The 60948-nt window shown below is 35.4% G+C and overlaps 6 protein-coding genes across 11 annotated transcripts in view; 4 read left to right on the top strand and 2 right to left on the bottom strand.

Moving 5' to 3' along the window:
- Window positions 1–655: 655 nt before the first annotated feature.
- On the top strand, window positions 656–13272 carry LOC128031197 (apolipoprotein A-I-like). Of its 6 annotated transcripts, none has more exons than XM_052619463.1 (5): window positions 656–758; window positions 889–943; window positions 1154–1304; window positions 1390–1816; window positions 12970–13272. In XM_052619463.1, exons 2-5 carry the CDS (start codon window positions 904–906, stop codon window positions 13117–13119), a joined length of 768 nt encoding a protein of 255 aa, XP_052475423.1. In that variant the 5' UTR covers window positions 656–758; window positions 889–903; the 3' UTR covers window positions 13120–13272. The 6 variants fall into 6 exon arrangements, with proteins under 6 accessions (XP_052475423.1, XP_052475422.1, XP_052475421.1 ...); XM_052619462.1 differs by having other exon boundaries at window positions 1390–1932; window positions 13086–13272; XM_052619461.1 differs by lacking the exon at window positions 12970–13272 and adding an exon at window positions 5921–6373.
- Window positions 13273–19520: 6248 nt separating this feature from the next.
- On the top strand, window positions 19521–21750 carry LOC128031096 (apolipoprotein Eb). Its single transcript, XM_052619331.1, has 5 exons — window positions 19521–19591; window positions 19970–20034; window positions 20234–20387; window positions 20478–20765; window positions 20919–21750. Exons 2-5 carry the CDS (start codon window positions 19992–19994, stop codon window positions 21277–21279), a joined length of 846 nt encoding a protein of 281 aa, XP_052475291.1. The 5' UTR covers window positions 19521–19591; window positions 19970–19991; the 3' UTR covers window positions 21280–21750.
- Window positions 21751–29022: 7272 nt separating this feature from the next.
- Window positions 29023–30614, top strand: LOC128030035 (apolipoprotein C-I). Its single transcript, XM_052617503.1, has 4 exons — window positions 29023–29159; window positions 29770–29838; window positions 29968–30106; window positions 30293–30614. The coding sequence occupies exons 1-4, from the start codon at window positions 29066–29068 to the stop codon at window positions 30351–30353; spliced, it is 363 nt and encodes a 120-aa protein (XP_052473463.1). The 5' UTR covers window positions 29023–29065; the 3' UTR covers window positions 30354–30614.
- Window positions 30615–38829: 8215 nt separating this feature from the next.
- LOC128030107 (apolipoprotein C-II) lies at window positions 38830–41261 on the top strand. Its single transcript, XM_052617601.1, has 4 exons — window positions 38830–38922; window positions 39454–39516; window positions 39683–39839; window positions 40830–41261. Exons 2-4 carry the CDS (start codon window positions 39468–39470, stop codon window positions 40924–40926), a joined length of 303 nt encoding a protein of 100 aa, XP_052473561.1. The 5' UTR covers window positions 38830–38922; window positions 39454–39467; the 3' UTR covers window positions 40927–41261.
- Window positions 41262–51071: 9810 nt separating this feature from the next.
- LOC128030932 (cell surface glycoprotein MUC18) lies at window positions 51072–54770 on the bottom strand. Its single transcript, XM_052619027.1, has 4 exons — window positions 54547–54770; window positions 54056–54197; window positions 53878–53953; window positions 51072–53446 (listed from the first exon to the last, which is right to left on the bottom strand). The coding sequence occupies exons 1-4, from the start codon at window positions 54617–54619 to the stop codon at window positions 53441–53443; spliced, it is 297 nt and encodes a 98-aa protein (XP_052474987.1). The 5' UTR covers window positions 54620–54770; the 3' UTR covers window positions 51072–53440.
- A 25-nt stretch (window positions 54771–54795) lies between these two features.
- Window positions 54796–60948, bottom strand: part of LOC128030931 (basal cell adhesion molecule-like) — a 45446-nt gene continuing 39293 nt past the window's right edge. Inside the window, exons 9-13 of the mRNA XM_052619026.1 lie at window positions 58631–58746; window positions 57547–57688; window positions 55956–56080; window positions 55715–55856; window positions 54796–55078 (exon numbers count right to left, since the gene is read on the bottom strand). Coding sequence (XP_052474986.1) covers window positions 54969–55078; window positions 55715–55856; window positions 55956–56080; window positions 57547–57688; window positions 58631–58746 — 635 coding nt within the window. The 3' untranslated portion in view covers window positions 54796–54968. The remainder of the gene's footprint in view (window positions 55079–55714; window positions 55857–55955; window positions 56081–57546; window positions 57689–58630; window positions 58747–60948) is intronic.

Genomic DNA, 60948 nt, shown 5'->3' with positions numbered 1-60948 from the left:
AATTTAAATATATTATGTTTTACTATATATATATATATATATATATATATATATATATATATATATATATATATATATATATTACACACACACACACACTAAATCTAAAATCTGAATTAAATACTGTGATGGCACGAAATTCTAAACTTTATAGTGCTTAATAAGAAATATGAAATAAAAAACATATTAATAACACATCAAAAAAGAAAAACAAAGGAATTTAAAAAATAGATACTTTAGGACTATGATTAGAAAATGCATATTCATTTTCCACCCACTTTCTTAAAAAAGCCATTATTAAATTTTATTATAAATAAAATAAACTAAAGTTAAAGTAGCCATGACAAATGAACTAAATAAATAAAACAAAATCTGGTTAATTTCAGATATCTTATTATTCAAAGCTAACAACTGAGACTCAGCTAAATGCTAAATTATAAGGGCCATTGAATACACCATGACTCTGTGTCTAGAGAAAGGAAAAGAAAAATGATTTCTATGGTGATCTGTTTGTATGGAGACTTAGTTTCAGTAGGTTCAAAGCACAGCATCATGTGACAGGAGGCTGAAGTGACAGTGGGGGGAGCGGCACTGACAGCATGGCACTGGATGATGGACTTTGATTTTTTTTTCTTTGGATAATTCAACTGTGCGTGCACACACACACACACACACACACACACACACACACACACATATATAGCCAGACTGTCCTCACTAAAGCTTACTGGACCAAGCAAAAACTGTGGGATTGCAAGGTAATTTAAGATGGACAGACTATAATAAATTACTAAAATACCATATTTCTCAGTAAAAAGTATTGTCTAAATAAATATGCAATGCTTTAAGATATGTAAATATAAATAATATTTTTTCTCTCTTTTTTAGCAAACAACTGTGAACATGAAATTGTATCTGGTTCTTGCCTTTGTGGCATTCACAGGTAAATCAAATATGGCAAGAAGCTAAAAAAATTTTTTAGCAATTAAAATAATATTAGAGACATGCCAAGACTCTAAGACTCATTCTTAATTTCATGTTAAATATCCATAACAAAAGAGCAATGCAAATGAAATGATTTTGCTGTTTGCTGTTTGAGCAAATTTGGAAACTGACTGTCAGACTTAAACTTAATTATATGTATTTTTACTAGGTTGCCAAGCCAACCTGTTTTATGCTGATGAGCCTAAGCCACAGCTGGAGCAGCTGACCGATGCATTCTGGAGTTATGTTGCCCAGGCCACACGCACTGCAGAGGACACGCTGAAAATGATCAGAGAGTCTCAACTTGGTCAGGAAGTCAAGTAAGTAATGTTCAACAGTCACATTCTATGTTTGAAATATTAAATCTTTAATTGAATTAATGCAAAAACACTTTTCATATCACAGTGCCAGACTGACCCAGAGTGCTGATATGGCCAACGAATATGTCGTCACCCTCAAGAAACAGATGGATCCTCTGGCTGAAGAGCTGATGACCAAAATCAGCAAGGAGGCTGAAGTGTTGAGGGAACGTCTGGGACAGGACTTGATGAGCACAAGAGACAAACTGGAGCCCTATGCTGACAACCTCAAGAGCCAGATCCAGCAGAGAGTGGAGGAGCTCAGGACCGCCATGGCTCCATATGCTGACTCCCTGGATTCTGAGACCCTGAAGGCCACTCTGCTCCAGAAGAGTGAGGAGCTGAGAGGAAACCTGGAGCAGAGCGTGAAGGAGATGCAGGCTCAGATGGAGCCCTACACTGCTGAGATCAAGGAGAAAGTGGACCAGCATCTGCAGGAGTTTCAGAAGACCGTGACCCCCCTGACTGAGGACCTCCAGACCCAGATCAGAGAGAAAGCCCAGATGGTTCAGCAGAGTCTCACACCCTATACTGAAGACCTGAAGGAAAAGCTGGACCCCTACGCAGAAGACCTGAAGGCCCAGCTCACCTCCCTATACGAGTCCTTCATCAAGAGAAATTAGATGCTTCAAAGACTTCTTTTGTCACTATCAGAACTATAGAACTAACCATGAACTTCAAAGTTTGACACATCTGACCTGTTTTACTTATTTATTCATCCGACCATGTCCAAGATGCTTCAAAGACTTCTTTTGTCACAGAACTGTTTTTTCTTCCATTGTGACTCCAAAATCCAATGTCTCCAATAACCTTTACATAAATCTATCTTTTAGGCAACAGAAATATTTTTTGATCTTACATGTGGACCAAACACTAATATAGAGAAAAACAATTATTATGTTTTTCTGAAATACAGTTGTTTACACCTTAACCATTCATACAGATGCAGAAATGTTGCTCTTTTCTAACTGTTGTGTATTTATTTCAATTTAGCATGTTTGTATTATGTCTGGCAGAAAATGTTGTTTCTTGCAAATGCCAAGTGTCATTTGTCTTATTTGTGCACCAATAAAACATCGGCCATTTATTGACAGTTTCTAAATATTTTATGTGTCTAGTTCTGTCAATCAGCATAAATGAATTGTCATATATTACATTTAATAGCCCTGAAAATGCAAAACTCAAGACTACTTACTTTTTTTTTAAATCACCAGACAAAATAAGTATTTTTGAATTTCTGTAAAAATAGGCTCTATTTATATAATCAAGAGAACTGCTCCTAGAACATAATAATACAAAAGTGACTGGTTTAAATTGTTCAAATGTGGCATTTCTCACCATATCTAATACACAGACAGAAATAATATTTCTAAAAGTCTAAAAAAAAAAAAAAAAGTCTGAGAAATATGAAGAAATAATAAAGGTGACCTCAATGATTTCTTATAACTTACAATAAAGATTAGATAAGATTAAGCATTTTCAAAGGTACAGTCACTTCTGGTTGTACTAATAGTAGATCATTCATTAAAATACTTCATTATCAGTGCTGACACAGATGTATGCAGTAACTCATGGGCCTGGTGCTTTCAACTGATGTCCACACCTGCACATATTGAGACAAAAAGTCTGTAGACACAAATTAGCTAGATATAAACATCCACTTGAGATATTAAAATATATTCCCATTGCAATATAAATACAGCTATGAAACAGTCATCACCACACTTGCCCTTCACACCGGACTGGGTACATTAAATCATACATAAGAAAAGAAATTCACTGTTTATTAGTTCAAAATATGTTGTATGTAAAATATGATTAAAATTGTTTCAGTTAACCACATGTGTTGTTATTTTAAGCCAAAAAACCATGAAGGCTCTCATGGTTCTATCATTGGCTGTTTTTACAGGTCAGATATAACTGCTGAAATAACATACTTTTTAAAATATGATATAATATAATATAATAAAAAACAGGCTATTATAAACATCTAATTAACATTATAGCTCCTAAAGGTTTAAAATTAATACATCATGTTTAAGATGTGTTCAGAAAGTTTAGACAATAATTTGTTTCTTGTGATCTTCAAACGTGTAATTTGTGTGTAGATGCTTGAAAATAGATTTGAAGACAAATATGATACAAACATATTATGCCTTTGTATGAGTTCCTTGAAGGAAATATACAGGAACTCTTACTACATTCTACCAAAACACATGGTACACATTAAATATATGCTATTCCAAACTTGTATGACTTTCTCTCATCTAATAAAATGACTAAATAACTTTTGAATGATCCGATATGCTGTACTCCCAGAATGGCAAGTCAGTTTATCTAATGCAGAGAATTCCAATCCACATCTTGAATACTTAATAAATACATTCTGGAACTATATTGCCCAAGCAGCACATCCCATTGATGAAACATCCCATATGATAAGGACATCCGAGCTGGGACATAATGTCAAGTAAATACAATTACCACCATTATTATTCTTAGCTTAATTAGTAATATTTTTTGTTACCAGACAAAAACTACTTTTCCCCTCCACACTAGACTAAAACAGTCTCCTCATTCTGAAGATCAGGTGACCAAAACCACCAAGGGGGCTGAAGTGTTGGGAGAGCGTTTGGAAAAGGACCTGAACACAGTGAGACAAACTGGAGCCCTATGCTGACAGCAGAAGAGTGAGGAGCTGAGAGGAAACCTGGAGCAGAGCGTGAAGGAGATGCAGGCTCAGATGGAGCCCTACACTGCTGAACGTAAGCATAATGTGGACCAATATCTGCAGGAAATGCAAGTCTTTTGTTGCATCACCTGAAGATCTCCAGGCACATATTTAATCGGAGATACATTGGAGTTCTCTTTCATATTTCTACATTGCATTGTGATGTTTCTTGTTTGTTTTTTCTTGTTATTGAAACAATAAAACATCTGCAATCTATTAGAATTTTTCACTGATATGTAGACGACTGCTTATCGAATTTAGGGAAGAAAACAAATTGAGATTAATAACTCCTTGTACACATTGTTGATGATGCTATGCAATGAGGACCTTAGTGGTCATCTTGCATTTTATAAGTGTGCAGAAATATTACAGTAAAATACATATCTACATCTAAATTATGCACATTAATAAATATATGCCTAAAGCCAGCAGAAACCGAAACAAGGTTTTGAGTGATGTGTCAGATCTTATCAGGGCATGCAGATATTTTTTTTTTATCATTTGCTGTTATATTAGGTCAAATGTTCAAACATGGGACTCTGTCTGATTTAAGTCCCTAAGATTTTTTATTATTTTTTAATAGGTAGTTTCTAGAGTGTTTTTAGGCAGTGGGGAATTCTATTTTAAGTTATTATAAGTATTTTAATGACACACAAATATTCCATCAAGAAATGCATTACTGTTTTCATAGACAAAGTTCCACTCTTATCATTATCTGCACTGAACTTGATGGTTGAGTCTGTGACGGTTGAAGGTACAGTCAGGACATTATGATGTGGAGTAGTGACAGCAAGGCACGACCCACTGGACTTTGGGTTTCCACTACAGCAATCACCTCCCCACACTATATAAATACAGATGTGAAACAGCCACCTTCACACTTGTTCCTCAGACAGGACAGCATCAATTAAAACACACTGACACAGGTAAGAAGAGAGCCTTATTTTTTAGCCAGTTCAAACCTGGCACTTTTTAAATAATGAATTTATGTAAAAGAGACACTGATAAATGTGTCTTTTACTTACAGCTGAAACTGAACACCATGAAGGTTCTTGTGGTGCTTGCACTTGCTGTATTTACAGGTAAAAAAAAAAAAATAATAATTCTGGCCTGGTAAATTTTCATAGCGTACTGTAAACAGTACAATTTGATCATTGTGAAATGCTTGATCAACAGGTTGCCAGGCCAACCTTTTCTACGCTGATGAGCCCAAGCCACAGCTGAAGCAGCTGACAGATGCTTTCTGGAGCTATGTGGCTAAGGCAACACAAACCGCAGAGGAAACCGTCAAGATGATCAGGTCTTCTCAGCTGGGAGAGGAAGTCAAGTAAGTCAAGAACATTTACCTGCAGAACACAATTATTTATAATATTGATTTTGCCCTGAGATGAAACTCAAATGTTCTTCTTCATATCACAGTGCCAGACTGACCCAGAGTGCTGATATGGCCAGTGAATATGCCGTCACCCTCAAGAAACAGATGGATCCTCTGGCTGAAGAGCTGATGACCAAAATCACCAAGGAGGCTGAAGTGCTGAGGGAACGTCTGGGCCAGGACTTGATGAGCGCAAGAGACAAACTGGAGCCCTATGCTGACAACCTCAAGAGCCAGATCCAGCAGAGAGTGGAGGAGCTCAGGACCGCCATGGCTCCATATGCTGACTCCCTGGATTCTGAGACCCTGAAGGCCACTCTGCTCCAGAAGAGTGAAGAGCTGAGAGGAAACCTGGAGCAGAGCGTGAAGGAGATGCAGGCTCAGATGGAGCCCTACACTGCTGAGATCAAGGAGAAAGTGGACCAGCATCTGCAGGAGTTTCAGAAGACTGTGACCCCCCTGACTGAGGACCTCCAGACCCAGATCAGAGAGAAAGCCCAGATGGTCCACCAGAGTCTCACACCCTATGCTGAAGACCTGAAGGAAAAGCTGGACCCCTACGCACAGGACCTGAAGGCCCAGCTCACCTCCCTGTATGAGTCCTTCATCAAGAGAAGTTAGATGCTTCAAAGACTTCTTTTGTAAATATCAGAACTACAGAACTAACCATGAACTTCAAAGTTTGACACATTTGACCTGTTTTACTCATTTATTCATCCGACCATGTCCTACACTAAAGCGAAAAAGTAAATATTTGATAAAAGCCTCATTGATTACAGTATGCAATATCCATTGTCCTTTACATTTGCAAATTCATTTTTTTTCTGTGTAAAGGTAGATATTTATTTGGTTAAAAAAAGTATTATTTTTGAGAATAATGGGATATGCACATGTTATAATGATGAATAAAATCTTATTTATTGACGGAATGGTGTTTTTTACAAAGATATTTGAGACACATCTATACTAGCAAAAGAAACAAATACATGATAAGAAAAAAGAAATCAAACTAAGCTTTTTTCTAAAAATTTCTCTGTGGTATATAAATGGAGAAATGCAGACACTACCTCCACAATACCACTTCAGACTGGACACTGTGAATTTAAACACACCGACAGGTAATTATAAGAAGGGCCAAAACAATTACTTTAATATGTGTGTATTGTATTATTATTATTATATTTTATATTTAAATTTATTTTATTTTATTTATATTTTTTACTTATATAATTTTTAATAATATACTATATAATTATATTACTTAATCATATGTCTGCTGTTTGCCAAGCCAAACTATTCTATGCAGATGAGCCTAAGCCACAGCTGCAGTAACTAACTGATGCATTCAGGAGCTATTCTGAACAAGCCAACTTGGGCAAGAAATTAAGTAAGTCCAGGAAATTTAGTTGCGGGAAACTGTAGTGAAGGAGTGGATGCCGAGTTGCCATAACCTTCATACTGATATTATATTATATTATTACATGATTTCTTGTTTGACTATTAATCACGTTATAGCAAGAGTGAAATGTGTAACCTTATGTGTGTTGTATTTCTTATCCTCAAGATTAATGTCCACATATTATGTGTGTGTATCCAATCGTAATGATAAGACACTTGCCAGTGCTAGAAAGCCTTGAATTTTAGATAAGTTCTGTGTATGTGTGTTAGTATCTGTCTGTACAGGGAGAAGCTCAGACAGTCCCAGGACAAACGATCCACTGCCAGTGTCCAGCGTATCAGATATACGTCTTTGGAGAGTTCATCTAGGTTTTGGAACCAATCAGAATTTTGTTGACTTATGTATTGACGCAATTAGTATCCTCTGTCAGGGTATAACTGTGGTTGATTTTAAGTTGTACGGGGACAGCCTGCGAACTCCTTCGAGAGTGTTGAAGCTGACTTCTGCTGATGAAATTGCAAACTATTTTCTTCAAGTAAAATGATTATTATTAATTGAACTCATCTCTGACTCCTGGTCTTCATTGCAACATATCTGGTTCTCTGGTTTTAACTGTAAATTCCCCTACAGTAGTAATAACTTCCTTCAGCATTTCTAATGCCTGAAAAAGACAATGATAGATTAACAGAGGATGCGGATATGGCCAGCCAGTACACCGCAAACCTGGAGGTACAAATGGATCCTCTGACTAAAGATCTGGTGACCAAAGTTGTTGACATGCTGAGGGAGCATATAGAGGAGGAAGTGTAGCACTGTGAGGCATGCACTGAAGCCCTACATTGAATAAGTCACCAGTCCATTTGAGAAGGGTGCACATCACATAAGAGAATCCTTGGATTTTGAGGATCTGAAGGCCACTGTGCTCCAGAAGAATGAGGAGCTGAGAGAAAGTCTGGAGCAGGGTCTGAAGGAGCTCCAGGCTGGAGCCCCACCTGAGGGAAACACTGGATCCCTAAAACAGTGAACCAGCCATACCAAGACCACCTAAATGACAACCTAAATATTCTAACAATTTTTGTTTAATTAACATTTTGATTCCAAAATCAAAGGTGGAACGGTCATGCTTTTCACCCAACACAAAGCACTCAAACAGGCCAAAATGTATAGATTTCCTCTGAAAAATGTTCACTGATATTTCTGTCAATAAGAACAAGAAGGCCAATATATATGTGTAAATCTAAATATTTTAATATAGCCTTTGTATTTATTTTTGAATCATCTACATCGACAGTTGCAATGATTATCCTTTAATTTTCCATATAAATGGAGTTATCAAAATATTTTATTTGTTTTAGAAAGTAAAGACAGTATGTTTTTTTAAATAGCTTTTCATTTTCCTTATGCTACCATGAAACACTATTGTTTTAACACAATGTCTTTGCTAAACTGTAGAAGATATGCTATATTTTCAAATTCATAAGACCAATAAATTCTATAGAAATACATACACTTTTTGTGCGCGTACTTTTAGAATTAAATCTACCGAAAGTTTTATAAATGTCCTCAATTATACAGCTTTACCTAGAATTCATCCTAAAAGTATATGCATGAGAGCTAGATTCAGTGTTTGCACCAATTTTTTTCAGATTTATAAAACCATTTGTACCCCAGAACAAAAATCCTTTTATAAATCCCAGTCAGAGAAAGATTTCCACCCCATCTCCTCCCCGAAATCACCATATATGGAGCTTATAACGCCTTGTTTTACTATGCACCTTTTCTGCGTATCATTTCCATGCATATTCACATCTACATGACACCATGTTAAACTCCACCAAAGTACAAGACATAACAAATATTTTCTTATAACATGAGATCTGCAGTTTAGTTTAAGACGGAATTATTGTTATTATTCCCTGTCATTAAAACATAGCCAGAGGAAAAGTCATGACCAATATAGCACGTGCACTATTCATATAATCTTGTGCATAACTTGATGCAATCTCAGTGCTCATCTCAGTTTGTTTTTATAAATCCCATCATTTGCGTAGGAAGTCGCATACACTTCATTCAGGGTATGTTTTGTGTTTACGAAACAGTTATAAATGAGGCCCCTGGTCTGAAATATAAACTGATCCTGACAAGTACATTAGAAACCTTCAGTAATAAACATTGTCTATTTAGTAAAACTGCCAGGTTTTGACTTGGTAGTTTTATCTGTTGTCTTTGTTTAAATGTTTATTTATTCATTTTTTATATTTTTTTGTCTTTGTGCCTGAAAACTTTGCTTTGTCTTTGTTTGTGTCTGCCATGTCTTCCTTTGGTCCTTCTTGTTTCCATTGGGCACACCACCTTGTTAAACCCGTCTTGTTCTCGTTTCTGTAATTGTGCTCACCTTTGGGTCCCTTCACTCTGATTGCATGCTCTGTTGTTCTCTGCTCTGGTCTTCTCCCCATCCTTCCACCCGGTTTGGCCAAAAACTGAAATTGTTGTCCAGTCTGTCTACCTCTTAGGTATATTTTTCCAGCCAACAGGGGGTGATCATTCCCAAGATTGAATGGGTGTAAAAGTCCTAGTAGTGTAATGACATGGACTTTAGACTGTTAAAATGAGCATCCTGCACACTGTAAAAAATAAGTGTAATTTTAACTGTAAAATTTTGTTAAAACGCTACGGAAAAAAACTGATAATAGGTTAACAGTAAGTTCCCGTACTATATACAGGGAAAAACTGTAAAAGATCTAACAAAGCATTTAATGTAAATTTACAGTAAAATTCTGTTAATTATACAGCTTTTAGAAGTAAAAAAAGAACAAATCAATGTATAATTTACAGTCTAAAACTGTAAACTGATATTCCCAGAATTCCCTGCGTGACACTCCACGTTTGAAAGTATTTTGTTTAAATAATCATGTTTTTAAATAGTTCTTGTTATCAGTTATGTACATTTGAGCTTTATGTTACATCTTCTGTTGCTTAATGAAAGTTTTTTGCATTATTTAAGTATCACGTGTGTTACCATGATGGTGTTTTGTGTTTCCATAAATGTGCACCTTCTATATGTTAATATATACTTCTGCTTGTGGTGAAGCTACTTGTGATGAGCTTTGATACTTCATGTGGCTTTCTCTTATACAGTACCATCTTTATTATTATGGTGGTTGTCAGTATTTTCAAGGTACAAAACAGATTTAATTTTGTGTGTTGTTGAATTTACTGGTTTATATTCACATTTTCTTGTTTGTAAATTACAGCTTTATATTGTAAAATTAACAGTTTTTGACGTAAATGTGTTTACAGTTTTCTGTATTTTTACAAAATTATTCTGGCAACCACAGCTGCCAAAATGTTTTTGTAAAAACAACAAGAAATTTTTTACAGTGCAGATGAGGCATTATCCTGGCCTGCTGACATTCTGTCATTAATTCCCCACCTCAATCATGAATTTAACCTCATTATAGAGCTCATATCGATTGGAACACATTCAAGTAGCTCGAGTTGGTCATCTGAATTGGGTGTGTTAACTAAGCGAGACATGCAAAATATGTGGATTAGCAACAAGTTGTTGTGTTATATATTTTGTTTTAAACTGTGTTTTTGTTCAAAATAAAAAAAGAAAAGAAAACAGAAAAGAAAAAAGCACTGGAATTGGGAACCCCTGCGCTACATCATGTGTCATTAACCAGCAAGAAAACTTTAAAAAAGTACTACAATACTAGGAAGACTGGGTTGTTGATGTTCGTCTGCCATTCTAGCTCTGTCTGTACAGTATACGTGAATGTGCTAGTGACATATTCTGTCAGCACGAACAGGGTGTGCAGATGTATGCAGATAAATACGTTGACAGGCAGGTAGGAAAGCTATTTAAAACACTCGGACCGATGTGAAGAGACTTTCAACAAGTATAACAAAAAATGTTTCTAAAGACAGTCACCTATTGCACCTTTGCTGGTAGTGCATCTTGATGGCCGCAACTGCTCAAAAATTAATCATCTAAAATCATACAACTTTTACTGTTACAGTTTCAATAGTAAATTACACATATTCAACCTATAGCTTAATTATTATTATTATTATAATTATTATTATTTATTTTTTGCCTTCTGCGTTTACAAGATTCATGGCTTATTTTCCTTAATTGTTTTAGTGAACAAACACAACTTATGTAATCAGCTCTTTATTCTGTTCCACATCAAACTAATATAATGTATTTCATTAAGCCAAATAAAGGAATGATCCTTTTCTAAACTAAACGCAAAGTGCATCCCTGAAAATCAACTCTAGTTCTTATAATGAAAAAGTTAACTTCACCATGATAATGAGGTGTCTCACTACATGTGTGCTCCCTTTTGCCTAAAAAATGCAAGTTCCATAAAAAATTTAAAATAAACAAATAAGGTCAGACATTGGTCAGCAGCAGCTGAAAAAAATAAATAAAAATAAAATAAAATATTGGAAGGAACCTACTACAAGGTATAATGGTTATATATATATATATATATATATATATATATATATATATATATATATATATATATATATATATATATATATATATATATATATATATATATATACTTGGAGTGAATTTATAGAGCTCATGGTTTCATCCAGGATTGAACATATCTCTTTGAGTGATGTGTCAAACCTTATCAGGAAGTGAACAAAGTCTGATGTCATGTTACTGTTATTAGTTCAAAGGTTCAAAAGTTCCTCAGATCAACTGTTTCATAAAGGGCAGTGTTCCAAATGTCCTTGCAATAAAAGTTTCCAGGAGATAGCCTGTTCTTGAATCCCTTGAAATTATTTAAACACACACACACACACACACACACAATTATCAGTTCATATAAACACTTTAGAAACATAATTTCTTTATTTCTATCACACTCAAGAACTTTTAAAATTAATAGAATTTACTAAATAGCCTTATGTGTTCATCTAAAACAATATTTATATTGGCATAGTATGGTTTATTGTCCAATAATTATCATAGTCTGTACTGAATTCAGGAATCCCTGGTGATTATAGGTACAGTCAGGACATTATGATGTGGAGTAGTGACAGCAAGGCACGACCCACTGGACTTTGGGTTTCCACTACAGCAATCACCTCCCCACACTATATAAATATAGATGTGAAACAGCCACCTTCACACTTGTTCTTCAGACAGGACAGCATCAATTAAAACACACTGACACAGGTAAGAAGAGAGACTTACTTTTTAGCCAGTTCTAAATGCAGCATGTTATACATAATGTATTTATGTAAAAGACAGAGACGTGAAAGTGTCTTTTACTTACAGACTGAAACTGAACACCATGAAGGTTCTTGTGGTGCTTGCACTTGCTGTTTTTACAGGTAAAAAAAAAATAAAGAAAAAAATTCTGGTCTTGTAAATTTTCATATCATACTGTAACAGTACAATTTGATCATTGTGAAATGCTTGATTAACAGGTTGCCAGGCCAACCTTTTCTACGCTGATGAGCCCAAGCCACAGCTGGAGCAGCTGACAGATGCTTTCTGGAGCTATGTGGCCAAGGCAACACAAACCGCAGAGGAAACCGTCAAGATGATCAGGTCTTCTCAGCTGGGAGAGGAAGTCAAGTAAGTCAAGAACATTTACCTGCAGAACACAATTATTGTTTCTTTTGCCCTGAGATGAAACTCAAATATTCTTCTTCATATCACAGTGCCAGACTGACCCAGAGTGCTGATGTGGCCAGTGAATATGCCATCACCCTCAAGAAACAGATGGATCCTCTGGCTGAAGAGCTGATGACCAAAATCAGCAAGGAGGCTGAAGTGTTGAGGGAGCGTCTGGGCCAGGACTTGATGAGCGCAAGAGACAAACTGGAGCCCTATGCTGACAACCTCAAGAGCCAGATCCAGCAGAGAGTGGAGGAGCTCAGGACCGCCATGGCTCCATATGCTGACTCCCTGGATTCTGAGACCCTGAAGGCCACTCTGCTCCAGAAGAGTGAAGAGCTGAGAGGAAACCTGGAGCAGAGCATGAAGGAGATGCAGGCTCAGATGGAGCCCTACACTGCTGAAATCAAAGAGAAAGTGGACCAGCATCTGCAGGAGTTTCAGAAGACCGTGACCCCCCTGACTGAGGACCTCCAGACCCAGATCAGAGAGAAAGCCCAGATGGTCCACCAGAGTCTCACACCCTATACTGAAGACCTGAAGGAAAAGCTGGACCCCTACGCAGAAGACCTGAAGGCCCAGCTCACCTCCCTGTATGAGTCCTTCATCAAGAGAAATTAGATGCCCCCAACAAACTTTTGCCAACTGCTGCTAATGTAATAAATTGTTATATTCAGTTCACTGTGGTTAACAGCAGTTGACCTTACAGTGACCTGATGGAAGTATTTATTCTCAGTTTTAATTTAAACTAAATAAATGTTTTGTCAAATGAAATTAGTCTAAAATGTTTCTTTCCTGGTATTCAAATATCTAAGGAATGTTAAAGACATCAAATCAATGCTGACACCCTCCCTGTTGACAGAGATGCTAAATTTGGCATAAATGTAAAAAAAAAAAAAAAAAAAAAAAAACTCTTCATGGCATAAAATATATAAATATTTCATTACTTAACAATAAGGGGAGACTGGGGACACTTGTACAGGGGAGTGATGATGCTTAAGCACATGCTCAGTAGGATTCTCAGGCTGCCTGTGAAAAAGAGCAAAGCAGAACCTCAGCAGAAGTTTTTAACAAAATACACATTTCGAGGTATGGAAGTTACTTTTTGGATGTACAGTATTTTTCTTCTACTGTCTAAAGTTTAGATGACTGTGAATTTAAACTTAAACACATGTGATCTCTAGGTTATTGATAAAAAAATAAGATTAGCAACCTATGCTAATACACGCATGGCTAAGCTGCAACATCTGTATTAGTTTAGTTTAGTTTATTTGTTTAGCACATGTTTAGTACAAGTACAAAACTATGCAAGGAGGGAACGAAGCCACTCTAGGCTTGTACAGAGTTCCACTCCTGTTCATATTAACTCATGAGACATGCAGACTAAACACTCAAACAAAACAAAACAAACAACAAACGAAACAAAGCAAGAGCATAAGCAAAAAACAACAACAACAAAACAACAATACAAAACAATAGTTCAATAACATAAAAGATTTTATCTAGCAAGTCTAGATAAAAATACAATAGAAAAACAAAAAAAAAAAGCAAGCACTACCTAGAAAGGACTACATAAAAGCATCAGGCTAGCAATAGAAGTCTCTTCAGATGCTTTTTGAAAACCGAATAAGAGGACATTGATCGCAACGATGGGCTTAACTCACTCCAGAGCTTAGGACCTCTAAAAGAAATATTAAATTGATGTCTTGTAGTTCGTGTGTAAGGTAAGACAAAAGTATTGTCTAGTTTGAAATGAGTGTACATGTGAAATAGGGATAAACAAACTCTGAAAGGAGTCTGGTAGATCTTGTTTCCTATATATAGACTTATGCATAAATAGACATGTTTGATAAATATTTACCTTATCAATAGGGAGAATTTTAAATTTATTGTAAAGGGGTGCCGAGGGAGCATATCTATTTGAATGAGAAATAAGTCTAAGATATTTCTTCTGTATGACTATTAATTTCTTCAGATAAGTAGGATAGGTAGCTGCCCAGACAATATTGCAATAATTAATGAATGGAAACAAAAAGCTATAATATAAAGTTAAAAAAGCTGAGGAATGAACTAAAGGACAAACCCTCCTCAATATACCCAACATTTTAGCTGACCTCTTAGATACGAAGTTAATATGGTTAGACCATTTAAGACCACTATCTATAATGACTCCCAAAAACTTGGTATGCTGAACCAATTCGATTTGAGTGTTATTAATAAAGATTTTATCACATGTATGGTCTGTCTCCTGGGTTTCATTGTGTTCTTGGTTCAGTCCCTGTAACCTAGTTCTCCCCAGTCTGTTTAGTTAGTCGTGTTTAGTTAGTGAGAACTAAGAGACTGAACAAATGAGGAAGCTAGATGGCATAAGTGATAAACAGATAAGTGAAAAACTTATCTGTTTATCTGTCACTTATCTCATCTATCTTCCTTATTTGTTCAGTCTCTTAGTTCTTTGTCCAATCTTGTCTAGGTGTCACATCAATGTTAGTGGATGTGTTTGCCTTTCACCTGTGTTTCCCACCTGTGGAATAAAGACTGCATTTTGGAATTCTTCTTTATTATGCACTTCAAACTTGTTATGTATTTAAAGACTCATCAGCCGATTAATTTATTTGAGTAAAATATATTTAAATAAAATATTCCATGGTCTATCTGAATGCTTGGCTGGCAGGTATGCATTAAAACCATTTGCTGATTCCACAGACTCTGTCTTAACAGTAACATGACTGGATAATTCGATAGCATAAGATAATTGTTTATGCATGGTACAGTCAGATACAATCTTTCAAAACTAGCAAGTGGAACATTACTCCACAATAAATGTTTTATTTGAATTCTAGGCATTTTCAAAGGTTTCTTTCTTCTTCTTTTGATAAAGGCCCTCTAAAACTAACCATTGGAATAATGGACTATTTAAATATGAGCTGGAAAATTAATTAGACACCTAATTTATCCAATAATTGAGTTATTATGTGGAAAAGGGCATTACCATGTGCTATGAACCTTTGTTTTTCACTATACTCTGCAAATCCATTACAGCTCCTTCACTAGTTTTAAGCACCACACATGCCACCTAGTGGAAGCCGACTATCATTTTGAATCACTACAAGAAAATTAGTAAGTTTTACTAATTAAGTTTTACAAAAAGTAATGCTTTTGTTGTTGATTGACTACCCGTTCCTTTTTAATGGTTGCATGGAGACACATGCATGCTTCCAGAGCATTCATAAACACCCGCAGTATGATCAGCATATCAAAATCCCACATTAATGCCAGCAGAAACACGTCAGTTGTTCTTGCATGTTTGTAAAAGTATCTGTTTTCCCATTTCAAGTGTCTCCCACACACTCCCTTCAGACCAAAAAAAAACAAAACATCCTTCATCTTCCACCTCACACAAAGACGCTAATCCTGCCGTTTCCAAGAGTTCACTAAGACACACACTCCTGGAAAACAGCTGCAACCAGCCTACACTAGTTTATAGTTGCTCTAGCTGGTCTCCCGGTAGGGAACATCTGACAGGCTCCCCACTAAAACCAAAAAAACTAACTCAAATGAGCAGCTTAGGTTGATTTCAGTTGCTTTTTTTGTTTGTTTGTTTGTTTGTTTTTCAATTGAAGAGCATGGCACTAGTGACAAGATTATGGGTTCCCAGGAATGCATGAACTGATAAAATGCATTTCTTCACATTCACATTTAAGTTTCCTTCATGCTTTATCCAGTGTTCAAAATAACCAATTTAATAATCACAATTTTATTTTTATTTTTTTTACATTTTAAAAATGTTTTGAGAACATTTAGAATGAACACTTTCATAACTTACTAGAAATGTTAGCAAAATTTTGTCAGAATATATTTTTGCAGCCTTGGTATTTACTTGTTCTCTTATTTATTTGGTTTTTGTGGGTCATTTGCTGATTCTACAGACTCTGATTACTATGTATTTAGCACTTATCTGCAATGATATTGAGGAAATCTATTTGAATATGGTAAAATATGTGAGAATATAAGAATACTGCATTTTTACTGTTAACTAAAAGCATCATCAGATTGGCTAAATGTATTTCATTTAAAAAGCATGCTATGAGTTTAGGATTTGTATACGTTTATGAATGTTGGGTGATCCACTGCTGAGCTTTCTGCAAGTGGACCTGATCATTTGTACTTCAGCATCACAAAATAACTTACTGCACAGAGATGAGGGGTCAAGAAACTGATTAAGATGCAGATGATTGATTTCTCTGGCACAAAGCAGCTGAGAGCCCTTTGCCCTGGAATGCCTGACTGTTGAAAACAATGACTGATGCAGACAGTCTTCCCAAAATGACACATCTGAGGACTGAATAACTGACCACGGGAAAAAAAAAGAAAAGAAAAGAGGAAGAAAATAAATAAAGAGTCACTAGAGTTCATCAGCCCTTGCTGTAACGCACTTGCACTGTGTTTGTGTTAGATAAATCCAGTCCATGAATATCAGCTTGTATTGTGACTGTGATGTAGCTGCTCTGAATAATAGATGGTATCTCATGGGGGAGCACAGAACCTCTTGATGACATGGTGAGTTGGCCGAGGTTACATGCGTTCATTACTTACTGTTCACCTTTCACACATTTATCCGAAAACCACATGGGACATAAACAACCGAGCCCTTTGATGAGTTCATAATTAAATCATCACGCTGAACTGATTTTTGATGTTTTTGAGAGTGGTTTTCAACTATATTTTCTCCAATTTCATTATTATTAGATGCCACAAAATAATTAAAGACTCACTTTGGTGAAACCACATGTCTAATACTTCATGGAGGAAATTCAGTTAATAATAATGTCCACCATCTCCTAATTGTGGACTCATGAAAAATGTTTTGTCTGACACTTGGCACTGATCTTTCTTTTATGAAGGCAGTTGTTATCCAAAAAAAAAAAAATTAATTACAGAGAAAGCTCTGTTTGCCATGCTTATCTAAATAATCCATTAGGAGCATGGGAAGGGCTGAAAAAATAACAGTCCATAACTGTTTTTCATTTCTTTCTACTTTTATATACAAATATTCAGTTAAAATGTATCTTTCTTGTAGAACTGTCAGTCATTACAGTGTGCAGTATTCAAATTGTCCTATATTTTCCATTTCAAGACACAACCACTGGTAATGGAAAGTTTATACCTTGATATAATGCATCAGCATTTTGATCATAGCCAGATGTGACTCTGTGCCAGCAGTAAATTTAGTGCAATTCATTGCAACACAGGATAAACATCATTGCTCAGTTTATACGGTATGTACAATAATTGATTTGCCAGATTATTTTGAAGTGACTCAAAAGTTTAGTTCAACAACCTAAATTCATCAGGAGACAGAAACCTAACAAGTGGCGAAATACCAAAAAAGTGACACAATATGTTCACTGTAATAATAATAATAATAATAAATTACTATTTACATTTTTCTGATTCAAAATTTCATGTTTAATTCAAATGTGTAATTTCCAATTATCAAATGTATAATTTAGACGCTATTGAGTAGGGTTCACCATGTATAAATGTTACTATTAACATCTGCTTCCTCACAAACGGAATTAGTATCAAAGTAAAAAGTCAATTGTTATACCCGCTACAAAGTAAAATAGTAATAAAAATAATAATAATAATAACTTCTGATTATGAAAAAAGTAGTTAAAAAAAAAACGATTTGTGGAATGATCAACTTTCAATTGGAAAAGGTACAGAAGAATATATGAATAATAACCTACAGTGGATGCCTGAATGCGCAGTGATCATACTGGGCCCTGTGCATATTAAAGCCATGTTTGTTTTCACCAGCTGCAGGGGTGAATCAGACAGAGCTGAGCCAGAAGAAAGGGACAAGTTGGGACATGAGGCTAAAGATCACTGAAGAGGTGGAATCAAATTGTGGGTGATAAGGCTTTTCTTATGTTGAAATGAATGAAAAAATATATATATATACTTACCCAAGGCTTTTCGACCAGTAAAATAAAAAGTTTAGAAAGCACACGATCTTGTTGGGTTGTGTTGTGAGTTCAGAATAGAACTGCTGAAGGAAATTATAAGGCTGTATTCATTATGTTCACTCTTTAAAGAGAATACAAAAGAATGTCTTATCTTTTTAGACAACCTCTAACCCATATAGACGAGGAAGGACATTGTGATCAAACAGGATGCACTCAGCAGTTGTTTAAAATTCATGACATTATTACATCATATCTAAGCTTACTAAACAAAATGACAAGGAAAACACTAAATGTTATAGGGGAACAACATTTTTATATGCTATAATAAAACGCATATACTATTGTTGTTCCTACCACCATTATTGCCATTGCTGATGTAAATAAATACTAAATTAGCAATAGTATGGCCAATAGGTGTCTATATAAATTCTAATAGGGTCATCATGTTAATCCAGGCCATAGCAGTAAAACGTAGACTATAAACTGTTATGTTGGCACCTGCTTTAATGCTCGTCTCACCTTCAGGCTCAATTGTCTCTTGAATCACGAGGGGTTTATCTTTCGGAACATTTACATTAGTTTGACTTTATATTGTCCGTCTGAGAAGAACAGCTTCTTTTGTCTTCCCCGAAACCATTGCTGGGACTAAAAAGGCTAATTAAGTAAACTGTTTGTAAACGATACATTGTTTTATACGCGATTTAAATTAAACAGAAAACTTGTCATTAAAGTTAAGCATAAATTTGTTGCATTCCAGGTATGGTCTAAATTATTTTTGGAATTAAACAGAGCCAGTGGTCTATAATTAAATAGGCTATATTATAAGGGGTGCAAAGTATCCGTTATCTCATAACCAGAACACACATCACTAATTCCTGAGCACAGGATAAAAGGCGAGGTGCCCTTAATACGTTCTATTATGAATCATATAAAATTGTGCAATTTATCTCCAACTGATGCGCAGAGATGCGGACTTCGCACACTTGCCGCGGTCAGTGACGCGTGGGATGATGCGCGAGCCCCCGACAAAGGATAAATCACGTGGCAGCGAGTGCGTCCCGGGACTGTATAAAAGCCCTGGCATCTACACTGCCTCTACACGGAGAAACTCACGCGTCTCAGTAAGTAGCACTCGCTCTTCTCTCACAAGATAGCAGCCAACTTATTACTGAACTGTATTTAATGGAAAAACTGTTTTTTTTTTCCTGCAAAACTATTACTAAACTTCCAGTTAACGGTCACTGAGTATTTAAACGCGTATTCATGGAAATAAAAAATATTGCATAGGCTACACACGGTACTCCTATCTTCAGATGTTGTTTATTTGTGTATTGTCAGTTGGGTCTTTTATATAATACTGCTTGAATTGAAATATTTCGAAACCTGTAAATGAATACGTTTAAGTTGCCTTTCTCCAAAGTAAAAAAAAAAAGGATCTGACATTTTCTTGCCAGTGCTTTTAGACATTGATTTTTTTTCCTGTCATGATCTTTCCTCAGGTGTTCTTGTCTGCCCATCAAAATGAAGTCTCTTGTGGTGATCTTTGCTCTGGCTGTTTTTACTGGTATGAAAAAAAAACTCCATCCACTCACGGCTTAGTTTTTCTGTCTGTTTGGAAAAGCAGTGAACAATGATATATAGTACATCTTTATCAACTATTAAGTTTATATACTTAATACAGGTCACTGGAAAATATCCAGCTCGCTCATTTGTGAATAACCTAAAATGGCATAAAGTTCACAATCTTTTCACACCCCTTGTAGGCTGCCAGGCTCGTAGCTTGTTCCAGGCTGATGCCCCTCAGCCCAGATGGGAGGAGATGGTGGACCGCTTCTGGCAGTCCGTGTCCGAACTCAACACACATGCTGATGGTGTACTGCAGAACATCAAGGGCTCCCAGCTCAACAGAGAGCTTGAGTAATTTCCATCATACCCATCTTCTCACATCATTAAATAACAAACATGCATGTGAAACCGTTCATGACCAACCTTTTTATTTTTTTGCAGCACCCTGATTAGTGAGACCATGACTGAGCTGAGCACATACAGTGACAACCTTCAAACCCAGCTGACTCCATATACTTCTGATGCTGCCGGTCAGCTGAACATAGATCTCCAGCTCTTGGCTAGCAAACTGCAAACTGACATGACTGACGCTAAGGAACGCACCACCCAGTACCTTCAAGAGCTGAAGACCATGATGGAGCAGAACGGTGAAGACGTGAAGAACCGTGTCAGCACCTACACCCGCAAACTGAAGAAACGCCTGAACAAGGACACCGAGGAGATCCGCAAGTGAGTCTGGGTGCCTTCTCAGATGGCTTAAATGCAAGCTAAAAAAATGTAATAAAGCTTTTAACTAATAAAAAAATAGGTATATTGTTGTTATATATCATTAGGATATATATATATATATATATTAATAGTTTTCTCTTTCATTTCTTCCAGTACTGTGGAAACCTACATGGGAGAGCTGCAGTCTCGCGCTTCCCAAAATGCTGAAGCCGCGAAGGACCATTTCGAGCCCTACGTCAACCAGGCCCAGAGTGGTACCGGCGAGAAATTGGGGGCCATTAGCGAACTGATGAAGTCCCAGGCGCAGGAGATGAGCGAACAGTTGGAAGTCCAGGCTGGAGCTTTGAAGGAGAAGCTGGAGAAGACCGCCGAGGACCTGCGCACATCCCTAGAGGGTCGTGTGGATGAGCTGACCAGCCTCCTCACCCCTTACTCTGAGAAGATCCGTGAGCAGCTGCAGATCGTCATGGACAAGATCAAGGAGGCCTCAGCAGCTCTTCCCGCTCAGGCTTAAGAGCTCCACACTTATCTAGAGTTAACACCAAACGCAAACAAGAAGGGAGGTTTTGTGTTACTGAAATGTGTGTTTTTCATTCTGTGAGAGGTTGATAAGTGGTTAAGAACTGGACTCAACTGGACTAGCACTGTCCATCATTGGACAAGAGAATACCATGTACTCACCATGTTATTAACCCACTGTCTGTTGATATCATTTTAGTGTCTTTCGTTAGCATACAGTAAGCATTTTTCAAGATCAACTTGCCTGTTTTGGCAGTTATCTAAAAGTGTTTTGTAGTTAGTTGGGCCAACATTGCGACATTCAAAATAAACGTTAAAAAAGTGCCTTCAGCTGCTGAACTTAATCAGAATATATGTAAAGATGAGCTTAGTTAGCCATAAATCCACATATACATGCTTGTTTACTTGTGTTTGTGCACTCTTGGATTTGAATTTGTTTTCAATAAATTTGTGTCTTTATACACTACTTATTTGTCACTTGATTCTTGTCAAGAATATTATAAAGTACTTATGAAAACATTTCTGTTCCCACCACAGGCATGTTAACAATCCCACACAAATACATACATCTCCAACATATGCTAGGGGTCATGTGATTCTTGACATGGTTTTTTGGGGAAAATAGATAGATAAATAAATAAATTATAAACAATAATGATAAGGAATGTTTCTTGAGCATGAAATATTAAAGACTGGAGTATAATGACTGATGAAAATTAAGCTTTGACATCACATAAATAACATTGAAATATACTTTTTAAATAGACACTTAGAAATTAAATAGTAAACTTAAAATCTAAATTTTAAATGGGTCATGTGATGTTGCTAAGAAGTACATCATTTTGTGTATTTGGTGTAATGTAATGTGTGTGCGGTTTAAGGTAAAATAAATTAAATCAAATAAAAAAAAATCGTATTTCGTACATACTGTATATTATTGTTGCTCTCCTATACCCTGCCTTTCTGAAACACATAGATTTTTACAAAGCTCATACAAAAAGCTCTACCCTGCACAAAACTCCCATTTGAATCATCAGTGGCAAATTCTTTAAGTATGAAAATGTTTACAAGCTGTAAAGACTGTCCTTGCAAAGTTCTAATTGCTCCACTTCATAGAAACAACCTTCGTGCACAGCCCTCCCAGGTTTAGGAAACAGTTCTCTGTAAAAAAGCACTGCACACATCTGGTGAGTAAATTAGCATGATTTAATTGTGTATTTTTTATGTTTAAATTTTTTTTAATTATTATTAATAATGAGAGGATTCATTAATCAAATAATCTCAAATTAATTCGATTTATTATTCCAGATTAATTTGTCATTATTAAAGATCATTTAAAGACATAATTGTGTTAAATTAGAAAAGCACTGAACAGACATTGCAAAAAAGAAAAAGAAAAAGTAGATTAGAAAGAGTCAAACTCTCTAACCATTAGGCCATGACTTCCCCCTTAGTAATACATAAGTCATGGTGAAGTCGTGGCCTAGGGGTTAGAGAGTTTGACTCCTAACCCTAGGGTTGTGAGTTTGAGTCTTGGGCCAGCAATACACTGAAGGCATCGAGCCCCAAACTGCTCCCCGGTCGCCGCAGCATAAATGGCTGCCCGCTGCTGCAGGTGTGTGTTCACAGTGTGTATGTGTGTGTTCACTGCTGTGTGTGTGCACTTTGGATGGGTTAAATGCAGAGCATGAATTCTGAGTATGGGTCACCATACTTGGCTGTATGTCATTTTCATTTGTTTGTAATTTTTATTTATAATCACTTAAACGCGCATCTGCTGGACTGATAAAGCGTGCACTCCTATTTCAGTATGACTGTTAATATTGTGGCTGTTTTAACAAATGGTTCATTCAGTTAAAGAGGGCAAACTTTATTACTCAAATGAATCTGCCTATGTAATTTGCACCCTGATTGTACCATTTTCTCAGTGTAACTAAATCTTTCTCTTAATGACAGTCTAAGAGTTCAGTCAGGCTGAAACATGCATGGTCACTTTATACAGCTCAAATTAATATAGGCCTGTAATAAGAGTCTGGAGAAACACATGCCCTTTTAAAAAGCAGTTAGCATTTGACAGCGTATTTCCAGATTTTGTATGTTTAGACAAGACTGATCTAATTTCGCATTAAACCTTCACTTCTATACACCCCCTTATTCCCCCTATCTCTAACTTCAGCTCACGGTCACGAACATCTCTTCCTTCTTCAGCATTTTCCATAGGCTTGTTTGGGCAAGACCCATCTACTGGTCACACCTTTCCTTCTCCAGGAACCTGAGACTTAAACCAATTCTCAGTTCTGGAGTTCAAGGAAAGGTCTGATTATCCTTGATATATAAATATATACACATAAATCAGTCTTCTCTGGCAGAATTCTAATCAGTCAGGTGCAAATAAAACCACACTTTGTGACCCCCTAGTGTTTAACTGATTTTTCTTTTAAAATGGATAGTAAAATATGAAACGTCTGACTTAGATTTTTGAACCTCATGTTGAAAACAGCTTATGAGACTTCACGATTTTTATTTTTATTTTAATTTGCAGAAAGTTTTCTGTGAGGGTTATATTTAGGGGAAGCGGATGGAATATAGAGTTTGCATAGTATCAAATAATTATGTGTATGGATAAAACCCCTATATATCGATATCTTCATAAAACATGAACACTCAATGTGTGTGTTGGCATAGGTAAAATACAGTAAACACAACTGTATTTACAAGGGCAAAAATCTCTGGAATTAACATACATAAACTTCATCCAAAGAGAATATTCAGACTATAGAATTCTGCAAACATAATCAGTGTTGCGTACAAGTCTTTAGTCAAGTTGAATGAATCAAAGACTAAAACTTTAATTAAAATAAATGCAAAACAAAAGCTTGCGATTGTATAAAACCGTTTCCATGTGAAACTACTACGTCATTTAAGTTTGACATTCACTGCACGTCATCATTTTTGATAAAATAAAATAATAACATCTAAAAACATTTTCTGTCACCCTCTAATAAATCTCAAACATTATTTGATAAATTCTCTCCCTCAGGCTCTTGCTTTCGCACAGAACTGTTCACAATGAGATCCATTTTTCTGTGATTGTCTCAGGATCAAAGGACCGGTTCTCAAAGCACCATTCCCTCTTTCTCTCTCTCTCTTCTGCTGCTTTGAATCTCAAGGAAGACATGTTGAGATCAGTTTCCAAATTCCACTTGCTTGCTTGCGGAACTGCTGCATAAGGAACATGATGTGCCGCTGGTTATGTTCACTTTCTTTGTTCTTTTCCTTTTTAATCTCTGCTATCTTGTATTCACGCTCACATAAGCAACACACAACACAAAAATGTCCTAAAACAGTAAACAATGACTTGTACTACTGAACACTGTAAAGAAATATTGTAATTTAAACAGGAAAAAATATGGTAAAAAAATTATTAGTTAATGTTAAGTTCCCCTATTATATACAGTGAAAAATTTAATGGTACATTTAATCACATATTGTACCTAAATACTGGAGAAGAACATGTCATCTTATAATTTACAGTGAAAAGCTCATTCTCAGAACTCGGCTGCCACAGTTTGACCTGTCAAGCAGTCGGAATTACACCAGTAGATGCCACCCTCTATGTTTTTATTTTATTTTATTTTTTATAATATAGGAAATATTTACAGTTTCAGTCTTTGTAATCAACTTAAAAAAAAAAAAATAAAAATAAAAAAAAAAATATATATATATATATATATATATATATATATATATATATATATATATATATATATATATATATATATATATATATATATATATATATATATATATATAAAGAGATACAATACAAAAAAGAAAAGAAGAAAGATTACATAGCCTTGTGTTATTGAATAAATGTATCGTAATTCTGGTTACTCCCCCGGTTCCAAGAAGAAAGAGCTCCTTTCTTCACTACAGACTGATGGATCTCTTAGTTAGCTTGAAATACCACCACACTGAACAGTCTGTTTTAATAGCAGACTGTGTCCTGATTTGAATCTTCAGCCTTCAAGCATGCAGGTGTCTGGCAGAAAATAACACAAAACAATCTGCAAACACTTTAGAACATACCTGAAAGCCCCCTTTCTGTTCCTGCTGATGAGATAAAAATATCTCTTCCAGATTTCAAACACACCTATAACACATTTTTAACCTTTTTTTTTTCATGTACAATTCAGTTTGTACAATTAAATATCAGTTTGTGATTAATTATTTTTTTTTTTTTACAAATATTAAATGTTCTTATATTAAGAATTACTAGCTCTGACACACATCTTTAGTTTTAAAAGTCAAACAAAGAACCTGAGATGGCACAGCATGCCACCAACACTGATGAACATTTCTCTTCTCACATTAAAGTGACGTGACATACAGCCAAGTATGGTGACCCATACTCAGAATCCGTGCTCTGCATAAAAAAAAAAAAAAGAAAAAAAAAAAACCACATCCAAACTGCACACACAAAGCTGTGAACACACATACACCGTGAACAAAAGCCCGGAGCAGTGAAAGACTATGGGCCATTGACTAAACATATGAATTTGAAAGAGAAAGAGGTGGCAAATTATGCATCCATAAGAAGGAAATCTGTGGTTAGCAAGACAAGAAAGGTGCAACAAAGACTGCAGTTAACTGACAAAAGAAACAGTTCAAGCCCCCATCGCCACAAACTGAGTGATCAGATGTGAGCAGAGGTAACTGCAGATCACTCTCAGCGTGATCGTGCATAAACAATATGTGCTCATTTGCACAGAGCCTCACTTCCCCTCTTTTGAGTTAGACACTTTCAACACTTTTTCATGTTGTCAGCTTTTCAATGTCAGCATTTCCTATCATGATCAAGTCTTTAAATAGATGTGCCATATAGTACAAGAAAATGGGCTATTTTGCTAAAAAAAAACAAGAAAAAAAAACAAGAAGAGCAAAAGGAAATCAATAAAAGCACAGAGAGATCTTATTGAACTAGAAATAAAATAAAACAGGTCATTAGCCTATGCCCCTGGCAAGAGCTCCTGAGATTGTGTGTGTGTGTGTGTGTGTGTGTGCCACACAGTCAATTTTGGCTGACAGATTTAAGATCACAGGTGACAAGATTATAACTCTTGGCCTCTGTGACCTTATTCAATCATTTAAATTAAAACCAATTTAAAAGTTATTATACTATTATAATAAATATATATAGTGACTGTAATGTGTCTATATATATATATATATATATATATATATATATATATATATAGTCACATTACAGTCACTTTAATAATAATAACAACAATAATAAAAAAATAAAATATATTGGCAATTAAAAATTAACCACCTTTCCAGACTCTAAGCATTATAAAAGTGAAGTAAATTAATAATAAATGCATTTAATTACATTATAGCACATTGGAGGTGATTGTTTTGATCTTTAAGCAGAGCATATTTCGTCATATACAATCATAAATACACAGCATTGAATATGTTTTCATTTATAATGCTATTAAGAAGGCATTTGCATGACACTGGGTCAATAGAATGTTTAGAGATCTAATCATCTTGCTGTCCTAGAATCCAAAGGTGGTTTAAATGCAAGCGATCAGCGGTTACTTAACTCCAACATCTTTGTTTGTAGACAGAAACTGGAACGAGGCAAAGGTTATGAAACTGAACTTATATAAACATTTTACTCTGCTTCAAATCCTCTCTCTCTATTTCATGTTATGATGTGGCTAAAAGGGTAAAGAGCTGTGGAGTAAATCGGTGTATTATTACATAAGAAAAATTAGACATAAAAAGTTATGCGCCTCCAAATTGGCTCATTGTATAGTGAAAACCAAAAATACACTATGTTTTAAATACAGGATAAATACCTAAGGTTAAGATTTGCAGGTATGTTCAGTATTTCGGTATGCAAGAAGACACGAGATAGTGTGGAAAGTGATCGCATACTACCTTCATTAGGAAAAAATATCCTCCTTAGTTTTATAGACAGTCAAGTGGATGTTGAGCAGGATAGCGTTACATCCACACAAATTGTCCAAATGTTTGCATTTTACTTACTTCCTCCCTTTCTTCATCTGGTTTCAATCCCTAGACAGAGTGAAATGGTGTGTTCTCTAATACCAGTTAGAGGTTCCTCCAATCACTACTTACAGTTTCAGCAATGTTTATTTTAAATAGTGTAATGTGATCATTATTTACCACTTGGAATAGATAGTAAGAAACTACTCTCAGCTATAATGGGTGCTAATATTTTAGATCCTTTTTTTTCAGACCCTGAACATTCAAAAAGGAATGACTTTACCTGTGAAGCACAATACTATCCAATTTAGTTTATTTATTTTATTGGCACTTCAACAGGTTTGTGCAAAATAGTCTTTAGATGCTTAGTTTTGCTTGCATTTTAACTTGACTGAGAAATTACTTCATTGATTTAGTCCACAGTTGTTTTAAGAATAGTTTTGGAAAAGTGTGTGTTGAGAGGAGCACGTAACCTCCCTGATAATGAATGGACGTTGTACTATCCACTAGAGTTGTGACGTTCGCGAACGAACCGATTCTTTTGAACGGCTCATAAACATGAACGATGGGAGCCGAGTCGCGACTGGAGAGGAGCCGTTCTTTCTATCGTTCTTTTTTCCTATGCGTGTTCATACAAATGAGCTCCGCCAGGAGACAGAACAGTTATAGGGGGAGGGGCGCACCCAGCGCAGGCCAACCCTTTATAGCGTGATGATATTAGTTATTAGTTGTGCATGCATTTACATTGCATTTTGTGTTCATTTAAAACTTATTTTAAAATCATTAAAAATGTTCTTTTGTGATACTGTACTTGTATAGAAATGTTTCACTAAAAGCTGTTTTCCACAGACATTCATTGCAGCCCACTTTGTTATTGTTCATTGACTTGAAGGGGCTGATATCCTATTTGCAAAGTTTACAGTAGTAATAGTATGTAGTATGTAGACGTTTCCATTTTATTTATTCTAATTTTATCTACTTAAAAAAAAAATTAGTTTTCTATCAAAATGTTCTTGTGTGATAACAATGTTCTTGTGTGGAAGTGTTTGTAGTAAAAGCTGTTTTGCACAGAAATTCATTGCAGCCGGCTTTGTTTTTTATGTTTATTTGTGAGTAGGTATTGTATGAATAACATAAGTCAACGTAGTTTTACACACACACACACACACACACACTTTGTACTAAAGTTAAATCAAAATAATGATGTCACTGTCTAAGCAGAGGGATTTGTGCAACCCTATGGAATATAGTCCACACATGAGAAATGAGGTAATAATCAATATTTCAGAATAATTCAAACTCAGATATTGGTGTGTTATATCTGAGCTTTAATTATTTGACTACAAATCTCACCTCATAATACCTCCCAGTGATTATTTCCAGGATAAACTGAGATGCCCCCAAGCTGGCTTCTTAAAACTGACTAAATATTTAAAAAGAGCCAAAAGAGCCATTCTTTTGAACGGCTCTTTGAAAGGAACGGATCGCGAAGATCCGGATCCCCTCAAAGAGCCATAAATCCCATCACTAGGCATCGGGGTACCAGATAAATAATTTGTGACTGTTACTGTTGTTTCAAATGTCACTGAACGGATTACTATGTATTTCTCAGGAATAATAAAAAATCTCTGGGAAACGGAGTTTACTCACCTTTAATGTTCACTATAGCCACTTGTGAAATGACAAAACAGAACGAAGATCAACAGAGAGGTACAGAGAGTGATCGCAAGAGGTCTCGGTAGGTCAGAGGTGGTTTTATCATGATAATACGTCAGCTCAGTACCGCTATAAAGGGCCAAGCCATCTGTGGGACATTACAATCTCAACCCAATTCTCTCGAGGACTGCAGGAAAGGTATGACAGCTTACATTTATTCCTGAAAACCTTCCAAAACTTTTAAAAGAATAACGCAGCGAATCTAGCGAGCTTTACACTGAAACAATAGATTAAACATAGCCTATTGGCGACATCTAGGTGTCGTTGTCTGCCATCATCGCTGAATTCAGCAGCTTTGAATTATTCTTGTTAGTTAAGTAAAGTACAGTATTTAACATTTAAGAACAGCACCTGCTTAAAAAAATTATACTAAATAAATAATGTCTCATTTAATTTAGTATTTCTATTGTTTATTTTCATTTTTATTACAGCAGACGTCTTCAAGTCTTAAACACATAATTGTGCAATTGTGTGCAGTTTAATGTAATTAAACTTAGTGTTAAATCAGATAAGTTTGATGATACATATACAATATATTTCTTTCAAAATATTTAACAACCAGTTTGCTATGAAGTTTTTAATAGGGAAGTGGTGAAACACTTGGCTAGACACTCTGGGTGTGATGTAACCTATAGGCGTACATTTATTTTTTTATGTAGTCATCAAATAATTTTACCCTCAACTGCCCTAAATGACAATTGTCTGTCATCACTGGCTCTCTAATCGCATTTTATTCTCTATGTTACAGGAAAAATTACAAAGATGAAACTGTACCTGGCTGCAGCCGTGCTGATGCTTGTGCTTGCTGTGCACACAGGTAAAATCATCCCTCTGAAGCTTCTACATTATACAACTTTTGAATATCCTTAAACAACAATTTGTAGTCTTCTTAGATTTAATATAAAAACAGATGAGATTTAACAATGTATAAATTGCATTTAAACAGAGGCCCAGGATGAGCCCACACTGGAACAGCAATTTGCCAAATTCCAGACCAAGGTGATGGAGCTTACAGAAGACCTGACGCAGAAGACCAAGACCACCTTCGAAGAGCTTGAAAAGAACGAGCTTGTCATTAAAACCAGGTAAGAGTAATACATTTTTTTCCAAGTTTCTTAAAAATGTATTAACATTACATGTTATTTTATTTTTATATTTATGAAATGTATTGTTCGGACATTCATGTTGTTTTTGCACTGGCATAGAATCTGCTTCAATTTCTAACTGCCAGTTAGCTTTTCTAATACAATTCGATCTTTTTGTCTTGGCAGGAACTGGCTTACTGAGCAGTTTGAGGCGATGAAGGATAAGATAGCCGCATCCATTATTTAAAGTGAAAAGCAATGATCTTATACCCATCGTCCCTTCAATCATGTCATTACTGTGGGATATGTGATACCACCCAGACCCTGTTGTGCCAACTGGTGCATTTGTTACAGTTCAGTACATCTTCAAAATCTGTGATGATCTCCATGTCATTTGTGTAAAATAGTTTATAATTTTGCGGGATGCTGTTAAATATTGTCGGGAAAAGTGTAAAATCTAAATATACATTCAGATTTTTTTCGAAAGAATAAATGATGGAACACAGAACCAGTTTGTTTTTGCATCATTTCCAAGACTGAGCATTTACAATTTGTTCACATTAACCATCCAACAACTGAATATTGAACTATTTTGAATATAAATTATTTGATATAAATATATTTACATATTATAAATATATTTGAATTATTCCATATTTATTATTTGTGTCAGCCTACATGAGAACAATATGCTACATGAAATCATTTTTAAATCGGGGTTTGGAAGTTTATTTCTAAAATAAATACTAAATAAAGAATGATATATGAAAACACTTAAATGAAGACACAGCATCAACATAACAATTAATAAAGGATCAATCAATGTACAATATAAAGACCAGTATGTAAATTAAATGCAAATCATAGGTCAAAGGGATTTTAACATCAGACCACATGAGGTTAAAGTCACTGTTTGTCCTCAGTTAATTATCAGTTCATTTCCATGATCAACATCAGTCTTCCCAGTTCAGCAACCAAGTTGACCCCTTTTCCTTGAATTATATCCCACTATTGAATTTTCTGGCCTAAATGCAACAAAGGTAAATTTGTTTTTCTGTTCAGTGCCTCAGGGGATCAAGGTTGAAACATCCTATATTTATTACTAACTGGTAAAAGGAACCGTTCTTATATATTAAAATAATATTAAAATAAGTATTTTAATTTAAATATTAAAATAATTCAATTTAATTTAAATACAAAAAGTACTAACCGCATAAGACTTTTGCACAGTACTATATATATATATATATATATATATATATATATATATATATATATATATATATATATATATATATATATATATATATATATATATATATATATATATATAGAGTATAGACCAAAAGTTTGGAAACATTACTATTTTTAATGTTTTTGAAAGAAGTTTCTTCTGCTCATCAAGTCTGCATTTATTTGATCAAAAATACAGAAAAAACAGTAATATTAGACACAATATTTGTTACAAACTCCAAATTTGTTTTGTCGTTGATCATCTAAGTAAACAGCATGCAGTGCCTGCTCAGTAGGGTGACCAGACATCCTGTTTTTCCCAAGACAATACCGTATTTTTTATTGCATTATATATATATATATATATATATATATATATATATATATAGAATACAATTTCTCATATGGGGCTCATATGCCCCCACCCCTGGTCACCATACTCAGAAATGATGTGTGGGCTGCTTCTTAGAACCGATTCAAATGCAGCAATACTGCAGCAAGATATCATTCTTCTCAGAAAACACTGAACCATAGACAAGCTCATCACATAAACCTCAGAAAAACTTTATCAAATCTTCAAAATCCTGCTGATAGTCCTTCTGAAAAAAAAAAAAAAAAACTATGTATACTTTTAATAAAATTTTACATTTATCCCCATGAATTAGCTCAGGGGTGTCAAACTCAATTCCTGGGTCAATAGGGTCACTCAAAAAAAAAAAAAATGTTGAATCTTTGAAATGCATGGATGAAGTAAACAGAAAAAAAAGTTAGATGAAAAAGAAGATGGAAAAAATATGGAAAATGAATGGAAGCAAAACAAATTTGACAATTAATTGAATGTATTTAAGAAAAGGGTCCACAGTTTGTAGATTAGATACATTTTGTTCCAAAGAGGAAAGTTTACTGGGGTCTCCTTCTGTCAATTTGTTAAGTTTTCTACAACCTTTGGACAGCCTTTGCTTAACCCCTAGTAAGGAATATTGATTCTGGCAATCAAAAATGAAACAGCTGTGTGAGCACAATTAGTGAATTTAGTGCTGAATAGGTTGAAAAATTTTATATGTTTATTTGAATCTTTTCTACACTTCTGTCTATAGAACAGACAAAGATATGAACTGTAATTAACTGTAAGCCAAATAAATGTTGCTTATGAACAAGTGGAAAAAAAAAAAGCTATAGTTAATAAAAAAAGGTAAATTGTTTCCATATTTTATTTGCATAATTTGTTTTGGCTTCTGTATAGTAACAGTATAAAAGCCAATTATTTAGCATTACATAATATCACTCTTTTTCTTTATATTTTTATTTCTTTACAGCCAAAATTAGACCTTAATGACCTATATACATAATAATATACTACACTATATCCTAAAAATGTAGATGCTTTTATATTGTCAATGAGGAACATTATAATTCGGGGGTCTTGTCTTGAATGCACCTTATGCTTCTTTTAGAAATACCTGTTCAGTGTATACATCTATCCTAAATGCATCTTTAATGCTCTAACAAACACAGAGGGCATGTGAATATGCTTGATGAGTGATTTCATAAGTATCCCCTCATGCCTTATTAATACACTCAAAGGGAACAGTGGACTTTGAGTGGCCATGTAGGAACAGTATGTCCACTGGTGTGTCTCTGTGAGTTATTGAGTGTGTGTGTGTGTGATGACGTTTGTTTGGTCAAGATGTAATGCAGATATAGGAATGGACAGTAGACAATATAACTGCAGACACAACGACTGCAGTTGACTCCAGTCCATTATTCCTCTCTACGGGAATCTCACTAGCACAAGGTAAAGTGAGTCTTCACCATGTTGCTCTTAACATTAAATGATAAAATTACTAACAATGCATCAGTATTAATTACAAATGCAAAAGACTATATTAAAACTGCTGCATTAAAACAGATGAATCTTTGGTTTGTGCATTTTGAAAATTAATTTAAGTGTTGAAAATTTGATATTTACATTCACTGGCATGTTCAGCAGACAAATAAAGTTTAAATTTCTGTTTTTCTTCTCCTAGATGAAGCTGACATTTGCTCTCATTATTGCACTCCAAGGTAAAAACTAGTTCTTGAAAATCTGTCTCTCTTTGTTAACTGGTGCACAACTGGAAAAAAGAATAAAACATTAGAACAGAAAACTTGAGGCCTGTTCATGTCAGTTTATATTTAGTTTATACAAGATTATAACCTTACTGGAAATTTAAGGTAGATTTAGTTCATTTGAAGTGATCAAATAACAGAACAAAGTAAAATATCAGATGTCATCAGGTTATTTGCATTTTGTTTATAGGGTGAAACTTATACACTTTTTGCCGTAGAGATGACTAGGTGACTGCCTCATTTATCTTGAATTAATCCTGTACATGAAGGACTGACATGTAGGGGGCATCTCAGCATGAAGCCATGTTAAAGGGTTAGTTCACCCGAGAATGAAAATTTGTCCATGTTCCACTCACCCTTGAATAAAGTCCCCCTGTAGCGAATCCATGCATTTTTGTAAGATAAATATCCAGATTTCAAATGTAATAAACACTTTTTTCAGTTAGCAGAAGTGAGAAAAAAGTGTTTATTACATTTAAAATCTGGATATTTATCTTACAAAAACGCATGGATTCGCTACAGGTGGCCTTTTTTCAGCCTCCGGAGCTGTGTGAGAGATGCTTTATTTCACGTCTTCTGAACAGTTGACAACAAACACCCTCATACCCCACTGAAAGGCTTGGAAGAATAAGGACAATTGTTAATATAACTTTGATTATATTATTCTGAAAGAGGAAAGTCACATACACCTAGGATGCTTCGAGGGTGAGTAGAAGATTCTAGGATGCATTCTCGGGTGAACTAACCCTTTAAAGGGATGAGCGATTTACTCATAACACATATACAGCTGTGCAGACCTTTAACTGGTCCAAACTATAATTTTGTACACATAGCAACCAAGAACTTCACAATATATGTGTTTAAACATGCTGTTTAAGGTGGCCACATGGCTGTTTTATATAATTCTAAAACTGTTTTCTTCCTCTTGTAGTGTCGACGTGCGTGTGGGCACAGCAATGGCCCGAGCCTGATAAGGAGTTAGTGGAGAAATATCAGGGGCTGAAGGAAGTTTTCTTTAAAAGGATCAGCAACGCTTTGGAAAAAGCCCAAAGTTCCTTTCAACCAGTGCTAGAGAGCATATCAACAGAAGGACCAGCCAAAGAGGTTTTAGAAGAAATTAGGAAAAACCAAAGATTGCAAAGTATCGTCAAAATTATGAGGTGAGGGGATGCCTCAAACTAGTCATCTTACTGCATCGCTGAGTCCATCATTCTAATATCCTTAATTCCAGTTATCCCGTGTCAGTAAATCTACTATGTTTTGTGTGCTTCTTTCAGCGGTCTGGCCTATGACCTTGAGCCTTCTGTGAACAATGCTCGCATGGCTCTTCTCGGTGCTTACGGCCAATATCTGCGACCCTACATTGGAGAACATCTAGACAAAGCAATTACCAACATCAAGCCAGTGCTGGATACTGTCCTGCCTCATGAGGGTTAGAGTCTGCGGCTCATCAACCACTGACTCCTTCAACTCAGCAAAAATGTGCTTTTTTATCACTTCAGTAATGAAAACAGATCTGAAACTCCAGCATGTCGGTGCAGTTTTTTTTGCATGTACATACTGTATCTGTGTATTTCCTACTGTTCTGTTCAGTGCATGAAAACAAGATCCAGTATTGATAGAGTGTGAATTATATGATTTTTTGTGTGCCTCATAAAGAAACAATAAGACTCAAACTAAATAAAAACATCTGTAAATCGCAAACCCAAGCTATGAAAGTGAATAACTAGCATGTCCTATAGCTAAACAAAAACTAAAACATGGGTACATTTATGTTAACATATTATATTTATTTAACAGTATAATTTAGTTCATTCCAAACCTGAAAGATCAGTGTTCACAATTGCATTTCACTATTACGTAATGACCAATAATGAGCTGCGCAGTCTCTCTCTTGTGTAGTGTATCAGACCCTAACCAGACAAATCAAAGATTCGATCAGGACTATGGTTGAAACGTGAGATCCCAAATTCCTCAGAAAAGCAACAGGATGTTCTAAATCAATTCCTAGTGCCACAAGTCAGAAGCAAGTCCACTAACCCACCAACTCTTTCACAGAACAGCTTTCAACATTAACACCATTAGAACAATTATTGACCATTTCAATTCAGATTGTCAAATTTGGGGTGAGATGCACAGCCTGACCATCACATGGAAACCCATAATCGTTGGATTGACTTCCCCCTCCTACAAGAACCAGACTAAAATTCCTAAGGGGACTTTTTAACCTCTGGTGTCCACAGAAAATCTTCATGTCAAAGAAAAGCAGAGAAACTGTCTTTTACAGATGTAGATGCACCAAAAGGAACTCAAAAAGACTTTAATCTGTTTGCTTGAAACGTTTCTGACCATTAGTTATTTGTCAAAAGTATCATATTCTTGTTTTAGGAATCATGTCCAAAATTATACCATGCAAGAGTGGGAAAATTCGGATCACGTGCTTGATAAGATAACATATGATTTATGGTACCCAAAGACACTATCTAATTGGTCAAGACAACATTTGAGGTGTGGCCAAAAGGCCAGTTTAAATACTCAGGACACCATCAAATTTTGCTTTTAGCCTACTTTTAGCTTTTACTTTTAGTCATGCTTTTAGTCATCACATTTAATGTTTTTTGAGCGTGGTTCCAGCATGCTTCGGCCTGCACGCCTGCTGCTGCTTAGCCACGATGAGAAGAAACACGTCCTAGTCTCGTCAAACTTTACTCCTGTTCTTTTACTTTAGTTTCTTTTCTTTTTTCGTTGAGAGTTTTGTGTTCTGAGTTAAGTTTTGTAACGCCGTGTCTCCGAGTCTGACCTCGAGTGCCCGTTCAACTTCATCCATCCCACACAACTCCACATCGTCAGTCAACGCCCAACCACAGGCTTCCCCAGCTTGACTTAATTTGGACATGCAATTTTATTGCAGGCAACATTTAAGTAAATCCCCTACACATCTCGGATCATTTATTTATTACATTTAACCTTCATCTTACTACCCGTCTGCAAACAACCTCTCTGTCGGTTACTTTTAGGTGAATCCTATATTCCTTTTCACCCTCCCATCTTTCCTCTGTACAGTCTCTTCCTCTCTTGCTTAACCACCCATTTCTCATCACTGGATGTGAATCCAGCAACTAATACTTTATGTCCCACTTAAAATTCTTGTCTAGACAATAAATGTCCTCTCTCCTCCCATTCTAACCTCTGGCTATCCAGTGTTCTTTGAGAACATTGATCCAAACTCAGGGCAGCAGATAGAAAATACCACAATTCAAAGATCTATCGGACCTGAGTATATATCAGCCTTTGCATTCATCTTTCTCTGTTGAAGTCCATACTGCTAAATCTTCCACAATATACTGTATGTTGTTTCCACAACATGATCAATAGCGCTACAGACACATGCAATTTCTTCAAAACATTCAGTTCTCTCTTTGGTCCCCCTCCACCACCTCCCACCACATCTTTAACAGCTGATGATTTTGATATTTTCGTCACAGACAAAATTAAAACCATTAGCAGTATCTAAACTTCTCCTCTCCTGCCATCCTTCAACCTTCCATCTAGACACAATACCCTCACACCTTCTCCAAAAATCTCTCTTACACACTTACCAGCACTGAAAACTTGATGACTTGTTTTCAAGGGGGAAAAAAAACCTAAATTAAGTGCATTTTGCTTAAAACAAGTAAAATTATCTGACAGTGAGGTAAGTAAAATATTATTAAAACAAGAGTATTTTACTTACCCCACTGGCAGATACATTTTCCTTCCACAGTTTTGAATTACATCTTTATCAATTCGATTCCCCTAATCCACTGGTGGTAGCCTAGATCTATCGTCCTCCTAAACCTGCAAAACGGTTTCATTGAAGAATTTGCAGCCCTTCTAAGTGAACTTTTTTTTATATATAAAATATGATCTACTGATGATCCTTGGTTACTTAAATATCTGTTGTAGATCTGATTCTTTGTATAAGGATTTTTTAAACCTGGTCGAATCATTTGATCTTTTGCAATGGGTGAATGGCCTATCCAGGGTCATATGCTAACCTGGTTTTGTCACATAACTTGTCTGTTTTTGATATGACTGTATCTGACCACAACTTTTCTGACCATAAGCCTCTTCTTTTTATTGTCCCTATCCATGCTTGGTTTGATAAACCTCATGTTGCTGTCAGATCATGTCACACGTTTAATGCTATTACTATAAATAACTTTGTACAACTATACAAAGAAAGTTACTCTATTGATCTGTTGGAGAACCCCATGACTAACTTAGACATGGATGATCACCTTGCTCTTTTTAATTCTACTTGTCTCAGTATTTTAGCATCTGTTGCACCTTTGAAATCCAAACAAATTAAAGCCAAACCTATGTCCTGGTTAAATGACCACACTCTTTCCCTCCGCCAGAGTTGTAGATAAGCTGAACGAAAATGGAAGAAATTCATGTTTCAAATCAATTATGAAGCATTGCAGGCTGCATTGGCTAATTTTCAAAAAGCAGCTTCTAAACTAAAACAAAATATTTATCTGACATTATAATTCAAAATTGGCATAAATTGAAGGTTCTCTTTTCTATCATTGACTCAATTCTGAATCCTCAGGCAAAGTGTCATACAGTTTCCTCTTCCTTAACACTGGACAATTGTTTTAGTTTTTTTTTTTTCTAAATAATAAAAATGTTGCTTTCTTTTTCTTTAATCCTTCTCTTTCTAGCTTGTATGCATCTGAACAATGTCTTTGTATTACAAGCACTTCCTGTGTATATTTGCTTCTTCATGTTGGATCTTTATTGTTTTACTCAATTGTATGTTGCTATGCATAAAATGATCCGTAAAAGTATCTGCAAGTATCTGTTGGGATAAAAGTAAATGTAAATAACATCAATATTGCAAGCTTATTCATTTATTGAAAATTGTATAACTCTACTGTAAAGCAGCTCTATAATGCCACAGAGTCATTAATCAGCATTGAGTGAGTTCAGTGTTGATCCAGACCAGTTCAATAATTGTGTAACGTTCATCAGTTATAAAATGTATTTGATTAAGCTATAAAGCAGCTCTACAGAAGACAATAGTGTCACCATTTTTTATAAAAATGTATAATGATAAATATTTTCATATTTTCCAACAAACTGATATGTTTGAAGAATATAAAAGACTCTATAGTGTATTATCACATTAAAAGCTCCGACTGATCAGCTGATCAAAGTCAGTGAGCTTGTTTAATGTGATCAATCAGTATGTCCATTTGTGTGAAGAGCAATATCTATTTAACAGGTAATCTCATTTTAGTTTTCTTATCTAACATCAAACTCCAGAAAAAAGCACAGCCACCCCCCCCCCCCCCCAACCCCACACACACATAACATTTATCTGAGTCAATTGCACTTTGGCACTTGAGTTATCTGGTCAATAAATCTGTACCTATATATAAGATAAACCAAAGAGTTTTTGACGCTAACCCGTCCACAGAGGAAAACCTGTGAGTACAGCCATATTTTCCCTCTTATAAAAATGTTCAGATATTACAACAGATTTTAGGATTTTTTACTGTTTAGCACCTATGAATCCATAATCCTGCTGAATTCCTAAAATGCACATGAAGTCTGTATAGAGGACTGTACAGATAATATTGCTGCATTAAGTATCTTTTGAAGCCTCAGTGTTATTGCAAATATAATACAATAAAAATACATACCGCTTTCTTATGCATTATGATTTTTTTCACTACCTTTATTAAATGACCAAATGGTAAGGGTCTTACAAAAACAAAGAAAACTAATTATCATTTAAATTAATAAATCTAAAATTGTTTTTATGCCATTAAAAGTGCTTCATAAATTAAAAGCATAATCTAGTGTAACAGCAAATACAGTCCATGCTTTTTATAGACTGATGATTACTTAAGAAGTGACTGCATGCACTAGAAATAAAATAATGCCTTCTTGTGTTCACACTGATAATCTCACACTTGTATTGCTGTAATCTGACTGTGTTTTATTAAATCACTCAGAGATACCAGTCATTATGAACAAGCTACTGGTTATCACATTTGTCATTGCTGTCCTTGCTCTGGGTACGTACAGACAGACACACATTCACTAACATACTTAGAATTTTTATTATATATTCCTTGCTGCTAATGAAGTAACATAAAATGACAGTGAAACATGAAAATAAAGAAAGATTTTTTTTGTTTTTAAACTCATCTCACTCCCTCAAACATTGGCTTGCCCCCGCAGGAGCAGAGAGCTTCCGCGTGCCCAGGCAGGTTGAGGAGGAGAAGGGAACCATTGCCACTGTGGTGGACACACTTAAGTCCTACTATGACCAGAGTATTGACACTGCCAGCGGCTATGTAGAGACCATCAAGGGGTACAAACCGTACGAGAAAGCCAAGTAAATCTAATTTTATTCATTACCTTAGTCCGTACTTACAAACATTCCCTTCTGGGCTTTTAGACACAGGCACATGTATAGCTTCCTATTACAATATATGGGCAATGATGAGATTTTAAAATATTTCATCCAATAATGAAAATTTACTGAAAATATACTCACACTCAGGCCATCCAAGAAGTAGACAAGTTTATTTATTTATCAGAAGAGATTTGGAGAAATATATAAATATATCCCTTGCTCACACATCCTCTGCAGTGAATGGGTGCCGTCAGAATGAGAGACAAAAAGGCTAATAAAAACATAATAATAATCCACAATCTTCACAAATCCTGTCCATCAATTGGTGTCTTGTGTAGTGAAAAGCTATGTGTTTGTAAGAAGTGTTTATAATAAAGATCAAGGTATTTTTACACTTCAAACCATTGCTTCCGGCTAAAATAAGAGTCCTCTATTCATAATATTGCTTTCTTCAGTGAAAAAGTCATTTCGTCTGAATTAGGAGAGAAATATGGACAGATCAAGTAGAGTTTAAAAGCAAAAACAGTCCAGAATATTAATAATGGATTTTAATGTGAGAGGACAACAGGAAATTGAATTTTTCACTGGAAGAAAAATGGATTATGGACTTTTTTGGCCAGAAGCGAAGCGAAGTGCACAGCTTTTTCACTACACAAGATGTTAATTTCTGGACTGGAGTAGTTTTGATTGTTTGTGGATTATTTGGGTGTTTCTTACCAGCTTTTTGAACTCCCATTCTGACAGCACCCATTCACTACTGAGGATCCATTATGAGCAAGTGACGTAATGCTAAATGTCTCCAAATCTGTTCCAAAGAAGAAACAAACGCATCTACATCTCGGATGTCCTAAGGGTGAGTACATTTTAGCAAATTGTCATTTTTAAGTAAACAAATCTAATCAAGGTCTTGAAAATGATGACTCGTGGTCCATTTTGTTCTGACATTTTGCCTTTCCGTCCCTCATCAAGGAACCTGTATGCAGACACAGTTCAAGCTGTCAGCACCTACGCTGGCATCTTCAACGACCAGCTATACCACATTTTGTACCCTCAAGACAGCCCCTAAATCACAGAGTATCACACCTCAACAAGACTCCATCTCTTTCTGGTCCTGAGTCCGTCACCACACTTGAACCACAATCATATGTCTCCCACAAGGTGACGGCACGAGGTGAAAACATGCCTGTTGAACTCTTGTCTTCCAATGGCCTGCTACCTTTGCTCTGTCAAAATACTGAAAAACATCAGTGGATAAATATGATGTGACATTCTGGAGTAAAATCAGGTATAATGCTCCAAACAATCTGTTTTTGGATGAAGATCAGAGACCCTTTGCTGTTGACTGTTACCTGGCACCCTCTATGAGCATTAATGAATTGCAAATAAAATAAGATAAAGTTGTTTTCTTTTCTTGTAAGCCTTTACATAAGCAAAACCAGATAACTGATCTAAAATATAGAACCTCTAAATACCAATAATCTGGAAAGTTAAGTGCTACAAAATATCTAAGTTTGAACACTGCCAATAAGAATTACAAATTAAGAATTAATTTCCATGGCATCTGCAAATATAATCCTTTTTAGAGGGATCAAAACGGTTATTAGCAAATCTACATTAGGTCTTTCAACTGAATAAAAACATTCTCTCTCTCTCTCTCTCTCTCTCTCTCTCTCTCTCTCTCTCTCTCTCTCTCTCTCTCTCTCTCTCTCTCTCTCTCTGAGGAGAAGGACATTGGTTAATCAGTTAATAAGTACAATGTGTCACGACTGACTAATTGAGGAATTTCAGTTTAATACGCTTTTTTAATCAAATGACCTTTTAGTATCATGAGCTGATGTTCTTGATTTAATAAATCATAGAAGAAGAAAAAATAACAACACAAAATAGGTCTGTCCATTAGTCATCTGGCATCAGACATTGTTGAAACAGGTAAGCTATAATAAATAATGATTATGCAACATCAGATTAACCTTTTTTTTTACCTTTAACTATGCTGGAAACGAAACAGCAAAACATTCCTCATGCACCCATCCACATAGAGAACAAAAAAAGAGGTATTCAAGACTGAGAATTATTGCTATTTATTTATTTATGGTTAATTCACAGAACATTATAAAGTATAATAAATGCCTCAACAAGATGTGTCAGTACCATTTGAAAGCTCTCTAATCATCATCAAGACAAGGCTGCATTTATTTGATAAAACATTTCTGAAACATTATATGAATTTAAAACAATTAAAAATATTTAAAAATGCAAATAATTCCTCTGATTTAGATTTTAGCAGCCAGTTCAGGGTTGCATGATCCTTCAGAAATCTTAATATGTTGGTTTGTTGCTTCATGTCTGCTCAATATTTTTGTGGAAATAATTTTTACTATCAAGCATCATTACAATAATTTAGACTGTCATGTTTTAAATTTGTAAAGCTTACACAACAATATACAGTCACATATCTGGACATAAACCGTGGAGGTTCCAGACAGTCCCAGACACTCCATATGAAACACTGGCTCTCTATATATACAGACTTATTTTAGGTTTAAATATTAATAGTCACCAGGTTTGCACAAACAAAGCTGGAGCAGAGAGAAAGTGGTTGGCATTGGCACACAGCAGGCAGTGTACCTTTGCTCGAGGGCAACAGCTGAATTCAGAAGAAAAGCGTTCTGACAGGGATTCAAACCAACAACCTTCCTGATTAGCCACCTGCCACCTTGAAAATGCAGTAAACTATCATCCATACTTTCTACTAAGATTTGACTGATTTCAGACCTCCTGTCAGTATCATTACCACAATTATGATATCAAAATACAGTTGTGTTATTCATCATAAACCTGTCTTTTTAAGGCAAGTACCAATATGTATTGCACTCTTTGGCTACGGCAAAGCTTGTCAGATCGCCGTTGCTTTTCCATCAGCTGTTGATGCTTAAAGTCCTTAGTTTTTTAATACAAAGGAAACAGTAGGCTAATTAACGTGATTGCAATTTAATAAAAACATTAGGCCGATTGATTATTAAATTTCCACGGTTATTCAAACATTGAATAAATTATGTAAGAAAGTTAGCAAAGACCATTTAAAATATTCTGATATGCACAATCAAATGTTATCCATCTCTTTAACCTGGCTTAACCATAACACACTAGTACGCTTCTAATATTCAAATCCTTCTTCAGGATTTTTAGGCTAACCAGGAACATAACACATGATGTACTTGATACACTGTTAGAAGAATGGCATCTACACCAGATCCAGAAAGATCTGAAATATACTATTTAGACTGAATTGAGCTGGATGATGACATCACTGAATTCAATGATGAACTGATTTTTTTTGCATTATTGACACACAATTTTCCTATTTAATGCCATTCAGTTGATTTGTTACAATCTGTATTGTTAAAAGCCCTGTATAAATAAATGTGACTTGAATTGACTACAGCTAGTTATAAACACTACCTAATCTTTTTGATGAGTTAACTCCATCGACCTTGCTCCGCTCATATGGCTCTTGGCCCTGCCCCACTCGTCACAAATGTAGGCACACACACTTGAAATATGAAAACAGTCCATGTGACATTTATTACTAACTTAACCTCACTTTCTGTCCAGATGGTAAAAACTCTTTAATGGCTGCTCTGTGTCTGATTCCAGACCCCAGGTCACAGTGATGCATAGGGAAGACTGGCTTGAGCACAGAGGGCAACACATAGCAGGCGATGACTGTGATGGCAGTAGACTATGATACTTAGGGTTCACCCCAGGGTTCAAACAGGTGCCCAGCACAATAACTAAGACCCTGATAATACATTTACTGTATGTGTGCTTATGTCTGACAGGTAACATGAATATACTGTGCTTGGCTAACAGAAATAAAGTATTATATTCAGATTTAGTTACACTACTTTTTTCATATTCACTATATGAACATTTCAGATGCATTGTGAAAATTACAGATATGTTCTTACGCACCTCTCCCTCTTTCTCTCTTCCTCAATCCCTCTCTTTTTCTTAGAGACCGAATTGAAATATTTGCTGTTTCCGTTATCAGCACTAGATGGCAGTGGATGTATATTATTATTTTAAGATTTTATTAACAGTGGTTTTAAAAATATATATTTTACAGTTTCTACCAGATTTGATAATTTAGAGCTTGGCATAACTATACAAATTGTATTCATGTTTATAATATATTAATCATACAAATACAGTGTAAATATTTTATTCATTTACATGAATAGTCCAGGTCTAGATCAGATGTTTTTCAACAATTAAAAATAATTGACTGACTAATGTCATGTAACATAAGTCAGGAAACTTATGTCATGATTTATTCACCCTCATGTTGTTCAAATCCTGCATTTCTTTCCTCTGCTGAACAAAAATGAAGATATTTTGAAGAACATTGGTAACCAAACATTTTCATACAATGGTATTCAGTGGGAACCAAAGCTATTACCAACATTCTATGAATTTTCTTCTTTTTTTCTTCCAAAGAAGAAAGAAATGCATACAGGTTTTGAACAACATGAGGGTGAATAAATCATGACATCAGTTTCCTTTTTGAGTGATTTATCCTAATTTTGTCATATTTTATCTAAATGTTGTCTAAATGTCTCCTTGGATGTTTGCTGAGAACCCTGATTGAAAACCACGGGGCACTGTTTTTTAATATTGTTATTCATGGTAATTGATTGGCTGGTGCAGGACGACCAAAGTATGTGATTTGAAATCTGCCATGTGATGGACGTTCAGTTCCTCATGCAGTTGTTTAAGGTAATCGTCTAAGCAGTAAATGCATGTGACTTATTACTATGGAGCCATAGCACTAGTGTTTGGCTGATGGCACCACAAGAATGTGCACAATCCCTAACATTTCACTAGTGATTGTCCTGAACTGTAATGTCAAAGCAGATAGATCAAAATATAAATCCATTTCACTCATGTAAAAGACAGCAAATAAATAAATAAAGTTACCGGTATTACAATCTAATATAGGTTAATATAATGAAATAATTCTGAATGGCAGTCAATGAAGAAGATGTTGAAGTTCTCACATCTACCAGCAGGTGCTCAGTGGCCAAACCCTGAATTCTTGAATTCTTTATCTCACGAATTGATAAGACAAAAACAAGAGGAAAACTGATATAGAGGAATTTCAAATTCGCATTTTAGAAGGGACACTTCTAAAATTCAAGCACATCTCCATTACACACACACACACAGAGAGAGAGAGAAGTGACAGCTGTGTTCATTAATACTTCTACCAAAACTCCACCATCTGCGTTTTCTTCACTGTCATCTATCTCTCTTGCTCTCTTTCTCTCACTACTCTCACCTCATTCTTCTCCACCCATCACCCATCCCAACAGATCCCTCATGGCCTTCTCTCTCTTTTCCCCTCATTTGTCTTTTAAAAGGTGTATGTTTTAACAGCCAAATACCCTGCAAATATTTACTTTCTTATTTTTATTTATTGTTTTTATTTTTTATTTTATTACTTTTAATATTTTGTATTTTTGGTTTATCTACTTTGGATAAAAACGTCTGCTAAATGCATACATTTTATTTAAATGTAATTTATTTTAATTTAAAATTTATAAATATACAATTAAATGCAAAAAAATCTTATTTGGTTCATACTTAAATAAATAAATAAATAAATGTCAGTGGGGCAAGAAAAAATAACTCTATACCTACATAATATACCTACATTCTGTAAAAAACATAATGTCTGTCATTTATAATAATTTACACAGAAACCAGTGCACTTGCTTTTTAACCACTCCGGTTATTGAACACATTGACTGATGTTCCTTGTCTGAATTTGATGCTAAGATAGAGACAGAAAGCAGTTACACTGTACCAGGACACACACTCCCCTGCTGGACATCATTCAACAGAACCCGCACGTTGCATGTTTTCTTATACTTTTTTTTTTTTACATTCATCTTTCTCTATCCAACTGCAACACCTCTGCTATTTTGTCTTTAAAAATAAACTGAAACAAATTAGCAACAGATTTCTTACAGAGAGAAGGTGATTTTCATGAACAGCAAATGCTTCTTCAGTATAAACGGTCTTTTCTTTTAATTTGTCTTTGCCATGTCAGACTAAAAGAGTGCATAAATACTCTCCATAAAACATTCTGCTGTATCTAAATGCTTTTTTATCTCCCTTTACCGTCTATCTCCATCTGCTCTTCTTCTCTCGTTTCCCCTAAATTGTCTACAGTACAGTATTTGTATTCTCCCTTTCTAATTACACATATGCTTCACTTTAGATATGTTACAGTAAGTTAAACGGTTGCAACTGTGACTAGAGTATAATAGATCTGGATTCTGTAGCCCTCTATTGCATTGCAGTGACTGTCTACCCAGCTCTCTGTTTATCATGTGCTTGTGTGGTTGTTTGCTCCATGCTCTCCTCCCTCCTCCATTGTTTCCCCGAGCCGTTAAGTGAGTGCTGATTCTCTCTTCTAATGGTTTCATTGAAGGGCTTTTAATACTGAATGAATTATCTAGTAAGAGGTCTGGGTGGTCTTTAGTGCTTGTAAACTAAACTGAAATGTCCTTTTTCTTTTCATTTTTATGTTCTATTTTCCTACAATTTTAGGTTATTTTGATTTTATACATCAATTGTATAATTTTAAAGCAATTAATTTTGAGTAACATTTTAGACGAAACTTGGCTGGCAGTTCATGCATTTCTTTTTGCTAATGAAAAAAACGTTGAGTCTTTAAGCAACGCACAGACTGAAATACCATATGAAGCAAAGAAAGAAAGAAAGAAAGAGAAAAAAGTAAAGAAGAGAGAAATAAGATGTTATGGTGACTATGTTATATTGACTAAATTGTTATATGTACTAAATTACTTAAACTAATAAAAATAACACAAAATAGAAACATTTTAAAATACAAAAAGTACTACAAATAACAAGGGCACATCACAAAAATACTAAAGCTTACAATAGAATTTAAATTATTGTAAATAAAAAAACAGAATTACTAAATTATAATAAATAAGAGTGAATACAAACACTTATTTTCTTAAATGAAAACTATAAAGAGTAATCAAAACAGGATTTTTTTAATCATTTAATATTTTCATATAGCCTCATTATTATTATTATTATTATTATTATTTAGAGCTTTTCAGACTATATTATAATTCCAAAAATTCACAATATAAGAAAAATGCATGACCAATCTGTGGATTAATTTAAGTGGAAACTTAAACTACTCAGTCATGCGGCTTTTGCAATGAATTGGCTTTTTGCTGGTAGAGGACCCAGAGAGATCAAAAGGTTTTACCAAATAGGACCTTTAATGAAAACAGAGGCCTCACATCTCAAATCACCCACTATGACAGTAGCACTCTGCCTCCTCCCGCCACAGACACTATCTATCACCAATTTAACAGACACCATGTTACCACATATTGTACCAAAAGCACCAGAAAGTGTTGGCAGGTTTTCACATTTTGAGTGCAAATAAAACAGTTTTCATCTTCAATTTATTTGAAAAATTGCCAGTAAATGAGTGCTAATCACAGAAAAAGATGTGTGCACACACATCTGTGTGTGTTTGTCTGGTACACACCATGAAAGAATGCAATAGGGAACTTGTAGCCAGAGGACATACAAAAAACGGTCACACGCTTTTTACAACAACAAAAAATACCCAGAATATTTTCTAGCGACTTAACATAACAAAACAAAACAAGAAACAATACTTGTCATCAGCTGATTATATAACAGCACTTACAGGAATTCAGACCTTAAAAGCACTCTTTATGGCATTATTACAGAACCCTGGGGTGGAACACAACCCGAGTGACAAGACGCACATACTTGAAATGAACAAAGATGTTCAGATATCTTTAAACGGATCATTTGTTACAGATTTCAATACTGCTATTTGCCAAACTGGCATTTAAGAATTTATATCTTGTGCCAAAACTGACAGCTGCATTCTGACTTCACATTGCCTAATGCAAATAAAATACAGATTTCATATTTGCATTAGGCAATGTGAAGTCAGAATGCAGCTGTCAGTTTGCCACTTTATTGTTTGGATTTTTAGCTTCTGTTTTTAAAGGAGAAATATGATTTAGAGACAGATAGTATAGTTGCAGGATTTACCAGCAGGGGCCAACCATCCATTCCTTGACCTCTGACCCTTGCATACATAACTACAGCTGATGTTGTGAGTTCCAGGAAACAATAATACCATGTGTAAATGGTGAGATGGATGTAAATGCCAGTGTTCGGTTGACCTGAGGCTGAGAAGACATCATTATCAAGCTCTAAAGTAAACCACTTAACCACTAGTTGCTCCAGAGGGATTGCCTTTGCAATGCGTATTGTAAACCCACTGGGATAAAAAGAATGTTGACTAATTGCTATTTATATCCTGTTCCTTGTTCTAGGAAAAATATTCAGAAGCACTATTCAGAGGTTTACCATTAGTCTCAGTGAAGAAGGAGGAAAAAGAAGTTAATCAGAGCTGTAACAGGCACTACAAGGGTCTGCAAACTAAACAAGAGGATATAGAAAAACACACACTGATTCATTCATTCACACTCCCACGGCTTAAAAATAACCCAATATTTGCACAAAAGTATCCTACACATATTCTTTAATGGAAGTAGAGATATCCTACAACAAATCTTCCTTTAATGTGTTGTCCTTCAGGAAGAAATATGGAAGGAACACACACAACATACACCCTCGAGAGACAGACAGGGCATCCCAAGAGCTTCGCGGTGAACTGAGAAGTGCATGAGTAGTGGTGATAAACAGAGAGGGCTCAGCTATGTGAGTAATGTCAAGGCTTTTCTGCTATCTCTCCTATAAAGCATGCGAAATTCCCTCCCAAAGGCTGACAACCATAACACCACGCCACACGCCCACATTCTGTCTGCTGGTTCTGGTTTCACTGAAAACAATTCTCACCAGTCACCGAATCTAATTAAAACTGAATAAATTCATCACAAAAGCGGCTAATTAAAAATAAAATCTAAATTTAAGTAGCAAAGCGAGATAATTTGCTATGCTTCAAGGCTGGTTTGATAACATTCGAACACAGCAGCTTTAATGGAGGGGTGAGGATAATGACAACCCGAGGAGGTCACGTTCACTGCATCATTAAAGAGCAAATTGAGTGTACATGTAACATATAATGTGCACACACAGACACAGGTGCGCAATTAGGAGTTTCTACGAGTGATCCCCATTAAATCAAGCCCCATAACTCCCTCTGAACACAGAAAAGGATTGTAAGCATTTGAGTATGAGTCAGTGGAAGGGTATGAAAGCTTGTGAGAACATACTGTAGTGTGTGGAAAGCACTTTTAATCATGATACTTGCATCTTGATGTTCTTTGTCTAGAAGGACTGTATTTATTTTTCTTTTCTTTTTTACAAGAAAATGACCTTGTCAGAAAAATACAAATGTTTACTCAGTAATAGACTTTTCTCTCGCTCTCTGTTATGCCAAGCACTGTGTTTTATGACACCTGTGCTGATCTAGCAGCAGGACAGCTCTGACTGATGGCACGTCAAGGCAGATCGTACAGCTGCCCTCAGTTTCACAGTAACTCCTGCACATATTGTTTATCGCTCACCATGCCTTGCTGCTTCTTGTCTGTCCGCAGATGCCCTGGCGTCACAGAAATGACACACATCAACTTTAAAGGTGCACTTTTGGACTTATACTTCAGTTACGACGAAATTGCAGTAATAGTATCAACATTCACTCTTGTGAGTTTCCAATAACTGGCCTGTTAATGAGATAAAGTCAGTAATCTGTTGGTCATGTGATTTTAACATGGCTACCCCCTTCAAATAAACAGTTGCGTGCAAAACAAGACAGCTTATTCATTTATAAATATATATTTATATAGCAGTATCTCTCTCTATCTTAATCACTTACTCATATACTAACAAGAAGTAAAGGGTGGATCAGTATTGGGAAAAGATGGAGAGCCACTTGCTTTGATGAGGGAGAATCATCATTAAATCAATGGAATAGATCCAGACATAAGTGTCTCTCCATTTACCAAATATAAATGCATATCAATATGCTTGAGAGCATCTGATTCACACACAACAGTTACTATTCATATCATTCTCTAAAAATCCTTCCTAATTCTCCTCATAAGAATATCTACAAACCTCTACAGAAGCTTGTCCAGCTGCAACCTATTGTAACATTTTCCCCTTCATATTAAATGTCTTCTATTATCTGAAACAATTATGATTTCAATTTCCATTTTCTGTCCTCATTTTCATCTCAGTGTCAAACTGCATGAACATGCATTTGTTCCTGTGTTGGTCTGACAGCTGAATGATCTCCTGTTAGTGACTGGACTGTCAGAATCAATGATTTAAGAGGGATCCACACATGCTTCTTAACATCTGTCTCATTCCTCAAACTCATGTTGACAGTGCAAACAAATAATGTTAATCGCACCTGAGGGTGTATCTGGCTGCCTAGCCTGGGCTATGTATTTTTAAAATGATCCCCTTACATACAAATTTCAAAACAGGAGCAATTTCACCAACTTGACTGACACCCAGCAGGCCGGGCAACGATAAGGGAGGCTGTGGAGTAAATACTCTATCTCCACATCCTTGTGAGGTTCCTTTAGGTCTTTCTTTTTATTATTATTATTATTTAAAAGTAATTTAATCTTTGTGGTTGACATTGCTGAAATTCGAGACTTTCACATTTTGCTCTACAGCATTAATGACATACTCACAAATAAACCCCAATTTTAAAAAGAAAATCAACAGCAAGTTTCCTATATCAGAATATCACTCAGTACGACGGTTCACTCTCACAAAAATGAAATAACCAAAATCAGATTACTTAATGTTATGATCATACTTAAATGTCATTCAATCAGAAGCGATCTGTCCTCAAAGATAATACTGTCTTTACATGTAGAAATACCTTAAGGGGGTTTCGCATCAAGATCTTACATGATATAGCCATGCACTTACCTGACGGTTCCAACAGATGAATGCCTTTTAAATCAGAAGTGTCATCAGAAGTATAGAACAAACACTGAAGCCCCAAAGGGACATTCAAGATGAATGTTAAGAGAGCGAGTAACCATGTTTAACATGCTTATTTGGTTTAGCCATTTAAATTATGAAATTACCTGAGGCCTAAAGCAATTCTACATACAAAACAAGAGTCAGTTTGGAATTGTTGTTGTTTTTGTTTTTGCAGTATAAATTCTACACAGTTCCAATCAAAAGAAGACAAGCAACAAAGTTCACAAATGCATACCACAAATATACAGATCACCTGGAGAGCATAAACACTTGCAGAGAGCCATAAAGTAGGACATCTTATGCAAAACAGCGCTCTTCTTTCTTGCAAAATTCAAAAATCATTCAGTAGTTACGACATGTATTCTTAAGAAAACGTTTTTCCCCACAATATTCTACAAAATGGGTGTTCAAATGTCTTGTAGGCAAATATTGACCAGAACTATAAATCACACGTGGCATTGACACAACATATGAGTACATTTTGCAAATTGAAATCAGTAAATGTAAAAAAATAGCATCAAAGATAAAAGTAAAAAAATATTCTGAGGAAGCTTAAACAGAGGCCTTTATAAAGTGGCCATCATGCATTTTCCAGTGTTTTAAATGTTCAGAGATATTTATGCTCATGTTCCATGTGTCTGCTGGAAAATTAATACATACAGATTCATTAAAATACTCTCAACTACACACAAAGACTCAGTAAGTAAAAAATAATAATTTTATATCCAAACCAAGCCCTCTCCCACACTCTATCCATCTCATTTCTCCTCTGTCCACTCTTTTTCCTCATCCAATTGTACTTACCCTGCTAACTGGAGAGTCTAGAATCACTGTTTTGTTGGTCCTCAAAAAAATATATATATTTGAAGCAAATAACAAGGCTCTTAGCTTTGTTTAACAGTAGGGCCTGGGGGGAAAAAAATTACAGGTCTTTCCAACCACATAGTGATTCTAGAATGTTCCAGCTGTGCCACCTGAACTACAGTGTGCTTTTACTAAGATAACATATATATATATATATATATGAAAACACAGAAATGTGTAATGTCATATACAAGCTCAAAGAAATAATTTCACACCCCATGTTCACTCATATTTGTGGTTTAAAAAAACAAAAAAAAATTTCACCCAAAAATGAAAATTATGTCAAAATGTAATTCTCAGTGTTTCTGTTTTACATTGAAAATCAGTGGGATCCAGTTTGATTTTGGATCCGTTGACTTACATTATGTACAAAAACCATTCAAAATGTCTTCTTTTGTCTTCCAAAAATTATCTAGGTTTTAAACGATAATGAGGATGAGTAAATGATGAGAATTTGTTTTTGTGTGAATTATGACTTTAAAAGTATAAATTCTCGGGGTTTCACATAACTAACACAGCAAAAACTTAAAAAAAAAAAAAAAAGGCTGAAGGTGTTTAATTTTATTTTTCTCTAAATATAAATAATGGAAAACATAGTGATATCAGTGATATAAAAAGTTAAACTGAATAGTATATTGTGACAGTATGTTCGTAATGATTTCTGCCCAGTAAGTAGATCATTTCCAATACTGCTCAGCACTTGAATTATCCAAAAGGAATAATGGAGTTGAGACTATATAAACTAGTGAATGCCTTATCCTGTTAGGAGGTATTTTAAAAGAAAAAGTCTGTCCTGTCCCCTTACTAACCCATGTGTAATAATGTTGGATGAAATTCAGTGCAGTTCAGAGGAAATGAGATGATTGAATTAGTTCTGTAACTCTTCCAAAATCTCAGACTTGAGCTAAACTGGTCCAAATATATTGTTTGAATGGGATTGAATTTAACTCAAAACATATAGGTGTTGGACATGTAGGCATAGTCTAAAATATCAGTTTTGTAGTCATAGTAGTAATATATAAGGCAAAAATATGAATATTTGACCATATGATATTAATGACAGCTTGATTATTTTTCCAGCGTTAAATGTACAGCTGAAGAGTGTGTATAATGGCACATCCATATGCTCCAAGCAGATCGTGGCCAAAGCGTATAGTGATCTATAGGGCTTACTAACCGGGATACTGGCACGTTTGCAGCTCACTATCTAAAGTTTAAACAGAAAGTGCATTTTGTAATGCAAAAAGAGGCTGTACTGCACTATTTAACACCATGAACTAATCGACATAACCAGGGTGAAGCACAGAGTGAAGAACCAGTGCCGACAGTGACTTTTCTGCTTAGTTTTGCGTAGAAGAACACTGCAATAAGTCGTGTTCTATTTCACAGAGTTGCATTACAAAGATTGGCTTGATAACACAATCAGGACATAGTATGTACCCTCAAAAAAATGGCAGATTTACATTCATTGCCCCTCCAAAAAACAGAAACCCACCCTTAATCTAATAGCCCCTCCCGTAATCTTTCAAAAAAGAAAACTGTACAGCTAAAATGAATTCATTTTCTCTTCTCCTCCATCAGAGCTCTCTTAATTCCACCGCCATCCTCTACATCCCTGTAGACGTCTCTTGTCTCTTTTCTTCTTCTTTTTAACACTGTGAAAGATTAAATGTTGTTAATGAACGCATATCACTGGCCATATAATTTAACTGCTGAAAGTAATGCAATATTTGAGATTAAAAGCTATTATATGTCTATTTAAGGATCACAATGCAGGCCTCAAGAACTAATTAATTGTAATTATAAATCTTTACCAATCTTCTAAATTTTCTATCATTTTGAGAAAGTTTTTTATCATTTAAAAAACAATGAAATCTGCATAATCTAGTCTATTATTTAGTACAAGGTCAGAATAAGTACAGTATGTTGTTTTATTTTGACATAAATATATCTGTAACACTGAATGACAATTTTATTGTGATTTTAAGGACATTTTTGATGTACAATAAAAAATATTGGTACTGTGTTCTGTTGAATCAACACCAGTTCAGGACCACAGTGCTAAACTTTGCTTTAGATCACTCACCTGTTCTGTATTTAATGGAGCAAACTCTTCACTGACTCTCACACTGAGCTTATTATCTTTATTGTCCCCAGATGCCCTGGAAGGAGGAAGTGATACATAAAGAATATATAAAAAAATTAATCTATGGAACTGTGAACCTGATGTGCAAATGTTGGTTATCGTGGTTCTTGCTACTCACCCATTGTTCTTGTTCTTTTTCCCACAGCTCAGCTTTTTAGCGTTACTAAGGAAGTAGAGCATAGCCACCAGGACGACAAGCAGCAGAACGCACACCACCACGGCAATCACGACCGCGCTCGAACCTCCCTGCTGTTTATCCACTAAGAAGATCGAAGGAGAAGAGAGTCGGTGAGAAGTCAAAGGTCAATGGAGAGTGTAAAGAAGTGATGAGTTTGGGTGGGACAGGAAGAGAAAGTGGAACTCAGAAGGGGAACGGGCGTGCTGAAGAGGGTGGAGAGGAAGTAAACCAAAACAATAAGCAATTGTTCTTTTGTCGGCATTACTTGAGACCCAAGTTATCAGTGATAAATAAGGTCATAGTTTACGAAATTATATACAAACACACGCAATATCACAGTTGTAAGCAAACATACAATTGCATTCATACTGTACACACAACACAGTTTTATTCTCACGCAAAGACAGAAAAGCAGCAGGGGTTATACAGACCTGTTCTGAACACTGGGTTTCCTTTGAACAGCATTATAGTAAAGGGAAAGTTGAGATCGATTGAACAGTGCATAGGAAAAAACACTCTACTCACACAACGAGGCCCATCACCAAGATGAAGACAAACACACACACGCTGAAGTGACCGCACAAGCTAACCACTTGACAGCACGCTCAAGGATGAAAGGAAAGAACGGCGGTATTAAGAGACAGACACCCAGACACATAGAGGAAGGAAAGAGAGGGAAGTAAAATAGAACAGAATCCTTTATTGTTCCAAATGAGGGTAAAGTTAAAGGTGCAGCGTCAACAAAAAAAGAGGATGGACAGCATTCATAGATCATATACGTAATACAATATACAATATACACAGTGTTTGGTAACGGTACATAATATACAGTGTAAAGGGCTGGAGAGCTAGATCACGGAGTATATACAAGAAAGAGTCCTGAGAGAGAGAGGAGGAGCAGAGAGAGTCGGGTCAAGTGTCTACCTCGGTTAACAGCATTGGAATCTGATGCTTTGTCTGGATCTGCACGGAGGAAATAAAAGATCAAGGGTTAGTGGACAGGTAACATTTTGAGTGTAAATCTGTGTCTGTGGAGATATGTTGAGTAAATCTGAGTAAATACACTATGTTCAGAAGTTTGGGGGCAGGTAGATTTTTGTTTATTTATTTTTAAGAAATTGAAGAGTATTTAATTGACTATAAAAAAACTTTCTATTTCAAATAAATGGCTGCTCTCTTAAATTTTCTATTCATAAAAAATCCATGCAACATGCAAATACATGCAGCCTTGGTGAACATAAGAGATGTCTTTCCAAAATATAAAAATAAACATCTACAAGGCTATGCACATCTGCACTGGTCATACTTTTTATGAATAGTATCAAGGTCCACAATCCACTGTGCACTTGACCATTAGTTTTCAGTGAATTAAAACTGGAAGCAATATCCATGATTTTTTTAATCTTCTCAACTAACTATTGTCAAAATTCATATGATTTATATGTACCAAACTACAAAACTGCAAGTTAACCTAACGTTTTCTGTCTGATATTTACCCAGTGTGGGATTGCTAAGGGGATAACTTGAACCCAGTAATTTTTAGAGTGTAGTATTCCAGTCCCAACATAGCCTTAGCCTATTAGAATAGGATGCACTAACCCGATTTGATGGACACCTTGAAGGTCTTGTTGTCTCTTCCATAATCGTTGGATGCTTCACAAATCACACCATTCTTCAGAACCGCAGCCGAAGCCTCAAGAGTGACCGTGCTGATCACCTTATTCCCCACTACTGTCACTGACTACACACAGATAAACATCATTACAGAAATATGACAAATACAGTTTTCTGATGTAAAGATCAAGTTCAAACCTAATTTATTTGTAGCACACAAACACACCTCTTTGCCAGAAGGTGTCCAGGTGAACTGTGGAGCAGGATGACCGAAAGCAGAGCATTTGAGAGTGACCATTCCTCCTTCCTTGTCAACGAAACCATTCACTGGATCATCAATCGCAGGTGCACCTTCAAAATGAAAGCATATGTTTATTATTAGTGTCCCATCTTTGAGTTCATTTGCTTTCAACTTTTCTTTGAGTTGTAAATTCCTTGACACCTTGGCAAGCCAATGATGGGAACTTAAATTAAACATATAAACCGATCTTAACAGGTCTGACATCTGTCTTTTTCTGAGGATTCAGTCAATGGCTTTAAAATATTATATTCTTATGACCTCATATTCTTTCTTGGAAACCAGGAAAAGGTGTGAACTACAACCATGCATACTATAAATGACTTGAAGGCATATAGAACAAAACCAGGAAATCAGCTGTGGAATGAAAGCTTTGCCAATGGCACAGAAAAGATGAAAAACCTTGCCTAGTGTTACAGTATGTCTCATGTTGCAGGGGGACAAAGTTTTTAACAGCTTATGTTAGAGTTTTATTATGAGAATTAGTTCAACAGTAACTTCTCACATTGTCAAGTGGCCTTGGAAATATATCTCCTTTGGTGTTTCAGCAAGTTGCCTTCAACCAAATGAAACCACTCAAAGATTAATCACAACACTTTTTTTGAAGCAAAATGTCTATGACCATTTTTTTTCCTTTTGATGCAGTTTCTTATTAAAAAAACATCTCTACTGGCTTTCTTGATTCAATGCTACAACATCCCATAATAGCTAGCTAAGCTACTGTAGCTCAGACTCACTACAACTCTTTACTCATTCAGAAAAGTTGAACATACATAAGCGGCTAAATTAAAGACTGGGAGTTTATTTGCTTTTTTTCTTTGTTTGTTTCCTACATCCTGAGATTGGCGTGTATAAATTAAATATGCATGGCGGAAACAAATTGTATGGATCCTAATTAGCTGTAAATGTGAATCTTGACATTGCCATTTAGTTTGTAAGCATTTTGTTTACTGCCAAGAAACCAAACTCATTTAGCTGGTTTATGAGCAGACTAACATTTCCCATCATCCTCCATGGCAGCACGAGAATGATAAAACATGCAGATCAGCACCAATTACACACCTAATATAAATTCTTTACTCTTCATTACGGTGCATTAGTGCTCGGGAATTAAAAAATTAATTAATATGATTTTTTTTTTTTTAAATGACTCAAACTAATTTGCTTGCACATCATATCATAATTATGATATGAGAGATGGTACTTCTGAGGAGAACGTGAATGCATTTCCATGGCAACAGAGACTTGGGGTCAGTATTTATTTATTTAAGAAATGTATACTTTTGTTATAGTAGTGTAACAGTAGCATTTGACAGTCTGAGAGCTCAGCCTAAGAGGTTTGTGAATTTTTTATGAACAAGCTCGCTTCACTTTTGCCATTGAACTCCCACCTGTATCTAAACATAATATCCACATTATGGAAAAACAGCTGTCTTGATACTGATGCCAGCTTGTATTGACACTTTGCACTGATAAACCACCATAAAACTTTGTGTGTGTCTATGCATGCACTTAGTACCTGTGACCACAAGGCTGACATTGGCTTGTTTTTGGAGACCTGGCACTGAAGGTACTTCTCCGACACATATATACACACCAGCATTAGCCAGAGTCACTGGCTGAAGAGTCAACACACCCGTCGTCGACAGCACCTCTGAGTCCTATGGTGTACAGTGAGATCAAATTAGAGGCTGAGTCGAATTAGATCTAGTAAAACATATTAGCCAAAAAACAAGATGTACAGCCTTATAAAATTTAAAAGTATAGTTCACCCAATAATGAAAATTCTGTCATCATTTACTTAGACTTGTGTCGTTCCAAACCTATTATACTTTGGTTCACTTTAGAAACACAAATTTAGAAGATCAAGGTAACCAAAAAGATCTGAAAAGGTCACAAAGTCATTGTAACAGTTTAATCCAATTGTTGTGTAGAGATATGATGAACATATGTAATTTGGGCTTTTATTTATTATTTTATTTTTATTATTTATTTTATTATTATTATTATTATTATTATTATTATTATTATTATTATTATTATTATTATTATTATTATTATTATTATTATTATTATCAAAACAATGACTGACACACATACATTGGAGCATGTCAGATATGGTAAAGACAAAAACTCACACACAAATGTGTGTGGGGGATCCACAAGAACCAGTGAGGTTTGTATATGTGACATGCTCCGTATGTGTTTATACATGAACAGATGTCTAAATTAAATCTGTTCATCATATTAAATAATCATATCTCATGACAAGACTTTTGGATTCATTTTACAAAGACTCTATGGCCTTATTGGACATTGGTTACCTGGACTTTCAATATAGAGGGACAAAAATATTTCAAAAAAAAGAAATATTTCAATGCTTAACCAAAAGTCCTTTGGGTTTGGATTGACAAGAAAAGTGAATAAATAATGGCAGAATATTCTAAATTAATTAATTAAAAAATTAATAAATAAATCTGAAAAATCTAAAATCAGACAAAGAGTAGCACCATTAGAACTAAAATAACATTATTCCAAAAAAAAAAAAAAAAACATCATAGACAGAAACTTTGAAAAATTGGCTTATTGAAATTGGTACATGCCTTTATCCACTGCTGGGTGTATTTATCAGAGGACTTTGTCTTACACTGAAACTCCACAGTATCTCCTATAGCAGCATACAATGGGCCTTTTGGAGTCACTGCCATTGGGTCCAGATCTGACAGAGCGACAAAAGAATGAATATAGCTAAGAGGTGGTGGAAAAAATCTATTAAACCTGAACTTAATGATATCATTTAAAACTTTGTCTGACAATAAATAGTGATCCTTGATGCTAAGCCCCAACCTAAATCATTAAAGATAAAGATAAGATAAAAAGTAATGTTACTATCTTAACAATTTAAAGGGGTCATATGATGCGATTTAAATTGTTCCTTTCTCTTTGGAGTGTTACAAGGTCTCCTTTTTTTAAACTTTCTCTTTGGAGTGTAACTCCAACCTCGGACTGAATTCTTCACTCTGCAGTTGGATTCAAGACTTCCTCACCGGCAGACCTCAAGTGGTGAAAGTAGGCCAGTTCACCTCTAACTCCTTCTACCTGAACGTAGGAGCCCCACAGGGGTGTGTCCTGAGTCCGCTATACTCTCTCTACACCAGGCACGTGCACAGGTAGGGCTCAACCTGTGCAGAGCACATGCCCTTTTTGCCCTTACACTCCGAAGTGCCCTTTTTTTGGTGGTGTTTTTTTTTTTTTTTTTATCAATGCTATTGGTCACCCTTTACGTCTGTCTGTCTGTTTTACAAATATTTAGCACATGAAAGTTCTTAAAACGAGCTTGTGTAAATCTTATTCGATCCTCAAGCTGTCAGTAAGCTGATAACTCCGCCCCCTCTATATTCATTGAATCAACTGAAGTTCCACATCAGCCGCACAGTAGACAACAGCTGAGCTGAACAAAGTTTTGCGAAGGGTAAATAAATATCTTGTTGTTTGAATAAGTACTACTAAACACTGTCTATAAAGGCTCATATTTTATTTATTTGATGTCTGACTGACTCACTGACTGAGACATGTGGGACTTCGCCTGAGAGACAGGGCTAGCATTTGCCATCTAGTCATAGCCAACACTTAAATAGCCTGTGCATACAGTTGCATTTCATCTTTAATAAAATGCTATTTTGGCCAAATGCATTTTACCACAGGAAAAACTGAGTGCTCCGTCTATATAGCTACAAAAACTAATTTGTAACCTAGAAGAAAATGTAATGTGATCCCGGCAGCGGCAGGCGCCGTCGCCGTTTTAATGACGGACAGAAAAACAACAACATTTGCACACATTCGCTGGTCAAAAAACGATAAATTGATAAGTAATACAACAACATATAATTTGTTTTTACCATCGGAAAATCATAACAGGTGCGCCCCGCGCTGTTTCGTACTGGAACTTACACAAAGCGACGAGTGATCCTCGTCACCTGATAATAAATTTCTTTTTTGATTTATGATTGCTGATACACTTAATTTATTAACATTTAGGCTAATCATGTTATGGTATACTCTCCGCTCGTCCTCACATGTATAAAATGTTGTAAAACATTGTTTTACTACAGTAATTTAGTAGTAACAAAAAAAATAAAAAATACAGAAGATCACTGAAATCTTTATATTTTATCATGCAGAATGTAATTCATGATTCATTCCAAGGCTTCATTTATTTGATCCAAAATACAGCAAAATCAGTAATATTGTGTAATATTTTTACAATTTTAAATAACTGTTTTCTATTTGAATATTTTAAAATGTAATTTATTTTTGTGATCAAAGCTGAATTTTCAGCATCATTACTCCAGTTCAGTACTCTTCAGTGTCACATGATCCTTCAGAAATGCTTTTCACTGCAACTGTACTTTTCACTATTTTTATTTATTTTTTCATTGCTGGCTTATTTTAGGGAAAGTGTAGTGAATAAGAGACCTTCAAGAGACCAACATCCCTGGTCCACCACAGTATCAAATTTTTGCCAGATACATGGCTCACAGAAGGTTGCTGTTGTATTAGGTTTAAAGAAGCCCTTAAAACCCTGTTTATCTATATTATATAATTATCTAATATTATTATTATGGTTGTTATTAATCGTGAATAAATCTAAAGCTTTTGAGACTATTATTTTGTGTTATTGAATTTGTCATGAAGATGTGACCATTTCTTCCTTTTATGCAGGCTTACTAAATAATCTTGATATAAAAAGGGGGGGGGGGTGCCCTTTTTCAGTTTCAGCACATGCCCCTCAAAAGGTCTGTGCACGGCCCTGCTCTACACACATGACTGCGTGTCTTCAGCAATCGTGAAAACTTTCAATTAAGGGGCCATAGAAACTGTATTGACTCAGTGTATCTTGGTGTGGTACGGGAACAGCTCC

The sequence above is a fragment of the Carassius gibelio genome, chromosome A16, assembly GCF_023724105.1.
Source record: "Carassius gibelio isolate Cgi1373 ecotype wild population from Czech Republic chromosome A16, carGib1.2-hapl.c, whole genome shotgun sequence".
Taxonomy (NCBI): Eukaryota; Metazoa; Chordata; class Actinopteri; order Cypriniformes; family Cyprinidae; genus Carassius; species Carassius gibelio.
This window is presented reverse-complemented; position numbering and strand designations above follow the sequence as displayed.

What these genes read in the sequence shown, in the direction of transcription:
- LOC128031197 (XM_052619463.1), top strand. Translation starts at nt 904, where the DNA reads ATGAAATTGTATCTGGTTCTTGCCTTTGTGGCATTCACAG. An exon ending in TGCCTTTGTGGCATTCACAG is followed by an intron (nt 944 to 1,153) that starts GTAAATCAAATA and finishes TATTTTTACTAG; the next exon opens with GTTGCCAAGCCAACCTGTTT. An exon ending in CAACTTGGTCAGGAAGTCAA is followed by an intron (nt 1,305 to 1,389) that starts GTAAGTAATGTT and finishes TTCATATCACAG; the next exon opens with TGCCAGACTGACCCAGAGTG.
- LOC128031096 (XM_052619331.1), top strand. Translation starts at nt 19,992, where the DNA reads ATGAAGTCTCTTGTGGTGATCTTTGCTCTGGCTGTTTTTACTG. An exon ending in TGCTCTGGCTGTTTTTACTG is followed by an intron (nt 20,035 to 20,233) that starts GTATGAAAAAAA and finishes CACCCCTTGTAG; the next exon opens with GCTGCCAGGCTCGTAGCTTG. An exon ending in GACACCGAGGAGATCCGCAA is followed by an intron (nt 20,766 to 20,918) that starts GTGAGTCTGGGT and finishes CATTTCTTCCAG; the next exon opens with TACTGTGGAAACCTACATGG.
- LOC128030035 (XM_052617503.1), top strand. Translation starts at nt 29,066, where the DNA reads ATGATAATACGTCAGCTCAGTACCGCTATAAAGGGCCAAGCCATCTGT. An exon ending in TGTGCTTGCTGTGCACACAG is followed by an intron (nt 29,839 to 29,967) that starts GTAAAATCATCC and finishes GCATTTAAACAG; the next exon opens with AGGCCCAGGATGAGCCCACA. An exon ending in GAGCTTGTCATTAAAACCAG is followed by an intron (nt 30,107 to 30,292) that starts GTAAGAGTAATA and finishes TTGTCTTGGCAG; the next exon opens with GAACTGGCTTACTGAGCAGT.
- LOC128030107 (XM_052617601.1), top strand. Translation starts at nt 39,468, where the DNA reads ATGAACAAGCTACTGGTTATCACATTTGTCATTGCTGTCCTTGCTCTG. An exon ending in CATTGCTGTCCTTGCTCTGG is followed by an intron (nt 39,517 to 39,682) that starts GTACGTACAGAC and finishes TTGCCCCCGCAG; the next exon opens with GAGCAGAGAGCTTCCGCGTG. An exon ending in AAACCGTACGAGAAAGCCAA is followed by an intron (nt 39,840 to 40,829) that starts GTAAATCTAATT and finishes TCCCTCATCAAG; the next exon opens with GAACCTGTATGCAGACACAG.
- LOC128030932 (XM_052619027.1), bottom strand. Translation starts at nt 54,619, where the DNA reads ATGCACTGTTCAATCGATCTCAACTTTCCCTTTACTATAATGCTGTTC. An exon ending in AAACCCAGTGTTCAGAACAG is followed by an intron (nt 54,198 to 54,546) that starts GTCTGTATAACC and finishes CGATCTTCTTAG; the next exon opens with TGGATAAACAGCAGGGAGGT. An exon ending in AAAAAGAACAAGAACAATGG is followed by an intron (nt 53,954 to 54,055) that starts GTGAGTAGCAAG and finishes TCCTCCTTCCAG; the next exon opens with GGCATCTGGGGACAATAAAG.